The 72089-nt window shown below is 36.7% G+C and overlaps 6 protein-coding genes across 10 annotated transcripts in view; 1 reads left to right on the plus strand and 5 right to left on the minus strand.

The window, feature by feature from the left end:
* The first annotated feature begins 845 nt into the window (after positions 1-845).
* Positions 846-11148, plus strand: LOC306867434 (ceramide synthase 2-like). Of its 2 annotated transcripts, none has more exons than XM_079413084.1 (11): positions 846-1030; positions 2494-2673; positions 4792-4909; positions 6099-6217; positions 6317-6374; positions 7512-7562; positions 7882-7974; positions 8052-8180; positions 9345-9451; positions 9579-9735; positions 9805-11148. In XM_079413084.1, exons 1-11 carry the CDS (start codon positions 1020-1022, stop codon positions 10000-10002), a joined length of 1221 nt encoding a protein of 406 aa, XP_079269210.1. In that variant the 5' UTR covers positions 846-1019; the 3' UTR covers positions 10003-11148. The 2 variants fall into 2 exon arrangements, with proteins under 2 accessions (XP_079269210.1, XP_079269211.1); XM_079413085.1 differs by having other exon boundaries at positions 846-1228; positions 9805-11129.
* LOC306867433 (kelch-like protein 23) lies at positions 10952-14179 on the minus strand (the record flags this gene model as incomplete). Its single annotated transcript, XM_079413083.1, has 3 exons — positions 10952-11527; positions 11830-12238; positions 13228-14179. The coding sequence occupies 3 exons, from the start codon at positions 14177-14179 to the stop codon at positions 11221-11223; spliced, it is 1668 nt and encodes a 555-aa protein (XP_079269209.1). The 3' UTR covers positions 10952-11220.
* Positions 14180-19819: 5640 nt separating this feature from the next.
* Positions 19820-29078, minus strand: LOC306867704 (UV excision repair protein RAD23 homolog A-like). Its single transcript, XM_079413532.1, has 10 exons — positions 28901-29078; positions 27217-27298; positions 27001-27080; positions 25336-25667; positions 25212-25258; positions 25000-25127; positions 23977-24088; positions 21909-22066; positions 21695-21835; positions 19820-20605 (listed from the first exon to the last, which is right to left on the minus strand). Exons 1-10 carry the CDS (start codon positions 28967-28969, stop codon positions 20492-20494), a joined length of 1263 nt encoding a protein of 420 aa, XP_079269658.1. The 5' UTR covers positions 28970-29078; the 3' UTR covers positions 19820-20491.
* A 1105-nt stretch (positions 29079-30183) lies between these two features.
* Positions 30184-34714, minus strand: LOC306867705 (calreticulin-like). Its single transcript, XM_079413533.1, has 9 exons — positions 34512-34714; positions 33624-33725; positions 33305-33508; positions 33052-33146; positions 32760-32969; positions 32542-32655; positions 31475-31618; positions 31087-31179; positions 30184-30951 (listed from the first exon to the last, which is right to left on the minus strand). The coding sequence occupies exons 1-9, from the start codon at positions 34600-34602 to the stop codon at positions 30757-30759; spliced, it is 1248 nt and encodes a 415-aa protein (XP_079269659.1). The 5' UTR covers positions 34603-34714; the 3' UTR covers positions 30184-30756.
* Positions 34715-44001: 9287 nt separating this feature from the next.
* LOC306867687 (uncharacterized protein) lies at positions 44002-48000 on the minus strand. Of its 4 annotated transcripts, none has more exons than XM_079413511.1 (5): positions 47838-48000; positions 45460-45762; positions 44964-45293; positions 44627-44724; positions 44002-44537 (listed from the first exon to the last, which is right to left on the minus strand). In XM_079413511.1, exons 1-5 carry the CDS (start codon positions 47875-47877, stop codon positions 44502-44504), a joined length of 807 nt encoding a protein of 268 aa, XP_079269637.1. In that variant the 5' UTR covers positions 47878-48000; the 3' UTR covers positions 44002-44501. The 4 variants fall into 4 exon arrangements, with proteins under 4 accessions (XP_079269637.1, XP_079269635.1, XP_079269636.1 ...); XM_079413509.1 differs by having other exon boundaries at positions 44627-44749; positions 47838-47988; XM_079413510.1 differs by lacking the exon at positions 47838-48000 and adding an exon at positions 45987-46205 and having other exon boundaries at positions 44627-44749.
* Positions 48001-65914: 17914 nt separating this feature from the next.
* The window catches only part of LOC306867689 (natural killer cell receptor 2B4-like), a 6670-nt gene continuing 495 nt past the window's right edge, over positions 65915-72089 (minus strand). The window contains exons 2-6 of the mRNA XM_079413514.1: positions 71903-72089; positions 71429-71734; positions 71200-71304; positions 71019-71080; positions 65915-66547 (exon numbers count right to left, since the gene is read on the minus strand). The exon at positions 71903-72089 is cut by the window's right edge and continues 131 nt beyond it. Of these exons, the coding sequence (XP_079269640.1) occupies positions 66482-66547; positions 71019-71080; positions 71200-71304; positions 71429-71734; positions 71903-72089 (726 nt within the window). The 3' untranslated portion in view covers positions 65915-66481. The remainder of the gene's footprint in view (positions 66548-71018; positions 71081-71199; positions 71305-71428; positions 71735-71902) is intronic.

Here is a 72089-nt window from a genome sequence, read left to right on the forward strand (position 1 = left end):
GCTAGGTAGTTGCTAGAGTGTTTTGGGTGGTTGCTAGGTAGTTGCTAGAGTTTATTTAAATAACATTGATAAATCATATATTTAAGTTTAGAATAGCAGAGAGAACATGCAGTGTTTGGCATGGAAACTCACATACAGTGAATATATTATGTACATTGGCTTTTAGCCACATATATTGCATTTAGATTTAATGCTCTGCAGTCTGGGAAAACATGCATGCTAAAAGCCAAATAAAACACATGCAATGCATTTTACAGGACTGTCATTAGATGGAACATAGACAAGAAGAAATGACCCGTGTAAATTGTGTTTTCGTGTGCGGTGCACAATATCATGAAATAGCCAAGAGATGAGATCGTCAAGGGACAGTCAAGAACAATTAATAAACAATAGCTGTTTTCTTCCGTTTGAAATCCCAGCTGATATGAAAACAGACAGCAGAATGGCGCTGGAAGTTGGCAGACCTTCTAAACACCTGTAAAAAAATGTTTTTTGTTTTTTGGCAAAGACATGGAAACAGGAAAAGAGGAAAGTAAAATGTGCCATTGAGACTTTTGAGTTCAAAATAATAAAGGTATAATCTGCATAAATTATATTTCACTGACAGATATTCAAGTTGATTATTTATGGTAAAACTGTGTAATCCAAAAATACATAACTTTAGATAGATAGATAGATAGATAGATAGATAGATAGATAGATAGATAGATAGATAGATAGATAGATAGATAGATAGATAGATAGATAGATAGATAGATAGATATGAGTTATAGATAGATAGAGTTATGCTCATCTAATGGTCAATAGGGGGCGACTACTATACCATTATCTGTGGAAAGCAAAGCACCTTACAACATGTTTCCCTGATGGAGAGAAAGACGGAGGAGAATGAGATGCTGCTGCCGAAAGCGTCCGTTTCTCCGGTGTTTCCATGGATTCTCTCGGCTCTGGGATAATTTAACAAATGCAAGATCTGTTTTACTCTTGGAAGCCGTCAAAGGACTTGGAAACAGAGGTTGATGCGCTGGATGTGAGTTGATGTCGACATCAGAAGCGCGCATTCCTTCGAATATTCGCCGGAAGAATCAGCGCGAGCGTTTGTTTTCGTTTGATTTGATGCTGGATGCTGTTCATAGCGAAGAGCGGGAATAAAACACTGACAGAAGAGGCCTGTGTCCCGCTTTAATCGACATCCGCCATCGCTTCTCCATCACTCAAGCATGGACCGGTAATAACGACGTTTTAAATTATATTTATAATCGCGTATGTAAAAATTACTGTAACGTTAGTAATTCATCGCTAACATAACAATTCGGTTATTTGTACGGATTTTTCTCGTTAATTTTTTCCCTATAACATTTTTACTATTAAATAATGGTAATAAATCATAAATAATTAGTGATTTTGTCAATCTCTGACATCTTTACTAGATTTACGAGTGAGCTTATTTGTTAGTTTTAAGATCAATTAGTGGCATCTCTATCCATAATATTATTGCGCTTTTTTATGTAAATATTCGTCCTGAAATTCGCCTAAATTAAAGTTTGGAAAACATTTTTGGAAATATTATCTGTTATTTTATTTATTTAATTTAAACACACCTGTCAGAGTGCTGTATTTCTCACTTGGCAAGTGCTCAAAATGTATGTTTTGTTGTGTCAATATTGACAATTTTATAGATGTTATATTAATAGATGTTGCATTTTAGATATAATTTACAATTTTGTTGTATTTTCTAGATTTAATGAGCGAGTTTGTTTTCATTTTTTTGTTTACGACTAATATTATGGCGTCTATGCATAGTTTTATTGCCATTTCGCTTGATTTGTCGTAAATAACTGAAAACTGAACTGCGATCGATAATCTCGGAGGAGTCATGACGTCACGGAGGCTTAACCCTCTCAAGAAAACACATTTCTGGTAATATTGTCTATTTATCGTAACGGGTCATTATGTAAGTTCTTTATACACCTCTAAAAACATAATTATGTATATTCCATTTCTGTCAATAGATCCTCCTAAATATTACACACTGCACCTTTAAATAAATTAATTTGTTCGAGTGCTTTATTTCTAGCATAGCAAGTGCTCAAGATTTATATTTTAAAGCAGTAGTTCAGCCCAAAATTAAAATTCTGTCATTAGCATTTTTTGCTAAATATTAATCGCTTTGGAGTCACAGCCTGTTTAAACCCTTTCGCTGGCCTAAATAACTGTTTAGCCAAAACATTTCTGAAAAATATTGTTTATTTGTTTTTACTTTTATTTATTTAATTTAAACTCACCTGTCAGAATGCTGTATTTCTTACATAGCAAGTGCTCAAAATGGACAATTTAAAGCAGTAGTTCAGCCAATATGGACAATTCTGTCATTATGTTCTTATTATGAGAGTTTGTTGTTTCGCCTACTGCTGACCGAATTTGATCTGTAGATGGTTTATCTGCTGTAATAAGCTAGCAGCCCTTTCTAAAGTTCTCTTTTGGCATCTGTAGATTAGAGGAACTTGTAAATGAGTGGATTTGGCGGCAGGATTTCTGGCTTCCTCCTGGCATCACATGGAAAGACATCGCTGAAGGGACGGCGGACGGAGGTCGGCATCCCGTACCCCGCAACCTGCTCATCTCCCTGCCCTTGGCCCTGGGTTTCATCGCTCTGCGATTCGTTTTCGAAAGGTGAATATCAGTATTACATCTATGTTGATTGTTCACCTTATAAGTGAATTTTAACATTAACATGCACAAACTCTGATTGGTCCTTCAAGGGTGGATGCTGGCGTATCATTACTGAGCGGATTGGGTTACTAATGCACGGTTTGGTTTCTCCTAAGGGGTTTCTCTCCAGGGTGCTTTCTAAGTTTAACCGGGATGTATTATTCAACAGTTTGCCTCTGAATGATTGAAATGAGGATATCAGGCTGTAGTTTAGTGTCAGTTCTGACAGAATGAAAGTGGAGCATTGTTTTCCCTTGGTTTTGTTGTCAATATTTCTTTGTAACAAAAACCACTGGTGCAGGCTGCTATTTTTAGGTTCCATTGTGTTCTTGCAGTGACTGGATACTCAATGCACTTGTTTATTTTTTCTACTAAAGAACTTTCATTTATTATGGGCAAATCTCACTAAGAAATAGTCATTTCAAATGGAAATCAAAGATGAATGTACATTGCACAATTTTTTTTTTAAAGAATGTGTGTGTTAGGGATGTCAATTGATCGTTAATTTAAACGACGATCGATTGTGGAAATGATAAAAAATTGATATCCCTAGTGTGTGTGCATGTATAAAACACACACACACACACACATATATATATATATATACATATATATATATATATATATATATATATATACACACACACACACACACACACACACACACAGTTGAAGTCAAAAGTTTACATACATCTTGCAGAATCTGCAAAATGTTAATTATTTTACCAAAATAAGAGGGAGCATACAAAATGCATGTTATTGTTTATTTAATACTGACCTAAATAAGATATTTCACAAGATGTTTACATATAGTCCACTAGAAAAAAATAATTGTTGAATTCATAAAAATGACCCTGTTCAAAAGTTTACATCCCCTTGATTCTTAATACTGTGTTGTTACCTGAACGATCCAAAGCTGTGTTGTTTTGTTTAGTGATAGTTGTTCATGAGTCCCTTGTTTGTCCTGAACCGTTAAACTGTCTGCTGTTCTTCAGAAAAGTCCTTCAGGTCCCACAAATTCTTTGGTTTTCCAGCATTTTTGTGTATTTGAACCCTTTCCAACAATGACTGTATGATTTTGAGATCCATCTTTCCACACTGAGGACGACTGAGGGACTCATATGCAACTATTACAGAAGGTTCAAACACTCACTGATGCTCCAGAAGGAAAAACCATGCATTAAGAGCCGGGGTGTGGAAACTTTTTGAATTTGTAGATAAGGGTAAATTTAACTTATTTTGTCTTTTGGGAAACATGTAACTAGCTTCTGAAGGGCAGTACTAAAAAATATGATATTTAGGCAAAATAAGGAAAATGTACACATCTTCATTTTGTTCAAAAGTTTTCACCCCCCGGCTCTTAATGCATGGTTTTTCCTTCTGGAGATTACATATTTGCAGGGTTACATTTATTATATCATATTCCAGTATATTATAATTAAAATATATAATGTAAATTATTTTTTATAGTATATTTATTTATATTTAATATAATAATTTAAAATGCATTATTATTATTGTTATTATTAAGAAATTAAATAAAATATTTTTATTGCATTACAGTAATGAGAATTAATTTTTTAAGCAGGCGCAGTGTAATGCAATAGATATGGAACTGCTGTGCGTCGTGACAAAATGACAGCAAATCAGAAGCTATTTAATATTTAATGCACAGTTAAGAGAAGCACTATTATAGACCAATCAAATTCTCTGGTGGGCGGGGCTAGATAGCATTATGCGTATCAACCAAACCTCCTGTCACATATATTAATTTCTGTCTTATTTCAGTTGGTTATGTGATGAAATCTGACCTCTTGGCCATTACTCTTATATTACAGAGTCGTGAAGTTACTCTATGGTCTGGAAAGGGTGCGATTGCCTCTGGCTTACAACGCCAGCTGTTTCTCACATCACTCCCTTTCTTGACGTTAACTCATCAAAAGCCACCCAGTTCTCACTGTACAGCGTCTCGCGCTTGATTAAAGATCTTGAGTTACAGACGGTGTTGGGTTCCGGTGAGTGTCACGCCCTCGAGTGCCAGCGCGTTGAGTCACGTTTGTCGCTGACTGTGTGTTACAGGGTTGTGGCTCTGCCTCTCAGCCGGTGGTTGGGCGTCCGGGACAGGGTTTGGGTGCGCGTCACGCCCGTCCCGAAGCTGGAGGCCTTTTACCTGCAGAAGAAGCAGCAGCCGTCACAGGTTAGTGAGTCAAATGAGCACCGACCGTCTGTGACGTGTGAGTTAATACTGGACATCCACACCAGAGGATCTGATCCACAAAAACAACGTGTGTTCAGCTGCTGAGCACAAAAATACTGGGTAAAATGGCCCTTTTTTTATTAAATGGGACAGTTTATTAATCATAGTATCACAATATTATTTAAAATATTGCACTTTTTGTTATTACACTATTTTATTACAATACTAATTTAAATTCAAATATTATTTATTAACTTATTTATTTATTTAGCAATGAATTCTGGGATTGCTTTCTCTCCTGAATTAGGTTCATTTTCAAAAGCAGTATAATATAATATTACATTCAACATTTATAAAATGGCAACAATAATTTATAATATTATTTATAATTTTTTAGACTTAATATTTCATAATAATTATCTATAATGTATAATTATTAAGATAATTAATAGATAATTATTGCATTTTATGATATGAAATACTTCAATGGTGCATTCATATTTTAAGTATTTGTTTTATAAAATTAATTTATATTTTATATGATATTATATTATTATATAAAAGACGCACACACACAGACTAAATATCTACAATATATTTTAGAAATTTGAAAAAAATGTATTATAATATTAAAATGTATTATATTTTAAAAAATATATATGTACAAATATATAAATAAAAATATATATATTAATATAATATAAATATATATTAATATAAATATCTACAATATATTTTAGAAATAATTTCATACACAAATAATAAAGTTTTTATAATATAAAAACAATATATAATACATCATTAAATAGTTACAAATAAGTTTATGTTTCAGTAATTATTAAATCACCCAACAAATTAATAAATGTCCTTTGCATTTAATTTTTCATTTAAAGCAAAAGATTGTGACATTTCATTTTCAGGGTTAATTTTTCATTTTTTATATTTGGATAAATTTTTCTTTTAAGCAACATTCACTGAACATTTCATTTTTAGGGTTATGGCTATTATATTGCAGTTTATGTATAATACAAAATACAATATAATAGTTAGAAAATGTGCCTTATAAAAATTAATAATTTTTTTTTTTTTGACATACCAGCCAATTTTGACATATCAACAAATTAGTTTCAAAATAAAATACAAAGAAATCCTCATTTTTGTTTTCCTGTGTCTGTGTTTGTTTGTTCAGACTGATTTGCTGGTTCTGGAGAAGCACTGCGGACTCTCTCAGCGTCAGATCCAGACCTGGCTGCGTCACCGCCGAAACCAGGACCGACCCGGAAACACCCGGAAGTTCTGTGAAGCCTCGTAAGCCTCTAAAGTGTGCTAAAGATAGCCCACAGCAGATGTCTGTGATTGAGTGTGTTTGCCTTTGATTAACATGTGCTTTCCTGTGTGCTTCCTCAGGTGGAGGTTTGTGTTTTATCTCATCGCGTTCTCAGCTGCTCTCGTCTCGCTCATTAACGTGAGTATCTCCATAATGCTGGGGCTTCTCAGTTCTCTCCTCAGCATCATGCTCACCTTGAAATAAATGTAATCAAATATTGAGACGTTGTCAGGAAAAAAGTTGCCATTTCTGCCTGACAATTTTTTTTATTCATTTTTTTCATTCACATTTTTTACCATTTCACTTAATATTATGTTAACAATAATAATAATAATAATATATTTGTGCGATTATAATATTTGGCTTCAACATGTAGTTTATTTAAAATAAAATAAAACATTATAGAAATACAATAAAAGTAAACAAATATGTAATAAAAATAGACGTTAAAGATTTCTTAATATTATCTATTATATTTTAATACACAAAAAGTTAGTTCTAATATGACTGAAAAATTGGTACTTGTTACTCCAAAGTAAGATGCTGATAATAATAATAATAATAATTTGGAAATATTAGACAATGTTTATATAATGTTTTAATAATATATTTACATTATTTCTTAATAATGTCTAATATATTTAATATACAACAATTAGTGGTCCTATAATAAATTACAAATTATTGCGTTTTATTCCAAAGTATAAAAGAATAATAATAATTATTATTTGTTTTATGTAATTTCTTTGCTTACATGTTTTTAATGAAATATTTAGATATATAATAAATTTAATAAAAGTAGATTTATATAAATTCTTAATATCTAATACACAAAGATTTTCAGTCCTATATTTAACACAAAATTACTCACCAGATTTATTTTGCATATATATATATATATATATATATATATGTGTGTGTGTGTGTGTGTGTGTGTGTGTGTGTGTATTATTTAAAATAAAATATTTATAAGTATATAATAAAAAAATTAAATCGATTTTTATTAATTCTCAATAATATCTAATACACTTTTCAGTAATACACTAAAATGAGCAGTCCTATATAAAACAAAACATTTGGTGCACGTTACACTAAAATAAAAATAAAGTATTTGATAATATATTTGATTTAGAAATCTAATACACTTCATACACAAAAATGAGTGGTCATATAATGAATGAAAAATGGGTGCATGTTACTCCAAAGTAAAAAACGAACAAAAACTTCATCAAAACTTATATACATTCACATGTTTTGTCAAATGGTGTTTTTCAGACTCCGTGGTTTTGGGATCATCGGGAATGCTGGCGCGGATACCCAAGACAGGTCCGTAACACACATTCACTTCCTGCTGAACAATCCCAGGAACTTGAGATTAGGCAGAAATAGTGAGCGCCGCACCCCACGATCTGATCAAAACAGTCAAGACTTATCTCATGAGAGCCAGAATCATCTGCAAAATATTACAATATGTTTCATTTGTTCTCAGAAACAAGTACATTTTAGGGATGAAATGTTTCTGTTAAGTAGATATTTGTACCTTTTTACCGTTCACTTGAATATTGGTGTGTTAATTCTGAAATAAGAGACATGAAATCCATAGTTCTGCTTTTTCAGGTGCTGTTATTTGTGATTTGATCTGCAGGCCGTAGCAGAAGCTCAGTACTGGTATTACATCGTGGAGTTGTCCTTCTACCTCTCGCTTCTGCTCTGCGTATCGGTGGACATAAAGCGCAAAGTAAGTTCTGTGTGAAATTTCCTTGGAAAGATCCTACAATCGATGAATTGCGCTTATGTTTGTTTTGGGTTGTGTAGGACTTCAAAGAGCAGATCATTCACCACATCGCCACCATTTTCCTCATTGTGTTCTCTTACTGTGCGAACTACGTGCGCGTGGGAACCCTGGTGATGCTCGTCCACGACTCTTCTGACTTCCTGTTGGAGGTAAATCTCAGAATCTGATTGGCCGCTCCGTCAGCTTCCATTATGACATCATGGCCTCAGGATTTACACTGATGTAGGGCCTTATGAAATATTTAAAATTCTGTTTTATTTTTTCCAAATTCCGTTTTCAGTCCCCCCCCCCCCCATTTTAATCTTTCTGGACTTTGTTTTAATGGTTAAATTAAATTTTAGTAATGAAAAAGCATTCAAGCATAACACTAATTAATTGAAATAATGAAACTCATATAATTGAATAAGAATTTCATTAAAAGCTTTACAAATATGTAATTTTTAGGGCCCTATAAAATATATAGTTTTTCCCAAATTCCGTAATTTGTCTGGATTCTGTTTTTTTGGTCTCCACCTTTCTGTTTTAACAGTTAATTAAAATTTTTGTAATGAAAAACCATGTCTGATTAATTGAAGTCATGAAACTTATAGAATTTAAGAAACAATTTAACAAAAGTTACATTTTTAGAGCCCTATGAAATGTTATTTTTTCTCGAATTCTGTTTAGTTTTATCAGTTTATTTTCCTTTTTTTAATTCCATTTTAATTTAAATAATCAAAAAGGATGTCTAATTAAGTGAATTCATAAAAACAATTTAATCAATTTTTATATAAAGAATTAATAATAATAATAATAGGGCACTATGAAAAGTTTTTTTTTTCAGAAATTCTGTGTTGTGTATTTCAGTTTATTATCTGGTAAATGAATAAAGGCATAAATTATACTTTAATCAAATGAAATTTAAACCTTTTCTTTTTTTGGCAAAGTTCTGAACAACAGATTATTGTTTAATTTAAAACATGGAAGACAAATTGTGATTATTCCTTATATAAGTTGTAATATGAATAAAACAAAAAAATGTATGGTCCTGTTAACTATCTTTGTTAATTCGCAAAGTCCACATAATCGAGTTCATTGCAGAAGTTTTTGCCACATCAATACTGAAAAACAGGATTCTGAGTGTATTTATTTTATAAGTTGTTTCATGTTCTTTTTGCTTAATAAATATCAGAAAACACATTATGTATATAGCAAGCACATGTTATTGAAACTGAATAAAGCACATAAATGACTTTATTATTCCTTTATATATTGACTTTTATAATAAAGATATCCAAAAAATAACTAATGTTTTGTTTTTGCTTGATTTGCAGTCTGCTAAAATGTTCAATTATGCAGGATGGAGAAAGACCTGCGATGCCTTGTTTGTCGTTTTCGCTGCCGTATTCCTGGTAACTCGCCTTGTGGTTTTCCCATGCAGGTAAGAACTTCATTTTTCACTTAATGCTGATTTCAAATCATTTTGATTGGGTTCTTCTTAAATCTAAGACTTTCCGATGGCTAAAATCTTTTTACGATTTATAAACCGTATTTTGATTCATTTCCAGAATCGTCTACACAGCTGTGGTGGATTCGTTGGACGTCTTTCCTCCGTACCCTGGTTATTATTTCTTGAACGGCCTGTTGCTGGTTCTTCAAGCTCTTCACATCTTCTGGGCTTGGCTGATTCTTCGAATGGTTCACAAATTTGTCTTTTTAGGCAAAGTGAGTATCTTAAGTTGTAAGTTTATAAATGAGGCTATCCCTCAATTTTCTAACAAATGTGTTGTTAAGGTGGAACGTGATGAACGGAGCGAGGAAGAAAGTGAGGCTGAGGAAGAAGATGATGAAGGTGGAGAAGAACAACACAGCTGGGAGCAGAAAAAGGGTGCCCTTAATTCTAAATTGGCATCGTTGGCCAATAACTGTGTTCTGAACAATTTAACGAATCAGAGGCGAAAAATGAATAGCAGAATGCCGAAAGCCAGATAGTAATGCTACTTAATGTATTTAAACGTGTTAAATCATCTCCAACTTTCTTGGCTTATCTTGTTTGTCAAGGTCCTACTGTAATTTCAGACCGCTGATGTTTTGTTTTAGTGAAAACATAATGCGTAGTCAGTAGATTGCGAAAAACAAAAAACTACTACTTTGTATTATTACATTACCATTTGAGTATATTGGAAATAGGTTCAACTTGAATTAATTTGTTTAAAGTTAGTCTAATTAATTATAGTACATTGGCTGAGTAGCACTTAAACTCAGATTAAAAAGTTTTCATACATAAAAATGGTTCGTAAACAGACATCTTAAGTATTTAATTGTTGATTAGTTTACTAATTCTGCAACTGTTCATTATGGAACAGTGATATTTAAAAAAAAAAAAATAATTAGTCAGCTCTCCTAACTAGAGAGACCCATAACATTTAGATGCATTCTTTTTAAATACTTTTGTATTTGTATAGGTATTCTTCTAAGTTTTGTGGAAATGTGTGAATTTTCTGCAGTGGCTGTTGTTTTCAAAATGGGCTTTGGTGGACCACTGGGAAAAACTTATGGCGTCATCTAGTGGTGAAATGTCCGCTTTTGTTGCAAAAGACTACTGGATTTTGTTGTGTTTTTGTTAGATGGCACTTTGGTTGTACATTGCCTTACCAAATGAGGAATCAGATGATTTCTCACTGGAGCACGTGCCTCGAAATCTTACAAGTCAAGATAGTTGAGTTTGAGAATGCATGTGTAGGCCTCTTGATGTATTGAATCTGCTCCAAGGGCTAAAGGCAAAGTATTTTTGTGGTTCTAGATGGTTCTAGAAAGTTTATTTGCACAGTAGCCATAACTGACCTTTCGTTCTAAAGCTGTGCATCTGTCTTTTACTGTTTAACTTATGTTTTTAAAAAAACCTGTGATTGTTTTTGTATGAATTTTCCTATTTTTTATTGGGATTTACAGTGTTCTGTGTTTGTTAATGCAATATTTTGTAGCTGTTATATTACTTGTAACAATAACAGAAGAGGGATATAGTCTTATAATCTTAAATACTGTTTATGTTGCATACTTGCTTCTCATTCAACATTTTTCTCTGTGACCTTTTGATTAACAATAAAAATGTTTTAGAATATGATTATCCTATTGCTGAACAAAATATTCCTGCATTGGTTTAATACTTGTGCTCTGACTTAAAAAAGGAATAGCGTTGACATTATAGCTTTAGAAAGGATTGACATGCATTGCGATACAACCTCTTATGGGGACAGGACAGGGTATTTTATCATCAACTTCCAAGCAAGTGTCAATGTATGGGTCCAGTAGAATCATGTTTGGATATGTTTTGTTCATCTTCCTCTCGCTGAGTATGTAAATCTGCCCGTTAACTGTGGCACAGCCTGTAAAGAATTTGTTGTCCAGACAGTCCTCGTGAAGAATGGTCCACTCGTCCGTGTCAATGTCTAAGCGCAGAGCCTGTCCTCCCAGTAGATAGAGGGCACCATTGAGCTCAGTTGCAAGAAGATCGTAACTGGAAAAGTAGTACACATTTATCCAAAAAAATTCACTTTGGTTTACCAAAGTGTATAGAAATGATACAGAGCTATTTGTGGTGGCATCTTTGAAAAGTATTGCCTTAAAAAGGGTGGACAACATTGGCTCTTGAGTTTAGCTCCAACCCTAATTAATCACATCTGTGCAATTTTCAAATAATCCTGTTAGATGTTTTAGATGTGTTTGGGGTTGGAGGTAAAATCTGCAGGGCAGTTGACCTTGAGGGCAAGACTTGCCCAAGCCTTGCTTAAAACAAGTTAGACAACTGTGTCTACTCACCGTGGGAATGGAGAATAGGACACCACATCCCATTGATCAACCTCTGGCCTGTACCTCTGAATCCCACTGTAAACATCCCCATTGTCATCTAGACCACAGGCCACGTAAATACTAGTCCCCAAAGTGACAATGGCTGCCCTTTCCACAGCCTGCACCATGGGGCTGACGGTGTCCCATTCCTCGGCTCCCAAAACCAGTTTCTCGACGTCGGCCACAGGCCCCTCATCCATGCTACCGCCAAACACAAACAGCTGGAACTCCAGAGCCGCTGAACAGTGACTGTGTCTGGACTTCTGCATTGCCGGGCCGTCCACCCATCGCTTGTTACCATGCTCGTAAATGCTCACCCAATCCACACTATACCATAACACATCCCGGAAGTAGCCTCCAGTCACTACTATGTTGTCCCCTTAGAGCAAGAAATAATATTTTAGATGGTGTAGACAGACAACAAAGACAAAATGCCCAATTCTGTTTCTGGAGATCTACTTTCATGCAAAGGTCAGCTCCAATCCTAATCAAACACACCTCAACAAGATCATTAAAGGGGCTTACACACCATGGAACTCAGTTCAAGGAATATATTGGAGCACTGAATGTAGATCTCCAGAAACAGGATTCGGCACTCATGACTTCAAAGTTTTGGAAAAAACATGTACCACCTGATCGGGCATGTTCCAGGTAGGTCATTAGGCGCTTTTGCACCGCATAGTTCTAGGCACTAGCCAGGAACGGGTCATTCCTAGAGAACCAATTCCCCCCTCGGGCCATTTTCCTGGTTGCATTCGCACTGGCAGCAGGAACTCTGAAGAGACCGACAGCGACGTATTTATTCATGGCATTTACAAACATCAACAACCGGATCGAATGTGAACATGATCAAAGCTGTTTTTGGTGTGTGTCGTGGGTATTGTGGTAACGGAGATTTAACATAAACACGCAATTTACGCGATAGAGCATGAAACTCGGACAAAATCTCATATCACACCTTGCAGCGTTATCATTGAGGCAGAGAAAAGAACACAACGTTGCAGACAACCGGTAAATGCCATTATCGTTTTTTTCCATGTTCATGGAGTAAATATTTTTACATGGTGTTTTAAAAATTCCGGGTAGCCGGTGTTTCATATGCGTTTGGCCAATCAGCATACACTCACATCACTGGTAGTTCCAATAGAACTGTTGTAGAGCCTACTCTGAAGTAGGAACCGATTTAGTTCCCGCAAACGGAGTTCCTAGAACAAATACGGTACTAGTTCCTGTGGTGCGAACGTATCAAAAATCTGGTACTTCTGCCAATAGTTCTAGGAACTATGAAGAGGTTCCTCTGGTGCAAAAGCGCCTTATGCTAACATGTTGTGGAAGGTTAAAATGTATAGGATCAGATGAGGTTGTTACCTACTGCAGCCACGGAGTACTGTGTGAGACACTTCTTTTGCAGCGGTGGATGGGATTGCCACCTTCCACTGTAGGGGTGAAACTGATACAGCAGCTGCGTTTCTTGCTCATGCGGTCCACCGAGAACAAACAGGGTTTCCCTTGAGCGAGTTCTAGGCATGGACCTGCCCATAGTCCAACTGCTGGGCAAGTTATCGTTCAGTCTACAAATGAGCTTGGCACGTGGGTCTGAACTGTTTATCTTGGTCAGAAGATCAGTAATGTAGGGTAGACTTAAGCACTCGGGCCTAACCAGACCCACTAGTTCCATGAAGTCCTTTTCCCGACTTGGGTCAAATGTTGCCCAGCAAAGGGCCACATCAAGAGCCAAGTCTTCCTTGGGAATGCTTAAGTTGTCACTAGCAAGGAGGTCAGCAATGCTTTCCTTCGGAAGGAACATAAAGTCCTGCTCGGAGGCTAAGGCAGGTAGGTGTGTCAAGACTACATCCCTTGCTGCTGCGTAGAGGTCCAGACAGCCAAGCTGCCAAGCATAGGCCATCATTCCCAAGCAGTTACTAAGATGCAATTGTCTTTCCAAGAACTTGCAGCAGAGTAACCGAGCCCTATCCAACTGGAGGAAGTCTGCCGCCTCCAGAATGTCAAGGACATTCTTGCAGTCTATGTTCAGCTTCACGTTCTTTGTAAACTCCATTAGTGTGTGGAACTGCTGCAGTCCAACTCCCTTAATCTCAATGTGCTTCCTAGTGCTCTCCCGACCACCGCCAAAAAACAAAGCTCGGAAGTAGGGACTCAGATGGGCCAATTGCTCACGGTTCACAAAGAACAACTCCCCCTCCACTTGGAGCACTGTGTCAGGAACGACATTGACGGTTTTCTGATCTTCCTCAACTAAATCTTTCTCGGTTCCTAAGCCCTGGTCAAAAGTACCTATATCTTGCTTTGACCAAGCCATGACTGTGCACACTCCCCCTCCCAACACTCACTTCTCTGCTGAAGTGTGTCATGTGACAATTATATCCTTGCTCTAGCCTGTCACTCACTCTCCATGGGAATGGGGTCAGCAAGCAAATAAAAACAAGGGCTAAATATATCACAAAGTGCTAGAGAGACCCAATTTCAAAAAGCACACGAAAAGCTTTTGTGAATATTTAGGGCAGTATCTTTCAAGGATTGTTGAGTTATATATGGCTGGCACTGGTCTAAACATCAGGGCTTATAATGTGTCCTGTATGTATGCAAGTTTTGTCAAGTCAATACCACAACAAACCACCAGGGGTGGATATCGGACGACTAAACATCTTTAACCCATTTGTAGGGTATTCTACAGTACTTTGGGAAATTCTGATTAACTTTTTTTTGTGGTAATTGTCTATATAATAGCTCAAGAGATTAATGACTTCACTTGAGAAACCACTGTGTGGAGTTTCTTGTATTTACAAAATACAAACAACTGCCATTTTGTGTTATGATCTTGTCACTATTTTTTTTTTTTTTTAAGGTTTGCAACTTCTATATTGTCAACTGTCTCTTAAAGCAAGACAAGTCATTCAAACAATTGCACAAGGGTAGACTACAGTCTGGGTGTATCTCTGCTCCTTAATTGCAATTAGCAATGTTTGAATACAAGAATAATGAAATTTGAAATTCAAATGTTTGACTTGCAATATAACTGCACAATGAAAGTAAATGTTCTGGTTGGCTGTTCATATTGCAAAGGATTATGGTTTAATGTTGTTCTGTTCTCTCCCTCTTGCATAAGTGTAGTTCTGTACGTCTCAGAACTTGACTTATCACTCCTGTACATCCAGTGCATTGCAACCAAAAAGTCTTGGCTGTGGTTTTGTGTTTGTGGTCCAACGTCCTTAATCCTGATATGCGTCTTGGTTCTCTTGACCACTGCCAAAAACCAAGGCTTGGAAGTAGGGATTCAGCTGAACCAAATGCTCATGGTTCACACCAGCCGTGGATAGTTGTAATACACTGACAGCCAATCAGATTGAAGCATTTCAACAGCTGGGTAAAGAGCAGAAATGATGTCACAGCCTTCAGGCTTACCTGAGATGGAAATTATGTCAGGCTTACCTGAGATGGAAATGTCAGGCTTACCTGAGATGGAAATGAGAATGGAACGTCAGACGAAGACTCTTCTTGCATCACCACATCTCCTAGGTCTGTCTTCCTGCTTTTGTGTTTGTCAAAGTCAAGAGGCACAGGTCGAAAGCCTGGCTCCACATATTGCAGGCCACACCTCTCTCCTGTGTCCCTGCTGGAGATGTGCAAAGCTGGATATTTGGGTTGCCAGACCGGGGTTCGATTCCCCGACGGGGAGAATAGCAATCTTTTGAAAACCTATTTCATTTTCAGTGGGTTTGAGACTTTATCAAGCAAGAAGTAGGTACTTCTGTCAGGACCACTGAAGTCAAAGATGACTGACAATTAGCATAGATTGCGGTATGGTTCTGTTCTGGGCAAGAACTCCATGCACATCCATGCAGCCTAGCATGAATAAGAGCAGGGAGAGCAGCAATAACCCCCAGGGTAAAAAGAACAGAACCAACATAAATGTACTGCAGATATCATAAAAGTTCAATCATTTAATGTAACATTTTAGAAATTAGTCTGATTCAAAGGAGAATCAGAAGGCCGAATCCTGACTGACGAGAGGAGTTGGGGATGGAGAAGGGTAAATAGCTATTGACCAATGCGAAAGCTGGTGATAATACTGAATCTTATACAATGATCTTAAATATGGGTGCTGTGATTGGTGATTGGTAGATATGGATCAGCTGAGAGTCAGCTGATGCAAGCTTGACTAATGTGACCTGATGGAACTAACGCTAAACTTGATTTATGGCCCGACTTTAGGAACAGAGATAGATTAAGTTAAGGTTAGGTGAAGAATCAGGATTTTTGTCCACCTAACATAGCACTCCAGATTAAAAGAGATGGGCCACAGGCACAAAATCATGCTTGTTTTTTTGTTAGTTGCAACGCTCAAGCCATAGAGCAATATTTCAAGATAAATTTGAAATTTGTTCTTTGTTCTGAGATATACTTAAGGACCTTTTTTGAAGCATTTAAAGTTCATTAAAACTACAACACTCTTGCAAGAGGGTGGGAACGCAATGGCATTTAACCATGATTCTTTGCAATATGAACAGCCAACCAGAACTGTTTACACAGTTATACTGAAAGTCAAACATTTGAACTTCAAATTTCATTATATGACAAGATCATACCACACAATTCTCAAAAGCAATAAAACTCCCAAAGTAATATACCCTACATATAGGTTAGATATATTCAGTTGTCCAACATCTACCCCTTGTGGTTTGTTGATGTATTGACTTGGACAAAACAAGAAGTTGGGCCAGAGTTTAGGAACTGAGAAAGATTTAGTTGAGGAGGATCAGGTTTCAGATGGAGGGAGAGTTGTTTTTTGTGAACCGTGAGCATTTGGCCCAGCTGAGTCCCTACTTCCGACCCTTTTTTTGGTGGTCAGCAGAACACCAGGAAGCATGTTGAGATTAAGGGCATTGGACCACAGCAGTTCCACACACTAATTGCATTACAAAAATCTTCAAATTCCAGTCAATGTTATGTAAACTCAAGTGCAAGTATATGATGCCATCTACTGGCCACATGTTCTGCTCACTCCTCCTTAGTATAGTGGTGAGTATCCCGCCTGTCAGGCAAATGATACTTACCACTATACTAACGAGGAGTGAGCTGGGCTTTCAACCAGTAGATGGCATCATAAACTTACACGCAAGTTTTCACAACAGTGACTGAAATGACTTATAAATTTTTTAAAATCTGGTTATCATGGTTTTTATAGTCATATAGAAGTCATTGAGGTATAATGTAAAAACTACAGTTTGTGTATGGGAATTTCTTAATACCATAGTATTTTTTTAAAGTATACTTTTTGGGGTTTTAGAAGCCTATATGCACTCTGATTATGGATCCATTAGTAATGAATGAAACTATATCAATTTGGAGACTTGCTTCAAAAGCAATTTATTTCACACACCACTGAAACAATACATTCATAAATCACTCAGCAAACCCTTATGTGCTGTTGCATTTAAGACCAAACTCCTCCATGTTCACATTCTCCACACAACAAATCCCCCAAGACGAAAAAAGAATATAAAATGCTGAAATGAAAAACCAAAACTGCATCACCTAGTGTAAACAGGACACTAGTCTTGCCTGTACCTGTCAGAACACCTATAGATTTTTTAACATACTCGATAAAAATACCCTTCCAGCATTTTTAACTCAAAACTAGGCTATAGGAGCAGGGCCCATAATTTATAGAAATATATGCATTCTGAATCCACTTCAAGCATTGCAGCTAGCTCTGTAATTTCATCCATTTCCAGTTTCTAATTATGTTTGGCACTGTCTTAAGTGTGCAACAGAGACCAAGACAACAATGTTTTTCCCTTCACTCAAATATGTACAAATATTCAAATTACAATGCATATTTTCATGAGGTTTTCGAGACCCGCTGAGACCATCGACCACATTCAGTTGCTTCACCACATAAAATACCAAAGATTGTTGCAGCATTTCGGGCTCTGTTCAAAACCACTGGTCATTCAGTTTCTACTGCATACTGAACTGGTTCTAGTGGGAACTTTAGAGTTAATAAAGGGATAGTTCACCAAAAAAATTAAATTAAAAATGAAATAAAAAAAGAATGTTGGTAACCAAACAGATGATGGTAGCCACTGACTTCCATAGTATTTTGTTCCATAATATGGAATCTATAATATACTACTGTCAACTGTAACCAAATAGTTGATGGTAGCTATTGACTTCCATAGTGCCCCCCCCCCCCATACTATGGAAGGCAATGGCTACCGTCAACTGTTTGGTTACAGTTGGCGGTAGCCATTGACTTCCATAGTATGGAAAAAAAAATACTTTGGAAGCCAATTGCTACCGTTACCCGTTTGGTTACAGCTGACGATAGCTATTGACTTCCATAGTACGGAAAATAAAACACTATGGAAGGCAATGGCTACCGTCAACTGTAACCAAACAGTTGATGGTAGCCATTGACTTTCATAGTCATATGCCAATGACTACCGTTACCTTTTTGGAGTAATACAGTTGAGAGCAGCCATTGCCCTTTGGAAGCCAATTGACCGTTCGCAAAGAGCTTGATTGACAGGCGATCTGACCAATCAGAACGCAGAGATTATTCACCGCCGCTGCTATCCGCCATCTTGCCCGACATCTATGGCCTGTCTCCATAGAAATACATGTTAAAACAGGGTATATTCAATATAACTAAATATAAAAATGCACGGAGGGTTAAGCTGTGCTGTTGCTATAAGCTAAGCTAAGGTATTCCTTTAAAGTACTTGTTTTGCGTACCAGAAAACCTGTCATGTCCGGCGCTGTATGCATTGCTTGTAGCGCTAAAGTTAAACGCTGAGTGTTAAATAATATGTTAAAACGTATGCCCTAATCATTCTGTGGACAAAATCCTGTGAACTTCGCCCCGAATGGGAGCATCATATGCACACGTGCGCTCATCTGTTTTCAATGCCGTTAACCTCGCGTCGCTTCATGTCATTTTCCCACTCATTAAACTATGACAGATCCTCTACTGCAAAAAGACGGTCACTGCGACACTCTAAAGTGATGAAACTATGGCGCTATGTACTTTTTAAAACCATTTTTATAGGTTTCACGTCATATTGTTGGCTCGAAAATATATAAATACGCATGGCCAGTATAGCCTTAACCACAATTCAGACAGGAGAAAAACGGTGTTCCGCAGTTAAAATTAAACACTTTCTTATGTTTTTTCATGTTCATTTCGTGCTTTAAGTAAATATGAAAAGACGATCGGTTCACGTGTTTGAACTGAGGCAATACAGTGATATGTCACGACACATTGAAGAGCCACAAAACGGTATTTATATATCTTTGCTCTGCGATGTATTTTTCACTGCATGAGAACATTAGTGTAGTGTTAAGAGCAGCATTGTTTGTCAGTCATGGCAACAGTAACTAAGGTTGGGCGGGTTTTGTGAACGGTCAATTGCTACCATTACCTGTTTGGTTACAGTTGACAATAGCTATTGCCTTCCATAGTATTTTGTTTTCCATACTACGGAAGTCAATGGCTACCGTCACCTTTTTAGTTACAGTTGATGGTAGGCATTGCCCTCCATAGTATGGGAAAAAAATATATATATATGGAAGTCAATGGCTACCGTCACCTGTTTGGCAACAGGTTCGGTAGCCATTGACTTTCATAGTATTTATTTTCTATTCTATGGAAAGCAATGGTTACCGTTACCTTTTTGGTTACCAACATTCTTCAAATGTCTTATTTTGTGTTCCTCAGAAGAAAGAAATTGAGGGCGAGTAAATGATTTAATTTTTGTTAAACATGCCCTATCAAATAACAGAAATAAACTTGAAAATAAAATCTAGTTAATTAGCCAACTTGATTGTCACATATCAACTATCAATGCTATTTTTTACCAAAAACTCATGATTGTAGACGTGATCGACAGTTCTTATTTTAAACATGGGTTTAAAGATACTAACATACCCATGCAGTGCAGAAAATTTGGTTTATTTTTAACATTAATGGTTTAATGTAGGGGAACAGATGAGTTGAAAAGTAGTTTGGTTACGTTCACTGCATAAACATTGTATTTAACACAGTGGAGGCTCATAATGAAAGAAAAGTAAACACTAAAAATGACATAACATGGCACAAGTAGACATCATATTTAATTTGAAATATTTCAAAAAATGTTCCAGTGGTGAAAACGCAACAAAAATGGTACAACGTGTTGACGTATGTCCATCCATCAAAGGCTTGTTTAATTGGCGACAAATTAAATTTGGCATCTACTTCGACTGAAACGTCTCATTATTAATACTGAAGAACAATTGCGAGAAATGAGCGATGTTTTTTTGGCAGGGTTTTAACTGTGATAAATAAAATCTCATTCGAAGCACACAGCAGAGATAGCAGCAGAAACCAGAAAACGGACACCTCATCGTAAAGGATCGGCTATATCTATCGAAAAAAATGTAGCTGTGCTGATAATAACGTCGCATCATGGCTTCAGTTTAAACTCCATGAAAATCATCATGGAAGACCAGTCGACGTTCTATTCGCTTTAACGCACACATTCACACACACGCGCGCAACATGCGGCCTAGCGCTTGCATTCTCTCCGTTGCCGTCCTCCGAGTGTCGTCGCGTCTAAACGGTTAACATTCACTCATCGTCAAAGTTCTGCTGGAGCAGGAAGTTCGCGGCGAGGTTTTCGTTCTTCTCGCAGGCGAAGTAGGCTTGGATGACGAGTCCCTCTGGAAACCCCAGAGCTTTTAACTAGAAAACATAACGCAATTTAAAAAAAGGTTAAAACATGTTGTTTGAAATGACTGTTCAATCATTTTTAATTAATTAAAATTCAAATATTTAAAAAAAAAAATTGTTTTATTTTATTTTAGTTAAAGCTTATTTTATTTCAAGTAAGAATTTTTGTTAACCCTGACATTTTGTATTATATATACACACACACGATGTAATTTTATCTATCTATGTATATAAAGTTGATTTCATTCATTTTATTCATAAATGACTTAAAAAGAGTAATTATAAATATAAACATTCCATGAAAATATCATCGTATTTAAATTTATTATAATTCAAATAACTAAGTAATTAGTGAACACAAAATTATAATAATAAATAATTTTCAATTCACAAATTACTACATAACCATTAGAATGCAACAATAAAAACGTGAATTATTTATTATGAAATTTTAGTAATAAAAATAATAATCAAATCATTTAATGTTTATTTAAATAATATTAATGTTTTAATGATATTAACAATTTATTTATACACACACACACACAAATAAATAAATAAATATATATATATTATTGCTATATTATAATATTTTGTTTATATAACATTTTTTATATTTTTTACCTTGTAGTTTTTTACATGTTTTTTTAATATTTTCACTTTTAGGTAAACTTTTAGTAATCAAGTTTTTTTTTTTAAATAAGTCTATATAGTTTTATCATTTTTTATTTATTTGTTTTAATTTATTGATTTTTAATTACTTTGCCATTTCAACGTAAACTAAAAAAAATGAAAAAAGTATGTAAATGTATATGTATATATTTGTTTTACTTTGAATTATATAAAATAAAATGAATAGCAAATGTCTCCATGCTGACTTTAAGTAAAAGTGGATAGGTTTATTAGTATTTTATTTGAATTTAAAACACATTTGCAGCTTTAAAAACTAAATAATAAATTCTCATTTTTTATTTTTGTGTAATTTCCGTGACACTAGTGTGACCAAATGGCTAAATTTCACATTGGTCAATTCATTGTCCCTAGTATCACAGAAATTATACTTCGTCTTCAAGCCAAGCGTTCGTAGCATTGTTAGCATACCCTCTCGATGGCCTCCTTCTCCTGCGGCGTGACCTGGATGTAGTTGGTCTGTGGTGCGCTGGGAGCTTCAGCGGCTCCGGCCTCGCCTCCGTGCGGCTCGTTCAACATCTGCACGAATCTCTCCTGATGCTGCGTGATTTGCTGCACAGAAAAATAAGCGTAGATTCAGCGTTGTGCGTCCAATCGCAGCGGCTCCGAGCTAAGCTCCACCCACCTGCAGGAGCTGCGGGTTGTCTCGACCGAGCTGCTGCAGGAGCGCTGGCAGCAGCGCCGGGTTCTGCTGGATGATCTGACGCATCTGGTGAAACTGTGGCTGGTTCCTCAGGAACTCCAGCGGGTTCGCCGAGGCCTGCGCCGGTCCCGACTCCGCACCTGTTCACAGGACAGAAAGGGCTGTAGAGGAGTCTGGCCCGGGATGCCGGTGGACCGCCATCGAGGAAAAGCGAAAAGAAAACCATTTTCTTTGTGTCCTACTGCACTGTATTATGCCTTTTCTGTGCCTCCAAATGAGAAAGTAAACATAAAGACAACATTTTCTAAGTGTCTACTTTGTTGTTATCTGTTAACCAAAAATCAACATTATATATTAATTATGCAAACAATATTAATGTAAATGTAACATTTATTTAAATATAAATTTTAATAATTTTTTTTTTTTTACAATATGAATAAAATAAATAAATAATAATAATAATAAAAAAATAAATATATATATATATATATATATATATATATAAACAAGAATTTCGTTATTAATAATAATATTGGCAGTGTTATTTTAGCATCATTGATATACTATTATGTATTCTTTTCATTTAGATTTTATTTTTATATTGACTATTTTCACTTTTTAAGTTTTAGTAATTTTGTGTTTATTTTTTCATTTAAATATGTAAAAAAAAAAAAAAATGAAAGTAAAAATACAACACAAAAAAACACCAATGTTTTGTAAGTATTTACATTTTTACTTTATGCTGTCTATGGTTTCCATGAAATCACGTTAATTAAAATAATTTTATTTCTAATTTTCGTTCAGTTTAAGCTGAAGTACTGAGGTTAAACTGAACTCAAACTAAACTAAAACTTGATAAAACCTTTATTAAGTCATTTTACTGTCTTTTGTAATTTTAAAAGTAGAACTTTAAAATAAAATTGGAAAATATAAACAAAATCCTAATTCAAAATTTTAACAAAAACTATAATAATATATTAATCATACAAAAAAAAAAAAAAAACTAATTGTAGCTTGGCAGGGACAAAAAAAATAAATCTAAATTTGCAGCACAGAAACAAATAATTTCAATGAATTTATTTTTTATATTTTAATCTTTTGACGAATTGTATAATGGTGCAAGTGACAATACACTAAGCATAATTATTACCTAAATTGTTTGTACTGTAGTGTAAATTAGTGAAATACTATTAAAGTTTTTATTAATATTTTGAATTTGTTTTTACTTTTATATTTTTTTGTTTTCATTTAAATTTTAGTCAACGTTTTAGTAAGTTTGTTGTGTGTTTTTGTCATTTTTTTATTTGTCATTGTCATTTTTTTAAGGATAACCCATTAAAAAACCCATTGTTTCTAACCTTTCCTTTCTGTTTTAGTGCAGCAACCGACTAATAATTGAGATCCAAAAAACAAACACCCAAAAACATAATTTCACAGAACATTTGACTGAAATTCATAATGAAGAAAGTCTTCAATTTTGAGTAAACTTTTTTATGTCTCTCATATTTTAGTCTTTGACAAGCTACAATAAAGGTTTTCTGTTTTGTTTTCTTTCTCTGACTTTTTTTTTTTTTGGCAAAGTGCATGGAAATCAATGAGAGTCAATCTGATCCCAACACCACCAAAATTTGTACAGCCTTTCCAAAACACATCTATGTGTAAAAACTTTGCACACACATTCATAACCCAAAATGAGAAAAAGCCACCAAATTCAAACAGTTAAACCAAATTTTCAATCTTTAGAAATCAAATGTGGGTCAAACTGACCCTCAACACATTAAGAAAGCTATGGTGCACATCACCTTTCAGACCAAAGTTCACATTTAGAACTCATTAATGCTAATTTGGGGGCAGATTTTATTGGGATATTGATCTTTATGCTTCCTTATTTGCCAAATGAACAGAACGTCAGCGATGCCCATGAGCGTAAATAAAGCCTCTGCCATCAGCTGTGCTACCGAAATAACGGTTCAGCAAATTAGCAAGAAGGCGGCAGCTGCAGGGCAAATGGGTGTCTATTTTCACACGTCGTGAACAAATGTCCACTCACCGGCTGCAGTGGGTGGTGGCTGAGGTCGCTGTGGTGCTGGAGGGGTGGGGTTGGACACCGGCGTGGGCTGCACTGCTTCCTGCGGCGGCTGCTCGGATTCTGTGGGAATACCCTGAGGAACAGACATTAACAGATTGTTCATTTGTGTGGTTTAAACAAGGCACTATTCCAAGTGAACATGAAAGCAAGGTTGACCACATTGTCTTTATTAATATTCATTAATTAGGTGCACAATTCATTGGTGATATGCTATAAAATTAAATTGAAGAATGAAAATAAACTTGACAGTGTTATTTTTTAATTATTAATTAAAATGTGTAATTAATCAAATTATAATACAATTAATAAACATATTTATATTTATTGTACATGATTTTTTTTAACAGCATTAATATTAATATGTATTTAAAAACGTATCTATGATTAAAATAAATTTTAGTATTAATGTTATCATAATTATTGCTATTATTATTTATACTAGTTTATACTTTTTATATATTTATGCAACTTTGTTTGGTGATCACAATGGATTTCAATATTTGATTATCTTTTCATGTGTTAATATTAATAATTTAAAATATATTTAAATAAATTTAAATTATTTACATAAATTATGTATTAATATTAATATGTATTTAAATAATTGTACGTCATTTAAGTACTTAATTTATATTAAAATACATTTTAGTATTAGTGTTCATTATGTATATACTTGGACAAAGTTGGTTTGATGATCTAATGGTTGCATTCGTTTAGTTTTATGTCTTAAGATTTAAAAAGTTGAGAAATTATCCAAACAATATATTAAGTAAGATTACTTTTCCAAGCAAATGGACAATATTAAAGAGTTGCAAAGTGCAAATATCACTGTTTCCTGATTCACAAAGTAAAATAGGTTGCAAATGTCATTACATGTTGACTAGTTCTATTAGCATTTTAATCTCAGTTTTTTTAGTTTTTTTTTGGCTATTGGGAAATAAACGTCTGCAGCTTTACTATAGTAAGTACATTAGTAACTCTCACCATAAGCAGATACTCCACGGCTCTGTACGGATTGTTAAAACTTGCTCGTAAGGCGGCAATCACCGGTTCTCTCTCATAACCCATTGACATGATTTCTGTCACCAAATTCTCATACGCTTGACCTGTAACTAAAGAAACGAAAGGCGACCGATGTTAAAGTCAAGTTCTTTTCACTTTACCTGGTTTATAACCAAACCGAAACCCAAACATACCTAGTATGGACGCAGCTGCTTCTAAAAGACCCAATTCATCTGTAATGCTGAACAAAACAGATGACAAATTGAGGAATTTAAATTTTTTGAGCAATCTTTTTTTTTTTTGTGGGTGTGGCCGTACCTGGCCTCTGATTGGGCGATGGCCTGCTCCTCTTGGGCTTCCTGGTTCTCCTCTTCTGAGATCGGAGCGGGAGTCGCGCTAACAGGCTCAGGCTTTTCCGCAGCAGCCTCCGAGGCAGCAGGGGGCGCTATGATGGGTGGCGCGGGCGGCTCCGCTGATGTCGCTGGTTCTATGGGAGCGGGAGTAGGGGTCGATACAGGCACTGTGGAGACAGCAGGAGGCGCAGCAGGAGTTGAAGGCGGATGTTCAGGGGTTTCGTCGACAGTTGCGCTAACGGTAGCGGCAGCTGCCGGCGCGGGAGCAGGAGCTTGTGGGGGTGCTGCAGGTTTGGGCTGTAGAAAAAGAAACACAACTGCACAGAGAACTATAGAAACCTGCTAGTGAACTTTAACACTGTTTCTATCCAAAGTTGCGAATAACTTGAAATGAAACTTCACATAAAACATATGCGGATAAAGAAACGTTGTCTCAGCCGTTTGTAAGCTCTTGTGGTCTACTAAAAGACTCAAAGGCATCAGGGCTAAAGTGGAGAGAAAAAAGAAGCGGGTCTTTAGGAAGTTTTATTCGTCCACAGGCATATCTTTCCATTCTTTTATCCTCGTTTTATCGCGAGGAAAGCAGCGAAGTCTTACATTGCTTCTCTTGTTGCCCTTCTACTGAAAATTACAACCAAAAGCCACACAATGTGATATCGTATCAGTACTTTATTTTCTGAGTTGTGTTGCGGTAAAAAGCGCCAGTAGCTCACCGAGTGCAAACATTTGACGTCATCGACACAGAATGTACCGTGCACATAAAATAATGGCGCCCCCCATAGTCCAAAAGCAATGTTGATTTTTTTTAAACAACATACATTTTCATGGGTTTTCTACTACATATTTAAATAAGAGACATCATTTACGTTATATTAAACTATGCATGTCTTAATATCCAGGGATCCCTTTAAGAGCTTTTTCCTACAAAATAAACTTGTGTGCAGATGAAACACAATAACAATCGCAGTCATGTTATCTTGCGTTTGTATGTCTGATATTTGTGAATGCAATCTTGCGACAAAGTTCTGGGAATTTATTCAGTAAGGGTACGTTTGTACTAAAAACGGAAAAGTTTTTTCATTGCGTTTTTGACAAGTTTTTCGTATAGACGACAATGTTGTTAAAATTATCCTCGTTAACACCAATCCATGAAAATTAGCTAATACATAGTTTTACGCTTACCAGGCCATAAATTCATAGTAGTTCCTACGAAGGACCACCCCTAAACATACCCGTAGAGTTTACACAGAGATGATAATGGTACAAATTAAAAGCATAAAAAGTAGTTTTATTTTTAGTTGAAAACTGTGTCATGAATACACCCCCTAAATGCGATTCCAACATAGTTTATGGAAAGATAGATTCCAACATAGTTTATACGCCTCAAAAGTGTTTTTAATTGTTTAATGTCTATTGGTTAATTTATGTGCATTTTTAAGATTTTATGCACATCTTGGCATTTCCATCCAACGCTTTTTTATGCAACATCCCAAAATTTGAAAGAACGTATGGAAGGAAAATTATTTTTAAAGCCTATAATGGGACTGAAACTTGCATATATACAAGTAAAAAATGCAATGAGTTTATGAAGAAGGCAATGAAAGAATTGTGAGAGATAAAACAGCTTTACCTTTGTAACCATCACCACGACAAAGTTCTTCTCATCTATCTTATATTCTTTTAGAGGTATATCGTCATTCAAAATTTTGCCTGCATTTTATGGAGAAAAACACAAATACAATTTTATAAATCTAAGAGCGTCTTATTAAAACAGAAGAAGAATATAGCAAAAAGTGACATTTGGCAGTAATTATAATATATAAGCTTTAAAATAACAGAAACATACCTGCATAGATTAGTTTTTGACCGACAGCTGGAAAAGCATCTTGCCCCTTTTCTTCCTCTATCTTCTCTTTAAGAGCCTTTACCTGTATTTACAATATACAAGGACAGAATTTTATCAGAAACATCTTCAATATTGTGCTTTCAAGGGCAAAATAAGACTGAAGAACTGTGTGATTAATGGTCATGTGCTTCCCAAACTATCTTCAAGAACCAAAGCAATGGATTCATATGGGCATATGCTGAATTATGAAGTCATTTCATCTCGTTGCTTTGCTCAAACACAGTCAGAATGATACTGCATTATCTGGACACATAAAAAACTTACTTTTCACCCTAAATTAATTCAAATACTCCTTACAAAAAAGAAAAACTAGCCATTTAAATGACCAAGACACATTCGTCTGACTGCATAAAAATAAGCTTTAAATAATAACAGATCATAACATAAATACAATCCATATCAGTAATGCATTGTCATTCTAGGAAAACAAGAAGCATGGCAAGCTGTTTTAATCTTCATTCATAAAAACTAATTAAAACTGTTAGTAGCATTTTTAAACTTTTTAGTATTTATCGAACTATAAAGTACCCATTCATTACTTATAAAAAATGACCTTAGAGAAAATAAATTCTACTAGTCACAATTGGCATACATATCAAATGTTTAATTTATAAATACTAGTATCTATTGAATACAGATTAGTAAAGCTGGAATGCATACCAGTAACTGGTATAAATAAAAGTAACATACATATTTGTCTCTAATAAATAGTAAAACTAGAAGAGGTACAAGCAATAATTAGTTGGTATAGTTCACAAACCCCCAAAGAGTTTAGTGGCAAAAATTAGACATTTTTTCAAATTGCCTGAAAAACTAAATTCGAATTTTGTACTAAAATATTATCAAAATTCGAATTATATTTGAATTTAAAAGGCATAATTTCTGTTAGAGGGAAAAAAGCTTTTGAGGCTACAAAAGGACGCACTGACCAAAATATTACAATTTCTTCAAAGCAATAAAAAACAAGACTATCTTTGAAAAAAGTGCATGACGTTTAAAATAATGTTTATAAACCATATACAATTAATTACGTTGCTTAAACAATTAGAAACAACAAGCATCATGTAAGTATGTATAGTTTAATACCGAAAACTAATCACAAAGAGTAGCCTACTTTTTTCATTTAAAAACGATTGTGGTTTTTAATTTTAAATTCAACGAATATTAAATATTCTAATTTTTTTTTTTTTGACAGCCCTAGTAGTTAGTAGAATAGAGACAAGTCCTAATGAATAAGCATTAGTGACTAACTATTGGGATAACTAGCATTCTAGAATAAGTAATGACTAGTTATCAGTTAAATAGACAGTACTTATTATTAGACTACTTGCTGGCAATTAAGATAAGTAATAAGTAACATTCACAAGACTAGTTGGTTTAATCGAATAGGTGTTAAAACGGCTTGCCACAAGACGAGAGTGTAAACAGACCGTTAAAGTGAACAAAGCGACCGTTATTTTCAAATTAACAGCCGTTAGAATGTGCGGCTCTGTGACGTCACCTGTTATAATGTAATATTGTTCAATGACAGCGACTGTTTCACGCGCACCAGCCGCCGAGAGGCCGCGGCGTTTCCCAGCGCGTTCATGCCCGCTCGCTGGCATGTTTACACGCGCACACTCACCGTAAGATCCTCGTCTATCTGCACTTTGAACGTCTGCTGCTGGAGGGTCTTCAGAGTGATCGTCAGCATTGTGTTTGAGCGCGAGACCCCGCGAAATACAGCCTCAGAAGTGTCTTCAATGAGCGCGCGTGGAGATGTGACTCAGCTATCTTCAGGAGGGATGAGGCGCCTGTGTTATGGGAAGACGCCATCTACTTGCTGAATTGGACAAGACACATGGACACTGACAGTGACCCCTAAGAGTCTTATGAATATCTGACTGGCATTATTTGAGGTAAAATACCAAAGTAACACGAGCTTTCCTCAGAACTAGCTTAGTCAGTGACAAACAAGCATGTCGGACACCACAAAAAAGACGAATCTATTTTAAAACACTAAGAAATATAATACACGTTGGTTTTAAGAAGCATTTGCAGCATTTTCAACAAAAGTTTTGATTTAATTTACTCAAGTAGTTATTGTAAATCAAGGTAGAATGTGTTTTTGAACATAAATCATGAGTTTTCTTGATGTTTTACCATTTAATACCTTCAAATAGCATTGTCTTGTCATGAAACAAGTCACATTTTCTGATATTGTTAAGCGACTTACTCATTTTCAGTCTACAAGGGTCCCCTTTAATGCTTTTCTTGTCACTTGACAACAAAATGGCTCCCTGAATAATCTTTATGACACATTTATGACATTATTTAAATGTAAACTATTATATTATAAAACATTCTTATTATATATTTATACATACTATTAAAAATTTAAAACTTAAAGGGATACTCCACCCCAAAATGAAAATTTTGTCATTAATCACCATGTCTCTTCTGGTTCAGCGTAGCGCCATTTTGGAGAATATCAGCTGGACACAAGAAGCGTATGCTCATCTATATCACATATCGGATGTGCTGTTTTCATTCAAATCAACGCGTAAACAAACGTAGAAGACGTGTCCGTGCGGTGCGGCTGACACACAAGAGCATACGCTTCTTGTGTCCAGTGGAGATTCTCCAAAATGGCGCTACGCTGAACAAGAGGAAACGAATTGTGGGTTTTCATCCAAAATATCTTAAATTGTGTTCCGAAGACGAACAAAGCTTTTACAGGTTTGGAACGACATGGGGGTAAGTGATTAATGACAAACTTTTCATTTTTGGGTGGAGTATCCCTTTAACTACTTTATTTTAAAGAGGTTATACATTTTCTGTCATTATGATATCAAATAAATTATATATATATATATATAATTTAATAGTTATTATAACTAAAACAAAAACCATAAAAACATTTGTTTTAAATAAATTTTATTTAAACTAATTTCTCATTTTAGTGTACTTTATCTTAATGTATTAAAACAACTAAAACTGAAACAAAAAACTATATAGACATAATTAAAACAACAGAAACAATAAAAAAAGACAAAATTACGAAAACTTTAAAATTAAATTAAAACCAGAAAATATAACGATAAAAAAAAAAAACCTTTAAACTTACATTTAATAAGTAAACATTTACTTTAAACCACAAATTAGGACAATTTAACATCCACAAAATATGAGCAAGACAAGCATTTAAAAATAAATCATTTATTTAAAAAAAAGTGCAAATCCAACAAATGATACATTACAATTTTCCCTTTGCGCGCGACTCGAGACAGAACAGAAACCCAAACATTAATTAATCTAAAGTTTATCAGGTCGTACTATAAATGTGTTGGGGGGGCTTCTAGCAGCAAAACCAAAAGAAATCCAAGTTACGGGATGCGACATGTTTCTAGAAAGGGGCAGGGCCAAAAATTCACACCGCATATATAAAGAAAAAGACATCAGAAACACATCAAATCTGCTCATTCAGAAGGAAACTCCTCTTCACAACTCGTCTTTAGGAAGCGTATCGTCCTCACTCTCCTCTTCCTCCTCAGGAGGTTCTTCTGTGTGCTGTTCCTCCTCTGGCTCATCCTCATCCTCATCTTCATTATCATCATCCTTCTTGCTCTTTTCCTCCTCTTCACGCTTGTTCCGTTCTTCCTCTTCCTGCTGGTCCTTCATTTTCTTTTCTGGTCCCTGATACGTAAAAATAACATCATGCCATCAGTTTTTATGGTTAATTAACAATGGGGCATAAACAAATGTAAGAACTGATCACTGAAATCAAATAACTAAATCATTAATTCTACTATGTTGTCAACTGACAATTACCTTTGTTGCGCCCCACGTTTCTGTACCAAATTTTTCGGCCTCCTCAACATCATCAGTGATCAGGAAGTTATCAAAGATTGTTCCAGTTTTCACCTGTACGAAAAGTCAAAAGATCACTAAACAATGCATAATAAACAATTTTGCAATCCTGCATAAATTGCCATTTAACCACTCAATGCATTAATGAGAAAAAGTCGCAAACAAAGAAGTCAATGAGGTATTTGCGCAACTCTTAATTTCCTTTGCAGTTCTTTTTTTTTTTTTTTATTGCGATGCATTTTAACAAACAAAATTACGTTCTTGATGTTAAATTAAGTTGCAAAAAAGCAACCAATGCTGTACCTGTGTGCTCAATTACAATTTAACGGTACGCCAATCTAAACCATACCTGCCAAAGATCCAGTCCCAGAATGCCAATGTTGTCAAACTTGTAAATGGAGTCGTCTGGAGTATATTCAGGGTTGTTAATTTCAGGGTGAATCCAGGTGCCTTTGTAGTTGGGGTTGTCGATCTGTTTTGGTTTCCACTCGCCCTACATAAACACAGCTTTGTTAGCCGGTTGGTAAAACTGGTTCCTGCATAATGAACAATCACTCTGATTGAGAAGTTAGGTTTGAAAATACAGTAGAAATGGTCGATGTGAAACAACCTTGAGTATTAATTTCTATCAAAAACTCTTAAAAGTGGTTTTAGCTGGTCTCCCACGGTATAAAACTAGACCAAACAAACCAGTTTGAAGCATTTTATGGCTTGTTTGGTAGATCTTAAAATATTAGGATCTTCTACATGCGGACATCTAATAATGACGTGATAACAAGTCCAAACCTACTTGGACCCTAAACCTTCTTCTGACTGCCTACCCTGCAGAAAAGACCACTCTAAAGTGGTTTCAGATGGTCTCCCAAGTGGTCTACAACCATCAACTAGACCAATCAGACTACTTTGAAGCGCTTTATGGCTTTATGTTTTGTAGATCTTAAAGTATTAGGATCTTCTACTTGAGAACATGATAATGAGATGATAACATTACTCGCTCTTAAAACCTACTAGAAAGTCCTAATCCACTTGGTCTTGAACCCAAAACCTTCTTGTGGCAGCTTACCCTGCAGAAAAGACTACTCTAAAGTGGTCTAATGTCCAAAACTGTCAAACTAGACCACTTTGAATCACTGTATGGCTTTATGTTTGGTAGATCTTACAATATCGGGACCTTCTACATAAGAACATCTCTGACAGTAAGATGACAACATTAATCACTCTCAAAAACTCCAGGAAAGTCCAAACCTACTTGGTATTGAACCCAAAACCTTCTTCTGGAAGCCTTCCCTGCAGAAAAGACTACTCTAAAGTGGTCTAAAGTCTAAAACCATCAAACTAGACCAATCCGATCACTTCAAAGCACCTTATATCTTCATGTTTGGTAGATCTTGAAATATCAGGACTGTCATTTTGTACCTTGTACTCTGGGTTCGGGATCATGGCAGGTTCCCATTCTCCATCCATGTCTTCATCCCAATCGTCAGGTTTCTTGGCATCAGGGTCGGGAATGTTCTCAGGTTTGTCCCAATCCTAAATATAAAGTAAAAACACCATTGGATTCAAGTCTAAGAACAACTTTTTTTAAATATCGTAAAGATTTCTGCACACTACAGCTTTGTCAATTGAAAACGCACCTCAGGTTTTGTGTCTTCAGGATCGTCGATTTTCGCCCGGTCGTCCCAATCCTCTGGCTTCTTGGCCTCGGGATCCTTGATGTTTTTTGGAGGAAGGAAATCCCAGTCTTCCTCCAGAGAACCTGATTCTACTTTCTCATTGTCGATTTTGACTTCATACGTCTGGTCTGGCCGCAGGATCAGCGTATACAGGTGAGTGAGTTCATCATCCTGACGGGTGCAAGCAGAAGAACTAAATTACAACAACTGTGATTAAATCTCAAGATATTTTAATTACATTAATAAAACATACTTTGCATTTGATGTCCTTCTTGATTAGGTGGTTCTGCCCTTTGTAGTTGAAAATGACGTGAACTTTCTTGGTGCTGTAGCCACAGATGTCGGGTCCTACGAGGAAGATCAAAGTGAAAATGACACAAAAATAGTGAAAGTAAATGCTGTCAGTTTGGATTTCATGTTGCACTTCGTCAATGTTGTTGATGTTTTGCTAGTTTTCTTGTTGGAAGAGTAAGACGCAACATTTTAAACCACCAATCATGACTTACCGAACATAACGTAGTACTGCGATTCACCGTGCATACTGGTCTGGTCCTGGTCGGCAGGGAAGATTTTCACGTACCCGCCACCACAGTCGATTTTCTGCTCATGTTTCACAGTGAACTGGATGACAAGTGGTTTACCTTCATTACTAAATGAGTCAAAACGACTAGATAGAGCGTAAAACCGAGCGTCTTGACTTGTCTGCAAACCTTGAAGGGGAAAAAACATTGCATTATTATTTAAGTCATCTCACATCGACTTGTACTTATTTGCATTTTCTTTTCAGATGACATTTGCATAAGTAATCAAGGCGTGACCTCTGACCTTTATCAAGTTCGGCATCGCCATAGAATTTCCCTGAGGTCAGTTTCCACTGGCCGTAGTCGGATTTGTGTTTGGATTCCACCCATCGGCTTTTCCAACCATCTGGAGAGACAAAGCAAAACTATAAGAATGCTCAACATGTGGATTATCAATATTACTTTTTTTTCATATATCAATTGATATTGAATTTACTTTGTGCAGCTTATTTCTGACTATTTTTAAATGATTTTGTTGCAGTCATCCAGCAATAATTTTATTACAGTTACAAGAGGACTATTTTTTTGAGATATCTATACCTCTGTTGTAAGACTTTTTCACTCATTTTTTTCTAAATTAAGTTGTTAATATTTCATACTGTACATTTTTTTATTTGACACTAACGATTTTTATTTTTTAATATAGTACACACACACACACACGTATGTGTGTGTATATAACAACGTCAAATATAACGTCAATTATAAAATTTTAAATTTTTGCAAATATTGTAAGTTAAAAACAACAGATTTTTTTTATACGACAACTGTTTAATAGTCTAAAAAGTGAACTGAAACCAAAACCTAACACTCATAAAGACATTTCTCGTTTGTCATAAAGTAAGTAACTTAAGCATTTAAGACAAAAATCGTAATAATTTTCACAAATCATGGATTAGCATGGCTTATTAAGTTGTATAACAGTTTAGTATGCAAATACAGTAAATGAAAGTGACACTGGCGAAATTATAAAACATGCTTTGATCGCAGAAATGCATGAAAGTAAACTTGCTCAATACATCACAAAAAGACATTATTTTGACATTTCCAAAAAAAAAAAAAAACACTTTCATGTCAATGAAACAGTGACAATGTATCTGTTGCCCTGCACGACCAAAGAAGTGAAATTTACCTCCGTCCAGAAATTGTTCTTTAAAATACACATCTGCATATGCAGCAAATGCCAGTGCAGATATAAAGCACACTGCAGCAGCGATCCGCATCTCTGCACTGTTAAAGAAGCTATATTAGATGAAGATCCCGATGTAATAATGAATGGCGCTGGAGCTAAGGGTCAGTGAAATATGGCTCGGTTGTGTTCCTGCACAGATGGCTGAGAACCATTGGCCGGACGCGCAGCCAATCAGAGGAGACCACGAGTGAGGAGTCAGCGCAGTGGGCGGGGCTTCTGCGAAAGGAAGTGTGTAGAAATAAAAACAAGTGAGATTCTTGTCGCGATAGTAAGTAAACTAGAAAAATTAGTTTGTTAAGGACGTTAATGAGATAATGTAAAGTGTGTGTGTTTAGCTTAGATATATGCTGCTTACTACCAATTATATTATTAATTATAATTCAATTATTTTAAAAATAGAAATGTTTTAGAAGGTGTACATGTGGTTTTCTAAAAAAAAGTACACAAATATTTAAAAAATAAAATGATGTTTTGTCTATTAAAAATAAGGATGGACTTACAATAATGTAAAGATATGTGCGCATTGCTGAACTCAAAATTCAAAGTCTACATAACAAAAATGTAATAAAACAGACTGAGACTCAAACTTCATTGAGCCTAGCCTAAGGGATAGCGGTCGTAGTCATCAAGTTAAAGAAATATCAGTAATATCACATTTCTGAGGGAAATATTTTAAAGTCTTTCAAACTATTTTTTAAATGTGTACTAAAAATGCAAAGAGAGAGCACTTGTAATTTGGAGAGTTTATGTTTAGCCAGTAGCCTAGCCTAACTTTAGAGGAGCTTTAGTATTAGAGATGTCTGATCTGTTCAATAACAAACACTATCTATTTTGCAATGCGAAAGCAAGATAATTTCGGTGAATGCAGAAGACTAACTGTTCTTTCACCGCTGGTAGTATTATAATAGATTCATATTTAACAAGATTACAATGTCAGAGAGGGAAATAATGTCATAAAAATGAAATGTTTGTTATTAGGATTGGGGAAAATAATGTGTTAATTTCTGTAATTATTAACATTAGTTGCTGAAAATGTAAAAAAAATTATTAAAGCTACATTTTGTATAACTTTTGGCCCTGTAGCAGTTAGAAATAAACCTGTATGCATCTCGCAGAATAACTTTTTAGAAGCATTACAATTACTAAATTGTTAAAATCTATTATAAGAACTATTGAACAGACATTTAGAAGTTTATTTTAAAATGCAAAGTATTGAAAATCAAAATATGCAAATCTTTACAGAGCTTTATTTTGATTATCAATACTTTGCATTTTCACGCTCACTTGAACACATAGGCCAAATACAGGAAACACATCATGTAAGTGCTCAAGCACAAAGACCGTAAGTGTGGGTATTTGGACAGATGCACTTCGGCTCTGCTTCTCTGCCAGATTTAGCCAGGTTTTGGGGAAGTCGTGGCCTAATGGTTAGAGATTTGGACTCGTTATCCAAAAGTTGCGGGTTTGAGTCTCAGGCCGGCAGGGATTGTAGGTGGGGGGAGTGAATGTACAGCGCTCTCTCCACCCTCAATACCACGACTGAGGTGCCCTTGAGCAAGGCACCGAACCCCCAACTGCTCCCCGGGCGCTGCAGCATGGCTGCCCACTGCTCCGGGTGTGTGTTCACGGTGTGTGTGTGTGTGTGTTCACTGCTGTGTGTGTGTGTTCACTGCAGAGCACGAATTCCGAGTATGGGTCACCATACTTGGCCGTATGTCACGTCACGTCACGTCAGATGAATGTGATTCGAGACACTGGCACAGATATAGGACATCTTATCAGAGCAGATGGACGCAGAAAGAATTTGCTTTATCTGTTTTCACATCTGGTGATTCCCCGGGGTTTGCTGTTTTGAGCGATGCATGGTTGATTTCTCCCATTTGTTAATTCGTTATTATTATCAGAAAAAGTTAATGTAGCTTTAACTAACGCTCTTTTTTTTTTTGAACATGTTAAAGCTGTTTGCACGTTGTTCACTGAGACTCCACAAGTGACACACTATATTGCCAAAAGTATTGGGTCACCCCCTTCTAATGAACATGTTTGACTACTTTAATAATTTCTATGAGTACAAATCTTAATGTTTAAGCATATAATGATATTCTAGGGAATTGTGTGCTTCTAATTTTATAGCAACAGTTTGGATAGGACCCTTTTCTATTCTAACATGACAGTGTCTCTGTGTATAAGACACGGTTCAAAAAGACATGATTGATTGAGTCAGTGTAGAAGAACTTGACTGGTCTGCAGAAAGACAAGTCCTGATCCCAGCTGAACTCCTCTGGTGTGACTTTAAATGCAGACCTTGAGCCAAAAACTCCTCACCAAACACCAGTGACTTGTACATAAGGGTACTGTTGTTTTAGACACGTCCAAAACTGTTGCAACAGAGATGGAAATATAATTTATTTGTATTTTTCCATCTTTGTTGCCAGTTTTGTTAGTGTCTTCTTCTGTTCTAAAGAAGGGGGTGTCCCAACACTTTTGTCCTTATAGTGTCTATACAAGTTATTGGTGTTTGGTGTTAAAAGTGTCTTAAAGCACTGTTTGATCTGCTCATAAGATCCTGAGAGTGTTTGGCTCTCGTTTTCTCCTGTAACTGTCTTCAGCTCATTGTTCTTCATTTCTTATCAAATGTCTAATTGTTTCTCCTCTCAGACTGATTTCAGAGTTTCTCTAATGGCTTTATGGAGCAGGAACAGATCACCTGCTAGAACTGTGTGTAGAAAAGTGATCTCTGATATGTAAATATGATTAATATTCAACTGCTACAGATTACGACACAAAAAGGGAAATTCTGTGTTCACAATATAAAAGTAATTTCTTGTTTGTGAAGAAATGACCAGATGCTTTATCTGAAATTAAAGTAATATTTTTTATGCTGCAGTTTATTTATAAAATATATTGAAGTTGAATAAATCCCCATAAATCAAGCTGAAGGAATGATTCAATGACTCGCTCATAATGGCATCATTTGTTTCATTTCTGAATGAATTTAGTTTTTTTTTTTCAACGTATCTCTTTTTTTAAGTCACTTTCGCCATCTGCTAGCACTAAGTTGTAATTGACACTATCTTTATTTGAAGCGTGAAGTCACTTTCAAAAAGGTTATTTTTTGATTGCTGCTGAACCATAGACTTTTATCCCACTACTTCTGTGATTATTTGAATGATTGTAACACAGAAATAACAATACAAAAAACTTTGTAAAGATGTTTAATATTTAGGATTAACTGCTGTCTCTTGGTCAGTGCATATTTGTCAAAGGGTCCAATAGAATGAATCATTGTCATTTATGAATAAGATTGCGTGGGTGATTGAATCTGTTTAAATATCCAAAACATAAAACGAGGTCTTCAGTGTTTAGTGGAATGAACACATAAGATAATTTACCAGAGCCAGCAGTGCAGAATCAGACTGCTTTTCAGAGATCAGGGGCTTTTGGCAATCATCAGGGGCTTAAGCCTCCAAAGCAGATCCCACAGAACTAGTGGAGTCAGTGACAGAGGATCCTGAGCAAATCACTCCTGATAACATGCTGATTCAGACTGAGCCACTAGATGATGTTGTTGATCCGCAGATGAAACACAGACACAGAGATTTGAAGACTTCATCGCTGCCTGTCAGAGGAAATGCAGTGCCGATATGTTATTAAAAATTAGAAGAAAACCTAACAAAGATGTAGACCTTTACAAATAACTTTTTAATAATGCAAAGCGTTATATGTGGTGCAGTGCAGAAACATGTTTCATATGGAGAGACTCTTACCTCAGAGTGACAAAAATTTATAAAAGCAAGCAAATACAGATGACAAACGCACAGAAGTAGTAAAGTGAGATCAGTCTTTTTATTAATTTGTTTTATGTATCACTAAAAACGGCAATAAATAAAACATTGAATAAGTCTGACACTGAAAGAGAGAGCACAAGCTCAAATAATCATCAGTATTTTTTTTATGACAAAAACACCAGAAAAACAAAAAGCACACTTGAAGAACCTTTGAAGTTCACAATTCTGCTTTAGATTTTAATACTTTCTGAAATAATTAACATATAAAAGGCATAAATTAATAAATCTCACAAATATATATGGAAAAACAAAATGCAAGAAATTACATTATCAATCATGTCCCTGATGTGTGAATATGTGCTTAATCTTGTTCAGCTCTTCTGGATCTGATGTCATAAACCAGAACAGTGATCCTCAAATCTGGCTCGCAAGATCCACTTTCCTAGAGTTTAACTCTGCAGGAAAGTGGATCTCACGAGCCAGATTTGAGTATCACTGAACCAGAAGAACGACAGTAGCCACGCCCACCAGAGCAGAGAGGATCAATCGGATCACAGCTTCAATAGAACCACAACAGTGGACAGAGTCTGAGGAATAAAAACATCAAACTGAGATCTGGGGCCTGTTTCATAAAACAAGTTTACCATATAAGCCAGGCTTATTTCAGTTAGTCTGACTTACTGTCAGTTGATTTGGTTCAAAATAAGTCAGACTAACTGAAATAAGCCTGGCTTATATGGTAAACTTGTTTTATGAAACAGGCCCCAGCTCAGTCAATAAACGCTAATATCAGCTCTAATATCAGTACTGCTGTACCTGAGCATGTGTGACAGAGTTGACTGATGTCCCTATAAATTCCAGCATGTTGAGTTGTGATGTCTGTGATGGTCAGAGATCCAGTTTGTTTGTCCAGCTTCAGTCTGTCTCTGAATCTCCCATCAAAAGCATCATCATATACAGTGAAGCTGTCACTTGATGTTGGTTTGACGAGGCCTTCACTAAAATACTTTTATTTAAATGTGAAGTGAATAATATTCTGCAGCACTACAAACACTAAATGGTGAACAAAATGACAAATAGTTAAACAGAGCTTTACATTCCCCAGTAACTCAATAAAAAGAGAGAAGTTTTAATGTCACACTAAGACTAGGTGTATTTGAGCTTTATATTGTATTTAATCAATCCCTAATAAGTTAACTAAATAACCGTTCTATTATTTCTACATGAGAATAACATGAGAATAAGTGAATGTTAATCTTCTCTGGCTGACTTACCCAGTAATTTATTACCAGAACAGAAGCAACTGAAGCCATAAAAACTCATTTCAAACTCACCAACCAGACGCTAACAAAACTTCTTTATCGGTTCACTGAAAAGCCCACGATGGTGATGCTTAAAATGTCTGAAAACACTAACGAATTATCTGTTGAATCTTCTCTTAACAGGATTCAAACTCTGTCACAGTTTCCAGGCAAATCCGGAAATTAAACAATATGATACTACTTTGCACAATAGCCTATTAGAGGGAAAGCTAAAAAGACCTTTGAAGCACTTCGTCACTTTAATTGGGTTAATTAAATGTTTTAAATTATTTTTTTATATCCTTGGCATTGATTTTTTTTTTTTTTTACCCATGTACATGCACTTGATTTTTTTTCTCTGTATACCATTTTTCAAATTTTTTCTATTACTGTTGTGAGATGTATATGTTTGTATTAATATGTACATAATTGCATAATAAAGAAGGAAAATAAAACCTGAGGGAAGTTCACTCTTGTAATGCTGTTAAATGAGGGTGTAGGCAGTTTTAAAGGTCTCTGTGCGACTGGTAAACTGGTCTCAATTTCACAGTAGTCACTTATATTATGAGAAATATTGAAAACTTCAATTTCAAAATCTGATAAACATTGCTCTACACCAGGTGTGACCATTTGGGGCACGAGAGCAGCTCCTAGAGGCTTCTCATTCCCCATACAGTGATGTAATCTGTGGGGGTCGAGAATACATGTTTATGGTCCTTTTATTCTGGAAGTATTTAAGGGAAAGTTGCTAATCAGTCATGGCGATTCTGTAGCCAGATCAGCCCGTAGTGTGGGATGTATTTCATATATAATACTATGCATCTTCTTGAAGTCAAGATTTTAAGGTAACAATGTCATTTTGTGGAAATACTAATTATTCAAAGCTCTGGTTTTATGTAAAAACTGGAAGGAGTCTTTAATACACATATTTTAGAAGTTGTAATTTTGTATGAATAAGTGTAAGTATACATACATTTTTTTAAACTCTCTCATATTTTGATGGTCTAATCAAACTTGTAGAGTTATTAAAAACAAACCAAACCAATCCTTTACAGAAATCACTAGTGTCAATAAAAAAGACACACTAAAACTAATGCTGTTGGGTATTTGAGCTTCATATTTATTTTATTTTACCAATCCCTAAAAGACCTGAATTCAAAATTTATCTCAAAGCAAAATCACAGTTCAATTATTTCTGTATAAAAGTAATTCTCTCTGACCAATTTAACCAGTAATTTATTACATCGTACCGCAACTGAAGACATACAAACACATTTCAAACTCACCAACCAGATGCCAAAAACACAAACAGAAGCAAATCTATGAAACATCTTCATCAGTTTCAGTCCACAAATATGACAAGACAAACTCCCCAAAACTGGTTCAGAAATAAAATGACAGATGCTATGTGCATGTAAAACAAATTGCTGTATTGTAGGCCTACAGTTGTCATTTATAGTCTATGAAGATCAAGAAAACTTGATGCAACACAAGATAAAATTGCATTTTGAGCCACAAAAACAGCTACTCACACTACATGCATACATACAAAGCTGTGAATGTTAATGGGAACAGTGGCCTGTAAATCGGATTTATTCAGCTGAAAATAAGATCAATTTGTATTCTGCTGAATTTTGAAAATTTGATGAGAATTGTTTGAGCTCATAATAAGAAATGTGGCTTTTTAATTGCAGAAACACTATTTGAAACAACACATGCATGTTTACCTTTGTTGTTTTTCTGGAGAAACTGAGAAGTGCTGAGGCCCGGATCAATGTTTACTGAAATTTATGATGCACTTACATAAAATCCTCACATTTTAAAAGTTCACTGGGTATGTAACAGTAACGAAGGCCTGAAAAAATACACTCAAGAGATTAAACATCATTTTAGGGCACAAACTTCTCCAATATGACAACAAAAGCCCCTGAAGCATTGAGCGCCTCCTGCTGGATGAGTTGAGCTTCTGGTTGGTAACACTTCCGTAATTACATGGGTGGTTACACCAAGTAGCTGCCTCTTTGGTCAACCGTCTCTATGGTGGGAGCCTGCAGCTCCCCCTATCGGCATTTGATTTTCCATTAGCTTTCTGAGCATGGTGCTCCCCTCTCAGCAGGAGGGTTGTTTGAACCTAAGCAGAACATCTGAAGATAAATGCCATTTAAAAAAAAAAAAAAGTTTCTGCCAAAATCAGTATTGTATATCTGGTCGGTATCGAAAAGTCAATTTTTTATTTTACTCAAAATGCGATATTCGCCATGTTATTCTGACATGTTTTCTCCCAATCTTTCCAAACCATTGACAAACGCCAGTCTCCCTTCATTGCATTCATAATCGCAGATGAATCGCATTCAATTATGAACACGATATTGCTTAGCTTGTCAGTATAAGTGTTTTTATTAATGCCATTAATGTTTTTGTTAATACGGCGTATAGCACTAGTCAACTAAATGAATGTAACATGGCAAAGATGAATGCACATTTGGAAGTTTAATGTAATGGAAATGTCATTTTGGAATTTCTGTAGTCTAATATGATATTGTTGTTCATGTTCTTGTTCATGATGAAATTTTATTTTATTGTTGTAATTAATTAATTACAACAATAAACATGATGCTGGCCTTGTCCCCTTTTTCTGTCTTGGCTCAGCCCCAGGATCCTTACTAGGGCCCCACTCTACTGACGTATCTCTGATGATACCTGTATGGTTGAGCTTGGTAGTGCTCCCCTTGTTCCTGAGGGTCTTCTATGAGCACATCACTCCCACCTAAACGTCTGTGTTGCCCTCTCTTTCTGAGTACTATAGCCTTATTAGGTTGTGAGGCCATTATTGCTTCCCTATTAGGATCCTCCCACACTGCTTGAGAAATAGAAGTGGGCATGATTATCTAGAGTCTTGTGACTGCTTTTAGTTGGGTTGGCGAGGCTCTCCTCAGCTAGAGGGTTCTTACGGCTACACGCCACCCTCAGGTCCTCAGGCGCTAAGCTGAGCGGTCTCAGTCACATCAAGTCCTTGACCCGCCGTGGGTTTTGTGACTTTGTAGTAACGGTATTTATAAAATCCATATTTATGGTAAGTGCACATGCTAGTTCTCTGTGCACTTCTTTAAAATCCATATTCATGGTAGGTGTGCATGCTAAGCCTTTTGCGCACCTTTTTAAAATCCTTTTGGTAAGGGTGATGTGATGCTAGCCTCGTCCCCTTTCTCGGAGTTGGCTCAGGCCCTGATTTTTATCTTAGGTCCCAATCTCCGTGTGTGTCCTTTTTGATACATTTTTAGGCTGGGTGTTTGCTACTAAGTACCAGGAGTATCCTGTGATCCTCGGGCAGCTTGTTTTAAGAGCAGAAAGTAGACCCCTGGGTGACAGGCTAAGATATGGCTTTATGTCAGCCCTGATACTCGGCTGCATCCCCTTTAAGGAAACCTTTTATTCAGATTCCAAGCTTTGAGCTTTGCCCTGGGCTCAGGCTTCCTCAAGCCAGTCCCTTACAGGTAAGTTTTTGGCGCATAGCTCAGGCCTTTGGCCGCAGGAGATGATGTCACTGACAGCCGTCAAAGCGTCTTAGGGGCAATTCCCTTGAATTATTTGAGTTGGTACTTAGTGCTCACCTTAGTATTGGCATGCACTCCCCTCAGCATGGCAGCATCGGTATACCGTTCCCCAAAGCAACCTCTAGAGGATGCAGTTCCAAGTTCCCTCAGAAGGGAATGTCTCAGGTTACATATGTAACCATGGTTCCCTGAGAAGGGAACAAGACACTGCGTCCACTAGTCTCTTCGCCATGCTTCAGACGAAGAAGCGGATGATGTGTTCTCCCAGTGCCCTTTTATACTGTGGTCACGCTGGTCATGACGTCATAGGCTGTCGCCGGCCATGTCATGTTTATGTATGCTTCAGACACCGGTCTTGCCAAAGGCGTTCCCCAAAGTGACCTCTAGAGGAGCAGTGTCTCATTACCTTCTCAGGGAACCATGGTTACATAAGTAACCTGAGATGTTTTCACACTATTAAATCACATCTTAAAACTTATTCATTTCAACAGGCTTATCTGTGATGATTGTACATGTGTTGATTAGTTTTATTATTATTTTTTTTTAATGTATTTTGTAGTTTGCCTTGTTTGCTGTTGTTTAATGTTCTACGACGATTTGTAAAGTGACTGAGTGTCATGAAAGGTGCCTATAAATGTAACAGTAATTTAATAGTACTCTACAAATGTACATATACTGTTAAAATGTATGTTTTTATAATGTAAAACTTTATATGCACTGCTTAACTTTTGTGTTCCACCAGGAGTCGCTCAACATAATAAATATAATAAAACATGACGAGACTCTTGAACCTAAGAGAGAAAACTTTATTGAAAAATGCAAGCAAATACACATGACAAATGGACTGAAAAGTGAGATCTTTTATCTGACAGAAATATAAACAAAACCTTCAAACTGAATCTGTACAATAAACACACTGCAAGACAGGTACATTTGAAAGAGCCATTTAAAAACCCCAAATCAAACATGAAAGATTATATAGTAAAATATACATTTTAAAAAAGGAGAGCCTGTTATATGAATCTAATGTGAGCATATTTGGTTATCTTCAGTATATATCATGACAAAGACTTTGATACTTTGAGCATATATGAGCATCTGGAAATGAGCTGCATCAATACCAGCATTATTAAATCATAAAAAGAAGTTACATGAGAAATTATATCATTGATTAGGTTTCTGATTTGACAATATGTGCTTGATCTTGTTCGGCTCTTCTGGATCTGATGTCATAAATCAGAAGAATAACAGTAGCCACGCCCACCAGAGCAGAGAGGACCAATCGGATCACAGCTTCAGTAGAACCACAACACTGGACAGAGTCTGAGGAATAAACACATCAAACTGAGATCAGCTCAGTCTATAAACACTAATATCAGCACTCATATCAAGTGATATCAGCGCTGCCGTACCTGAACATGTGTGACAGACTTGACTGATGTCCAGATGTCTGGTCTGGTTGCTGAAGGGATTGGGATGAGATCCTGATGATAATGCTGGACAGTCTGTTCTGATGACAGAAACAGGCAGTGGAGCTAAAAACATAAGAAGATGAATGAGGATATTCTAGCAGACGAGGAAGAAACACTGAGAGTATAACCAAGGCTGATCAAATAGAGCATTTAAAATCTGATATATACATTTAATCTGTATTTAAAAATGTAACAATAAAACAATGTTTAAATGACAATGAATATTTATCTTCAAAGCTGGAATAAATATAACAGGTAAAACGGAAATGTAACTCACCATTAACAGTGAAAATATAACTCTTTCTCACATTGTTGTTCTGTACTTCAAAAACTCCAGTGTGTTGAGTTGTGATGTTTGTGATGGTCAGAGATCCAGTTTGATTGTTCAGCTTCAGTCTGCCTCTGAATCTCCCATCAAGAGCATCATCATACACACTGATTCTGTTGGTCTGTTTATTGATTTCAGCTAGTAAAGCGTTTGGAGGTACAAACCTCCACTGAATTACATTATTAACGGTCACTTCAGTATGACTAGCGGGAACAGTGAACTGATATCCCTCCATCACTGATATTTCATCTACATCACCAATCATGCATGAAGAACAACCTGAAATAGATCACAAATTAAGACTTTTAAATAACTTAAAGTAAACAGCTTGAAATTAACATTAGAAGAGAAACATCAAATCAAATGGAAATAGGCAAAATGGTGTGTGGATTAAGAATTGGTGGTGAATAAAATATGAAAAAGGAGAAATGAACAGTTAACGCACGTTGTACAGTGAGAATGAAACTCTTTCTGAAACAGTAGGTCTGTAGTTCATAAACTCCAGTGTGTTCAGGTCTGGTGTTCATGATGGTCAGAGATCCAGTTTGATTGTCCAGCTCCAGTCTGTCTCTGAATCTCCCATCAAGGACATAATTTACAGTGATTCTTCCATTTGCTATGCAAATTTTAGCTATGCTTTTATATCCGAACATCCACTGAATCACATCATTATTCATCCTTTTATGAAGACCAGTGTGTAGCGTGACTGGATCTCCCTCCGTCACTGACACAGACTCACCGAACACACCTGAAGATCAAACATAAACAGATTAAGACTTAAATAACTTGATTATTTGACTGAACTGAAGTTGATTTGAGCTCCACACAACATTAGACACAGAATACACTTTTACTTCAGATGAGAATCACGTCACAACTGAAACTAAAGCTGCTGCTGTTTGAGCTTCAGTGTTTAATATAAAAGACATTTAGAAAATAAATAAATACATAAAAAGCACATTTCAAGCTCACCAACAAGATGCCACAAACAGAACCAACATATACAAAACATATTCAACTGTTTCAGTCCACAAATATTAAAAGACAAACTCTTCAGGACTGGTTCAGTAAAATGACAGATGAGCTGATGCGAGGCTGATCTGTAGTAAAGTGATGTGAAGCTCTGCTGTCAGTCAGAATAACTGCCTATGTTGATATACGTGACCATCAGCAGCTTTGTTTTTTAGCACTATTTCATAATGTTTGACCTTTGCGGTTATCAGCTCCTGTTGGCCACAACGTCCTGTAGTCACAGTTTTGTTCATTTTTTTAAATTTTGCTTTCTGTGTCTGTTCAACCTAGTCTCACGGCAGTTTGTGACAGTCACGAAATTCAATCTATTGTTTCATGGACACGAATTTCCTTTTTTTTTCCTCGTCTCATGTAATCTAATGTATTTCAATAGGAAGTATCTTTAGTGCCTGCAGCATGTTTTTCTTCTGGCACTCGGGGGCACAGAAGCTGTATTGTTTTTTTTCTCCCTCATTTGTTATTCTTTTTATTATTTTTTTTTAAGCATTACATTGACTTTCTGGCAAATACATTTTCCATCGCTTTGGTGTGTCAAATCTAATAGTAAATTCGTCCACACGCAAGACGATTTTCAAATCTTAAATGATTTTAAAACCATACAGACATGAAGACAGTTCAACCAATTTTTAGCCTTATAATCCTCTGAACGTGCACACTAGACGATTACACCAGACCACGAGACCACACACTTGTCGATTGTAGGAACGATTTCACAGTGACACGTGATCTCACGGACACTCGCGAGATCAGACGTGAATAGAGAAGAAAAACAAGCGGGCTTTCCTGGCGAGTTTTGTTTCACAGTGAAACAAAGTATAAAAAAGAATATGGGTGATGTTTTTCTCAGGACTCTGCTTTCATGGCATGTTTATGTCTGCCAAGTTTCAGCTATAGAAGCACGCAACATCCGGTAAGTGATGCTTGCTTGCTCTCATTGGATATCGCGGGTGTCATGTAAGGGGCAGCCCGATCAAGAGTCGTAAATATCAATCATATTTGATATTTACGATTTGAGTTCCGTCTCGATCGGGAGCAGATAAATAATTGTAATGACACCACACAATAGAGGATTTTTGGCCAAAAAAAATAGCTTGCGACAAGCCGTGAATCGGGCCACAACTCCGATCATTCGGGGATGCAAATCGGCCTTTAAATCGTCTAGTGTGCGGCCAGCCTAAGCTGGTTGAAGTTTTGAGGTGGGTACAGACGTCTAAGACACGGCTATGCGACAAAACTTAACTTAGAACACAAAACTAGATGGCATTTCTCATGGTTTTGGAGGAACAGCTGGGTTGTGTATTCCAAGATGTGTTGTGGTAAAAATAGGAACAGGTAGCGCCACTAGCTCACCGAGTGCAACTATTTTACGTCATCAAAATAATGGTGCCCCCCATAGTCCAAAATATGTATAAAATGACGTGAATTTTTTACATAACATAAATCTTTCATGGGTTTTCTACTACATATCTCAGTAAGAGACATCATTTATATGTAGCCATACAAATCTTAATACCCAGGGATCCCTTTAACAGCCCTAGCTTTGCATCGCCTGATGTGGATGACATGCAGAAAAGGAAGATCATGTACATGTAATCAGATACATTACTCTTTGTTGGGCTTAATCACTAAAAAGTTTAGATCTGAATTCAAACTTGATCTCACAGTAAAATCACAGTTTAGTTATTTCTATATGAGAATAACAGTGAATATTAATCCTAATTTAACCAATAATTTATTACATAGTACCAGAACAGAAACAACTGAAAGCATAAAAACACATTTCAGACTCACCAACCAGACGCCACAAACAGAACAAAACAGTCCAAAACATCTTCAACGGTTTCAGTCCACAAGTTATATGAAAATACAAACTTCAAAACTGGTTCAGTTATAAAATGACAGATAAGCTCTTATGAGGCTGATCTGTATTAAAGTGATGTGAAACTCTACTGTCAGAACAACCACCTATTTATTCAGTGTTACTGCATGTGACCATCTAGCCTCTTCATTCTAAAAAAAACAAATCACACTCTGAATATTGTCGCTTTAAGTTCTAGATGGCCTAAACTTCCTGTAGATCAATGGTGTTGTTTTCAACAGAAGTAAACTGACCCATAACATGATCAGTGACTAGAGAAGTTAAAAGTGTCTTAAAGCAGTGTTTGATCTGCTCATGAGATCCTGAGAGTGTTTGGCTCTGCTCTCTCCTGTAACTGTCTTCAGCTCATTTGTTCTTCATTTATTATCAAATGTTTCCATTGTTTTGAGACTCAAAATAGCAACCTTCAGTCTCAGTTCAAACTGACTCCATTCATCACTGATGAAGCTTCAGATTTCAGTCTTTGAGGAATATAGAAATATATGTTGTGTCTGAGTCCACAAGCTCTGCTTAACTGTACACTCACCTAAAGGATTATTAGGAACACCTGTTCAATTTCTCATTAATGCAATTATCTAATCAACCAATCACATGGCAGTTGCTTCAATGCATTTAGGGGTGTGGTCCTGGTCAAGACAATCTCCTGAACTCCAAACTGAATGTCAGAATGGGAAAGAAAGGTGATTTAAGCAATTTTGAGCGTGGCATGGTTGTTGGTGCCAGACGGGCCGGTCTGAGTATTTCACAATCTGCTCAGTTACTGGGATTTTCACGCACAACCATATCTAGGGTTTACAAAGAATGGTGTGAAAAGGGAAAAACATCCAGTATGCGGCAGTCCTGTGGGCGAAAATGCCTTGTTGATGCTAGAGGTCAGAGGAGAATGGGCCGACTGATTCAAGCTGATAGAAGAGCAACTTTGACTGAAATAACCACTCGTTACAACCGAGGTATGCAGCAAAGCATTTGTGAAGCCACAACACGCACAACCTTGAGGCGGATGGGCTACAACAGCAGAAGACCCCACCGGGTACCACTCATCTCCACTACAAATAGGAAAAAGAGGCTACAATTTGCACGAGCTCACCAAAATTGGACGGTTGAAGACTGGAAAAATGTTGCCTGGTCTGATGAGTCTCGATTTCTGTTGAGACATTCAGATGGTAGAGTCAGAATTTGGCGTAAACAGAATGAGAACATGGATCCATCATGCCTTGTTACCACTGTGCAGGCTGGTGGTGGTGGTGTAATGGTGTGGGGGATGTTTTCTTGGCACACTTTAGGCCCCTTAGTGCCAATTGGGCATCGTTTAAATGCCACGGCCTACCTGAGCATTGTTTCTGACCATGTCCATCCCTTTATGACCACCATGTGCCCATCCTCTGATGGCTACTTCCAGCAGGATAATGCACCATGTCACAAAGCTCGAATCATTTCAAATTGGTTTCTTGAACATGACAATGAGTTCACTGTACTAAAATGGCCCCCACAGTCACCAGATCTCAACCCAATAGAACATCTTTGGGATGTGGTGGAACGTGAGCTTCGTGCCCTGGATGTGCATCCCACAAATCTCCATCAACTGCAAGATGCTATCCTATCAATATGGGCCAACATTTCTAAAGAATGCTTTCAGCACCTTGTTGAATCAATGCCACGTAGAATTAAGGCAGTTCTGAAGGCGAAAGGGGGTCAAACACAGTATTAGTATGGTGTTCCTATTAATCCTTTAGGTGAGTGTATATATAGTTTAAAACACTATGACATATTTCTTTGTGTAAAACATTGCACTATGTGTATGCATGTAAAACAGAGCTGTCAGTTATATTCTATAAAGATTAAGGAAACCTTATGCAACACAAGTTAGGACAAAATTGCAGCAACATTCAATGTAGAAACACAAAAGAAAGAAATGCTTGTCTCCACAACACTGCTTGTGTGGTCAATCAGTTTCACAAGAAAAACCACACTGGTCAACTATATTTACCAGCTCAGTTTTGCTTGAGAACAGCACGACAAACAGTCTGGACCAACATTTTCCTGCAGAGAGGTTTCATTTTGACCCACAAACACAGCTACTCACTCTACATTCATACATACAAAGCTATGAATGTTAATGAGAACAGTGGCCTGGAAAGTTAATAATAAGATATGTGGCTTTGTGATTGAAGAAAATCTATTTGAAACACATGTGAGTTTACCTTGGTCTTTTCTTCTGAAGGAACCGAGAATTGTAGAGACCTGGATCAATGTTTCCTGAAATTCAAGTTAGGAAGCACTTACACAAAATCCTCATAATCTCAATGGGTTTATAACAGTAACGAGTGCCAGAAAAAAATACACTCAAGAAATTAAAGATCATTTTAGTGCATTAACGTCCAATAAGACAAAAAAAAAAAATCCTCTGTGATGACGGGCTTCCAGAGTTATTAACATCATAATCAAGACTGACTATAGCTATTAAAATAATGTAATTAAAACCAGTGTATAAAAGTCTGCAATGGTGCACTGTTCTCTACAGCTTTGTAATTCATTGTATTGTTCTAGAGCTTTTGTGAGGGGGGAGAGGTGCTTTTGAAAACTTTTATATAGGCGAAGGTTATAAAACTCTATAGTCGGAGGTTAACCCAACTGTTTTTAATACGACGGAAACTGTTTTAACGTGATCGTAGTTTAATAAAAACATTTTATGTTATTTCCACAGTTATTCAAATAATGAATAAATTATATAGAGAAAGTGTTGTGTTCTTCTTTGCATATTGGCCAATAGGTGGCGGTAATAGTTTGTACTAGGGGTAAGTTGAGTACAAAGAAGTAAGGGAGTCAAATTGTTCCCTCTGTTCTGCATGCGCTGTACCGTTATGATGCTGAAGTCGGTAAATTAAAGAATTCTTAATTTGGATGTGCCTCTTCATTGCTTCTTACTGGCGATGAGGTACTTTTGTATTGAAGACGGCGGCTGTTTCTACTTTTCCCATGCCATTTTTCCCATGTCCTGGAGAGCCGACTATACCCTTTTGATGCATGGCTATTTGCTTGTCGTTGCTGCTTTTGGGATGCATGGCCAGTTGAACGCAAATGGGCACTACTTCTACACTGTCTGGGGACTGAAGGCCAGAAATTGTTTTATACTTTGCCGAATCAAGGTGATTCAATTGAAGATGCGATCGTGACCTTGAAAGCGCACTTTTCTCCTTGCAGGAATATAGAGGCTGAGCGTCAAGCCTTCAGGAAACGTTTTCAGGGACCAGGAGAAACTATAATTCAGTACGTAGCTGCTCTACGGGATTTAGCGGCTACTTATGACTTTGCAGCTACTCTGGACGAAATGTTGCGTGAGGGTGGAGAATGTGTCCAGTCATCGAATTCGTGAGAGATTGCTTTTGAAATCTGAATTGACTCTTGAAAAAGAAATTACAATTGCCACCCAAATAGAAGCTGCTGGTGAACAAGCCAAGTTGTTGTCAGGTATCCAATCAGTTCCTGTGCAAGCGATACATGCAAAGCCTACACCTCCACCTGCATCTGGACGTCGTCGCCATAGACCACCTTTAAAGCCACCGCCTGCAGCACATGCTTCAAAGCCTTCATCTACTGCACCTGCTTCGTTGCCCCATGAATGTTATCGTTGAGGATCGAGGAAACACCTCACGAATGATCGCAGTTGTCCTGCTGCATCGGCACAGTGTAATAACTGTCAAAAAATTTGTCATTTTCGCGTGTGTGTCGTTCGGGACAAGCTCGCTCAGTGCGTGAAACTGACTTACCTGAGGTTCAGATCCTTTATATGCATGACTCACTGACTGATAAAATTAGGTGCACTGCTGCCATTGCGACCGCAACTACGTCTGTGCCTATCGAGCTTACCGTGGATTCTGGGTCATCTGTTTCTTTATTGCTGAAAATTGTGTATGATACACACTTCAGGAAAGATTCTTTGTAGCCTCCTTCTGTAAGACTGGTGATGTATTTTCGCGCTCCGATTCCCGTACTTGGATGCTTACCTGTCACTGTCTCTAAGGATGACTTCATCTGCTCCACGTCGTTCTTCGTGGTTGAATCTGGCACAGCTCTGCTCAGGATGGATCTTATCCATGGGCTACATATTCGTTTTGAAGGCAATTCAATTCTGCCAGTGCACACATCAGCTCCTGTGTTGCAATTGTCTGCTTCAACACCTCTACCTGCTTTGGGATGCGCAAAAGGCTTTGTGCACAAGGTAAAGATTTTGTCAGCTGTGGCTCCTGTTCGCCAGAAACTCCGCCACTTACCTTTATCTGTTAAAGATGCAGTCAGTGAGGAAATACATAATCTTTCGAGTTGGGTGTTATCATCTCTCGATCGGTGGACGCGTCGCCGTGGGTCTCTCCGATTGTAGTAATACAGAAAAAGTCAGGTGCTATTCGTATGACCTGCGAGAGCCCATCAAGGCTGTAGTTACGGATAGCTACCCACTACCACACATCGAAGAAATGTTGTCTTTGTTAAGAGGCGGACTGTATTTTCCACTATCGATTTGGTGAGTGCTTTGGTGAATGCGCAAGGAATTCAACCTGATGAGGATCACCTCTCAACTATTCTTCATGCACCTTCTCCGGAAGATGCGACCCAACTTCGCTCTTTCATTGGGCTACTGTAATGGTACAACTAATTCATTCGTAATTTTGCCATGGTAATTGAACCTCTACGAGCTTGCATCAGACAGGTCGGAGGAGGCTCAGCAATGCTTTGATGATGTAAAAATGTTACTCGTTCATAATCCTACACTTTCATTGTTCGACCCAAATTTGCTTACGGCTGTATCCACTGATGCCTCTAACTTCAGGCTGGGCGCTGTTCTTGCTCAAGTTCATGAGAATGTTTCTGGGCTGTTGAGAATTTACTAGTGGAGTCATAAATTCCTTCCTTTAACACTTTAATTGCTGAAATCAGTAAACAGGCCGAGAGAAACACTGTATTTTATGATTCTCTTGATGGGAGATTCGGAAGCAGACTGAAGCTGGACAATCAAACTGGATCTCTGACCATCACAAACACCACAGCTGCCCTCTCTGGACGTTATGAACTACAGATCACCAGTGTGAGCAAGAGCTTCAATCTCTTGTGAGTTCATTTTAGTTTAGCCTGTTTTCTTTGCTTTTTCATGTTTATTCTGTTGTTGTTTTTTGTTACTCATGCACAATGATGTTTTAAACGTTATTAATTTAGTAAACCATCCTAAAACCTCTTTCTGAGATGAACTCTGTTTCTGTTTGTCCTTCAGCTGGGCTTGGTTTAAGAAATGCACGTTTTGCAGTGTCAGCGATGTCGGGAGATTCAATCACTCTAAACGCTAAATTTATTCAAATGGCCGATAATGATCTGTTTCAGTGGACATGTTTAAATGAAAACACGTTATTAGCTGAAATCAGTAAACAGGATGAACGCTTCACTGTATATGATGATGTTCTTGATGGGAGATTCAGAGACAGACTAAAGCTGGACAATCAAACTGGATCTCTGACCATCACAAACATCAGAAATAAAGATGCTGGACATTATAAACTACAGATCTACTATATATGGATTGATTAGTTTCTCACGGTGTATGGTGAGTTAAATATTGGCTTCACCTGTTTGTGAAACAAAAATGAAATCCACATACCATTTTGCTTATTTACTGTCTGTTCTATTGTTTTAGGGTTATATTTATTTATTTCCTTATTACAGCATTAAAGTCAGTCTGAAAAAGTGTGTGTATATATATATATATATATATATATATATATATATATATATATATATATATATATATATATATATATATATATATATATCATTAGTAGATGTTGTTTAATTCTTAATGATAATGATAGGATTTCTCTAAAAAAGGATCCTTGAGTCAACTGCCAATTTGTTCTTCTGGTGTTTTTACTACAGATCAAAAGAAGACGGTGCCAGTGAAGGACAGTGAATCAGTCACTTTATATACTGGTGTAGTAAATCCAGATGATTTGATGACATGGTGTTTTAATGACATTCTCATCGCTGAAATCAATGGACACCCTAATAAAATGTGTATAGATGTTCCATGAGAGATTCAGAGACAGACTGAAGCTGGATCATTGACCATCACAAACATCAAAACCACAGACTCTGGACTTTATAAACTACAGATCAGCAGCAGCAGTATTATTAGGAACTTCAGCGTTACTGTCACTGGTGAGTGTAAATGAGTCATTCAATAAAATATTTCTACTGGTCTATTCATTTTATAAGTAGATGAGGTTCAAAACACATGTATATGATCAGGGGATGCGAGATGCGAGTTACAATGCAGAACTAGTCTGATCTAAAAAGTTAAAATCTTAAGATTGAAAGTTTTATAGTGATATGCATTTTCTGTGACTATAATTTCTATTAAATGACAATCCTTTCCTCAGAAATGGCTGGAAAAGTCATAAATTCTCAAATGATTCAAATACTCAGAAAACTCTTAAGAAGTAGAGATTATTTCATGACATTGTATGAAGTGTGATGTTTTATTCATCAGCATTCACATTTACTCTCGATTACATTTGCTGATGATGTATAGTGTTTGTTAGAAATCAGATGAATGACTGTCTCCCTTTAGTCACTACAGCTTCAGATGTAGAAACTCCACCATAGGATCTAATTTTACATGATTTGAAAGCAGTATTTGTGAGTGCAGTCCTGTTGTTGGCTGCTGCTGTTGGTACAATTTGCTGTTTCTGCAGGAAGCATAAACGTAAAAAGCAAAAGTATTAGTGTTCTTTCTTTCTTCAAACTGGAAAGAAATGTTGCAAGTTTCTGTTTGTTTCTGTGACTACAACATTTTGTGGGAAATCAACTCAGAACAAACAATTCACCAGGCAGGAGTCCAGGATTTTTTTTTTTTTAATTCTCAGTAAGGTGAGAGAGAAGGGATAGCGAAAATATTGTAAGAACAAATATTGTAGAGGGTATAGGCTTAATGAACTCATATTATGGTGCTCTCCATGGTGCTGAAGGTGTCAATGCTCCTCTGTGGAGGACCATATATCTTTCTGGCCACATCACAAGAAAGCGCAATGAAAATATGCTTGAGACAAGTCTTTACTCTTAAGAGTTCTCCAATCAGGATTGAGTGTTGTTAGGCTTCCTCTCAATTTAATGAGTCATTCTGCTGGAGCCTCCGCTCTCCAGAGCTCTGTTTAGGCAGTATTAATGTGTAGGCTCTTTCTACTGAGCCTCATTAACTGTCTCCAGTAGTAAGGTCTCCTCTCGTTTTAGACAGTCGTTATGCTGAGACCTCCACTCTTAAGAGCTCTTCAACTAGGATTGAGTGTTGTTAGGCTTCCTCTCATTTAAGAGAGACATTCTGCTAATATGAGTATGTAGGCTCTTACTTTTTGAGCCTCATTAACTGCCTCTGGTGTTGAGTGTGGCTAGATCTCCTCTCGTTTAAGAGAGTCGTTATGCTGAGACTTCCACTCTGAAGAGCTCCTCAACTAGGACTGAGTGTTGGCGTTAGTATACTGTTCCCATAGCGCCCTCTAGAGGGTGCAGCGTGGAGGTCCCTTTCGAAAGGAAACGTCTCAGGTTATGCATGTAACCATGGTTCCCTGAGAATAGGGAACAAGAGGCTGAGTCTCTTTGCCATGCTTCAGGCAGTCCTGCATCACCTTCAGACAAAGAAGTGGATGACGTATTCCACAGGTGCTCTTTTATACCTGCAGTCGCTTTATTGTTTACGTCATAGGCTGCCGTTTATGGCAGTTATTTGATTACAAAACTCACACAATCTCACATTAAGCACACTGACCCCACTTGATTTAGATTTTATATTAAGTGTATTATATTTATCTTCTTTACTGTGATGCAGCATTATTTATTGGTGATTGATCATTACTGTACAGCCGCTGTCTGTTTTCTATCTTTTCTGTCTTGTGTGTTTTACTTCAGGTTCCACTGCAAACAGAAGACATGGCTCTTATGAGACAGACACAACTTTACTGTAAGGTTTCCAGCTGATTCAATATGAAACTGTATATATTTCTGCTCATATATGAGCCTCAAAAGGAAACACATTCATTTGTGTTTAAAGCGATACACATCAATAAAAAACCAAACCATCCAATTTCTAATTCAGCATTTCTGTGCTGAGAAATTATGATGTGAATGATTGCAGAGGTTGTCTACAATTTTACATTAGTTGAATGCACAGTTTTAATAGTGGACATGTTCTTTTTTTACCATTAAACATTGAAAGTAGTTGTCTGAAGTTATGTACGACATCAAAATTTTCAGATTTTCACATTTTCAAGTGTCTTGTGTCAGCAAAAGAAAATAATAATAATAAACATCTCTAAATGATTCCTCTCTGAGGAATGTATGCCAAATGGTGGAGCTAATCTTGGAAAGGTAAACTGTTAGTACACTAGATGGCGCCCTGTTATAGTATGGACACTGACTGCAGTATAGACACTCTGATGAAGCTACTGCTCAATGCAAAAGCATTTCTATACTTCAATTCAGTTTAGTTCATTTAGCTCTCAGATTTTTTTTCCCTATACAATCAAATAACCTTCATTCCTAAATGATGTTAGGGCTCCCCCCAACGATTGAATGAGTTTACTAAATATTTGTTAATTAATAATGTTTTCAACTCAAAAGTAAATATGCACATAATGTAATATATTTTAAATTGTTAATACATTAATAAAATATAATCAAACTTACTTATTAATAGCTTCTCCAATCTCATTTGCGTAAGAAGTTGTCGTGTTACGAATCTGCATTTTGAGATAGCACACGTACGTCTGCAAGATGCGTGTTAAAGATCTCTTGATCTGGAAAGCATCTGCGGTCTACAAACGTCTTTCAGATGTCAGTTTTACATACATTCTAAATCATAAACATCTTAAAGACATCTAATAGACGTCTATTTGACATCTAAAAGGAAACGTCCTATAGACGTATTGCAGGTGAGCAAACACCCTAAATAATACGTCTTGCAGATATAAATGCAGACCTCAAATAGACGTCTCGGAGATGTACGTGTGCTATCAGGGAATAGCATATACTGCTTGCCTGTTGCATGGCGTAATTTAGCGGGGTTTTTTACAACATACAACAACTGCAGAGGAATCTCAATTTAACCAAATTAAAATCAGTTAAAGATGCCAATGCTTGATGACTCCAGACCTGGAAAATCTCATCCAGGTGATCCACAGGACGCTCCATTGAAGCAGCTCAGTCTTCTACATTTATGTCAGGAAAAGGACAATTTACATCCAAATGTAATTTAATACACACAGAACAAAACCTAGAAATAGATTTCAGAAAATAAACAGCTTAATCAGACATTTTCAGTAAGATTTAACGTTACAAAATATGATTGCAAATTTTGTGCCTGCTTTTGTGAATTTAACTTGAATCCCGTCCAATAGACATCAGTTTTAAAGCAGCGGGTAATTCACTCGTTGGTTTGCTTAAAGTCTACTTTGCGATTCTGTTGACAGACATGTTTATAGTGCATTATATTTGACGTGTTTATTGCTAGGGCATCAAAAATAGACAAAACAGCCTTTACAAGGAAATCACATGCAATGTCTCTTATCTACACGTTTGCTGCTGCTCTATGTAATCATAGTAAAAATGGTACATGGAGTGTGCATTTGTACGTTTATGGTTTGGGAGATGTTTTCTGCAGCAGGAGTTGAACCTCTTATACAGCTGCATGGCAGAGTGACTGCAAATGTTCATCAGAAGCTCCTTCAGCAACATGCAGACTTAAGGTGGGCTCTTCTGAACAGTAAAGCTACCACCAATAATAACCACATCGCAAAGTACCATTCACACCTTACTATCTGCATATTTGTTCAATTGTATTTAATAAGTTTAATTGTGGACTTTTTTGTCCCTGGGTGTTGTGAAACAAACAATGATTTAGCACAAAAGCTTTGGGGAAACTTGAGAAAGAATGAATTGATGAACAATAACAATTACATATACATATAACATTGCCAGTAGGTTTACTGTCAGTAAATATTCACTTATTCAACTCTAGATATTAACTTTAACTATTAACTGTTTATTGAACTGTTTTATGAAATAAATACAAACAATGGTGTTTTACAGCAAGCTGTTTTTGTAAAGTAGAAGTCAAACTGTGAGTATCCTGGGTAGGAATGGAAAAAAACACCTACAACCACATGCTATTCATAGACACTACAGACACCTCATAAACAAACATCAACCAGTAGACACATTCTCACGCACAAACTCCACTCAACAGATAATATGTCTGTACAGAATGAAGCAGGGTTCACTCTACTCGACTACTTTTGACGAGTATTTTGCATCTATGTTTTGCACTTGGAGAATTACACACATAGCTTTGAGACTTTAAGGGGATAGTTCACCCACAAATGACTTTCCGCACAACCAATCTCTTCAAGCTTCAAAAACTTTATAAAGACATTGGGCTTTTATTCACATAGAAACATTTATTAACATACATTCATAGAGCTCATCAAATATAAACCTGCATGCTTGATGTGCAAGAAGAAATTATGACATCAAGCAAGTATTTATTTACGTCTGAAGCTACAAAATAGACTTTTAATGGATGGACAAAAAGAGGTAATAAAACATAAAAAAATGACCTCTTTTTTTTGAAGATGAATGAAAGTCTTGTGAGTTGCATGTGGTGATTTTCACCAAGACTCAACAATAGACTTAATACAGAAGTTTAACAAGATCTGGTACTGTTTGATCATCTTCTTATGGTGACAGATGCATACTCTACATGAGGCTCCTCTTCGAATTTCTGTTAAAAAAAAAAAAAAATTATAGAAGTAGAAATGTGGCATTCATAAAATCTTTATCTTGCCCCTACTGCTAAGATAATACGAGGCAGATGAGATCCGATTCTCAGTGATTTTGCTTCAGATTGTACATTGGACATCAAGTGGTGGTTCAACATTGTCAAAATTGTTAATCTCTAAAAAACAAAAATTAAGGGGTACAATAGTTTGCCACTACACAATACTTTCAAAAGGACACTTTTGTACCTTCTTTGTACAAAGAGTGCATATTAGTACCCTAGAGTACCCTCATAGCATTAAACGGAAAGTATTTTATTTCCAATTGCGGTGTATATATGAGTGAAAGCTTTTCAAAAAGGAAAATAAAAAAAATGTAGGGCTGCATTTTATTTTGTCCATCAGGGATTGATTGGATGGTTGTAATTTGCTATTGATGGATCTTATGTGACTGACAGGGTTTTGTCCAGCTCTCACACCAGTAAACGTCATCAGAGAAGAGATCTCACTAAAACAATTGTCAGCTTTAATTTCTTGGTAAATTAAAGGTATATTAAGTATTCTTATAGTAAGTACTCTTTTGGTACTATTGTGAGTGTAAAATGAACTGGACAGCCGTAATGGTCTGCAAAAATATAAACATGATACAAGCTCCAGAGAAGAACTGACCATTTTTCAAAAGCATAAATAAGAGCAGAAGTGTGACCCTCTTTGAACAGACCTGTGAACAATTTCTTTGGTTGCAAAGTAGCATGTGAATTTCTGACTTCAATGGTTCACATGAAGAATTTCTAGCCTGCAAGTTATGTGGTCTGTTAGATGTGTCTTGCTGCACTTTTAATTTACTTTGGGGAAAAAATACCTCTACATATATACATACATATATGAATGTTATTCACATTGAAAGTCTTATGGCTTTTACACAGATGACTTAAAGACTAAATACAGATTAAATTATTTTACCGATTGTGCTTTTCTTTTGTTGAATGATGGATCAGCATAAGTGATAATTTCTTCACCCGTCTGAACTGTTCAAACAATAATCAATGCAATAGTTGCATTAAACAACTAGACTCGATCCTAACTATATCCGTTTCCTTATATGTGTTAACAAGATTTTATGTATTAAAACACAAATAATTAAAAAATACAGTATATAACAGCATTTAAAAGCAGTAGGAAACTCTTGCCTTTTCTGTCAAATGTTCTACATTTCTTCCAGATGCAGCACAGCACGACTGCAGCTACGATCAACAGAGCTCCAGCAGCAGAAACCAACACTGTGTTAAATAAAGGTAGCTCCTGATCTGTAATCAACAAAATGAGCCATTAGTGTGAGTGAATCTGTAAGCCTGATCTACAACAAACACTATCAAACATCAGCACTATATAACTGAGAAATCAGCTGAGCAAGTCAACGTTAATATCAGAACCAACATACCTAAACACGGCCAACAACGTTCACAAATGTCCAGATGTTGAGTCTGGTTGCTGATGGGATTGTTGAGCACACAGCTGTAGGTGTTTTTATCCTGATATTCCACCTCCAGAGGTAGAGAGAGACTGATGCTGAGATCAGACACACTGATGCTGGACAATAAACTGTTTCCTTTGTACCAGGAGAGAGTCACATGACCAACATTCACGTGATGGTCAGGGATCCAGTTTGATTGTCCAGCTTCAGTCTGTCTCTGAATCTCCCATCAGGACCGTTAAATGTGAAGCAGATTCCAAAAGCTCTGTTGTATTCAGCTATCATAGTTTTTTCAGCTCCAAAATTCCACATTACTTCATCTCCATGTATTTCAGTAAGATCAGTGTTTAGAGTAACAGCATCTCCCTCCATCACTGACACGGACTCACTAAACACACCTGATGAACAAACAGATTAATACTCTTTTGATGAAGAAAGCCTGAAATCAGTTTAACAGCAGCAAAGACACCAAACGAAATAAAAGTTGACATATGAACAGCCAGATGTGTGTGAATCAATAATCTGTTTTGTGTTTTAAAATAAATATGTGACGTTACAAGACAAGTTCATTGGGTAAAACTAAGTTTAATTCTGCTGGACATCTTTAGTATCTTCATATTTTTCAATTTGACTCATTGTAAGAGGCTCATCATCATTTTTTTCCAAAATTAGAATAAACGAAGCTGTAAAAATGCATTTTTAACTTACCAATTAGACAGCGCAAACAGAATAAAACAAGAATGTGAAACATTTTCTTCAGTAGTGGCGCGAAAAATAAAAATACTCGTTCAGTTGTTCAGTGACTCTGATCTAATAAGACCACCTGCTGAATCCTCCCTCAACAGAGTCTGAGCATCCTACTAGTTCACACGCACTCGGAACGCTTGCTATGGTTGTGTGTGTATATACAGTATATACATATATACATATATATATATATCTGTGTGCATGTGTGAAAAATAGACAATATTTTTATTTTCATTTTATTAATTTGGGAAATTTAAGTTTTGAATTTTTTAACTTGAATAGTAGTTTTTGACTTTGTCAATTATGAAAAAGTTGAATTTGTCATCCTAAATATAATGCTAAATCTGTCAGATTTTAAAATTATTTCATAATCATTACATTTTTGTAAACGCTGAAGAATATCTGCCGTCTCTCATTGACGTCTTAAGTGTTACATCTCAACATTTGAGTCAAATTGAAACCTGCTGCGGTGTGATTTTCTTCAAAAATCTGGTTTGATCTGTTGGGTAGACATGTAGCTCGTGCAAGAGAGCGACCTTTTGTTTGATGTGTGTTAAGTTTGTAAGTGAAGGGCTTCTTCCTGTCCTCACGGTCTGACTTTCCTCCTACACAGAACAGCTTTACAGAAATAAAATGACTCCTAAAAACGGTCAAATAAGAAATGCTTCTGTTCATCAATGTATCATTAATTAATTTATTTATAATTTTTAAGTAAAGTCTTTTAATTAATCTACAGTCCCGTGGACTTAAAGGGCACACGTAAGCGACTGCCATTGTAAGTGTGGCATTTGGGACAGGGCCTTCGGACTTCGGTCCACGAATCATTTGATTCAGATCGGGACTTTAGAGCATGTTTCTTTCTCTTTTCTTTTTTTTTATTAAACAGTACAAAACATCAAACCATTAAGGCACCTTTCAAAGGCAGCTTTTAAGACCATAAAGAAAAAAGTATACACAAATACAAATCCCTTAAGAAAATTAACCACGGTTTTACTATAGTAAAATGTATGATGTTGTTGTTGTTTTTTTATGACCACAGTATGGTTAAAGTGTTGCAAATACCATGGTCAGTATAGCAAAACCATATATAGTCCATTTGTGGTTTCCAGGGTTTAATTATGGTAACCTTTTTTTTTTTTTAAAGCAAAACCATAGTTAATTTTCACAAGGGATATGTTGCCAGGTTAACCAATATTAATAATAATAATACATTTACACCTTAAGAGGACACATGAATATAGAGATACAGTTTTCATTGTTTTAGGATTAACAGAGCTTTGGATAGTTTGTTTAGAGCGACAGGGGGCAGTCGTGGCCTAATGGATAAAGAGTTAGACTTGTAACCTGAAGGTTGTGTTCGAGTCTCAGGTCCGGCAGGGATTGTAACCAACACTCTCTCCACCCTCAATACCACGACTGAGGTGAGACCCTTGAGCAAGGCACCGAACCCCCAACTGCCCCCCGGGCGCCGCAGCATTGGCTGCCCACTGCTCCGGGTGTGTGTTCACTGCTGAGTGTGCACTTGGATGGGTTAAATGCAGAGCACAAATTCCCAGTATGGGTCACCACACACCACTTCCTTTTCCTTTCCCCCATAAGAAAAGAGAGGTTTAGAGCAATATTTTTGTTTATGCATGTGAAATTTGGCTAGCAGGAAACACAAATTTATATCCCTATTCTCTTTTGAGAACTCAAACAATCCAGAGAATATATCGTTGAAACTGTAAAAACTGACCAGCTTTCTTGGTACATTGTCAAAACAAGTGAATGAATCTTCCTCAAAAGCGTGACAAAACAACTCACTTCAGTGTCTGCCTTATACTGTAATGATGTCCAATATACAACAACTGCTAAATTGTCCCTAGCAATAATTTTGTAGTTGACTAACTTATGAAACATGGTCTCAGCTTTCAAATAGTCATTTTTTAAAAGAAATATCGAACAAAAAATACTGTTATGTGTCATGACAGATCACTGTACTGCCTCATGTGAACCGGTCATCTTGTCGTATTTAGTTATAGCACAAAATAAACATGAATGAACATCACAACGTATTTTATTTCAACTGTGGAAAGTTATCAATGCACAACATTTTTCGAAGTTAATCTACTCTCCTGTCTTTTGGTCTTCTAATGGACCTAAAGGTCTTTAGTGTTTAAAAAAGCAAGTTAAAAAAAAAATCCCTTCAGCCATGACACTAAACAATGACTCTTCCGCTAACAGAGTTCCTTGTGTAAGCATAAAAATATATAATAAATAAATAGTTAGTACACTAGATGGCGCTCTATTATAGTATATGCAGCATAGACAATTTATATTGATGAAGCGAGTTATAGGTCAATGCAAAATCCTTTCTTAGTTCAGATTAGTCTAAACTCTTAATTTAGCTCTCAGATTGCAATTCAGTACATAATCATACAACAAGATTAATAAATAAAAGAACCTTTATTCCAAAATGATGTTGAAGAATGCAAACTGTGTTTGGTGGGGGAGACTGACTTTGCTAGTGTTTCTGGATTTGGCTGTTCTGCCAGCTGATTGAAATATTTATATAAAAGTGTTAAGAATTAATAAGGTCCACAACAATTAATATCTATATGTTTTGGGGGGTTTCTCTATTTTTTTGTTTATTTTAATCCCAGAGATCTTTTTTGTCACAATTTAATGTATAGGCCTTACCCTAAGTTTTGTTTACATCATATGGATCGTTTTGCAAAAACATTAATGAGCGTGAAGGAACGATGGTTCAGAAACTGTACAACAGAGCTGATGAAAATACATAAGTGAGTCACATAAAAACATCTGTTAAGCAAAATGAAAACATGCTATTTATATGTGAGATTCATGCAGTAAGGCTTTTGATATCCATCTATGGAATGCAAGGAACACCAATCATTGAATCTTTTTGTAATCTGATCATTTAACAACACTCCAAACAAAGAACACTGGGCTGAAAGTTGTGACAGAGGGGTCCGAAGCTGTTAGAGAGGAGTGTGTTTATGACAGTTCGATATAGTACTTTATGTGATAATGTGGTATTTTAATGACATTCACATTACTACTGCACATCCCAGTAAGATCTGAACAGATGTCTAATGTAAAGATGGTAATGGGACATCCAGAGACAGATTGAAGCTGGATCATCAGACTGGATCTCTGACCATTACAAACACCACAAACACAGACTCTGGAGATAAAACTAATCTGGAGGAAAGATCTCAAAGACACCATTATGTTCAAACCTCCCCCAGCAGGCTTCACTGAGAGTTCACTAAGAAAGAATATACCATGTTGTATCTTTTCCCCCCTTCGTGTTAAGCATTGTTCTAAAGGTCTCTGTGCAATTGGTAAAATGTCTCAATTTCACAGCAGTCGCTTATATTATGAGAAAGACTGAAAACTTTTGAATAATTCTGTTCTGCTGCTGAGGGGAGTGTCTCCCTGTGAGAACGTTTTCCTATCTCTGGTGTGCCTCAGGTCGTGAGATCCTAACAAACCAAGGGCTTTTATGTTTTTACTGATTTGAAGATTTCTTTGTTCTGGTCTGGGTATATAAGTGAAGTGACATTATCCACCTTATTTTTCCCAGAAGAGCGGGCGTGGCCATTTGTATATTTAATCTGTCTGGCTTCCGGTGTCATTATCGTCCAGCTATTTTTAGCTGTACAAAACTCCTACACAGGGTGTGTGAGTCTCTGGAGCTCTGCAGTAGAAACTCCCACATGCTGCTGTGTGTCTTTAGGCTGTCAGGTATGCATCTCTCACTCTTAAGGTCTTTTCACACTGAACACGGAAATTTGGTGGGAATGTTTGGCGCGATGATGAAAAAGAGAGTATTTTTTTTCCGTCCTGTGATGAAACGGGCCGTCCAATTAGCTGCTGCTGTTGCACAAAAGGTGAGAGTGGTGGCGCTGTTTCGAAACAAACACTGAAGAAGATTATTCTGAGAGAGAAGAAAGTGGATGGAGTTCAAAACGAAAACAACTATCTGCATGGCACAGCTGACACAGAACAGCATATGTTGTTTACGTTTAGTGGATACTCTCCAAAATGGTGCAAGCGTGACACAGAGGAGACAAATTGTTGAATAAAGTCACTAGTTTTTGTGCTCAAAGACAATAAAAACAATCTCGTAGCTTCGTAAAATTACGGTTGAACCCCTGATGTCCCATGAATTATTTTACCGATGTCCTCGCTATGTTTCTAGACCTTGATCGTTGCTGTCTGTGGAAGGATCAGAGAACTCTCGGATCTCATCAAAAATATCTTCATTTGTGTTCTGAAGATGAACAAAGGTCTTACGGGTTTGGAACAACATGAGGGTGAGTAATTAATGACAGAATTCTCATTTTTGGGTGAACTATCCCTTTAAAACTCATTCAGTCATCAATCTCTTTTTTTTCCAGTTCATTTTCTCAACATAGTAGTAGTAATATATATATTATAGAGTTGTTTGGGGTGGGGATAAATTAAACACAATCTGGAGTGACGTGATAATCGTGTTGAATTGTGGACAATGGAGCGGCCTGAAGTCTGCATATGAAGCAGAATCGATCCCTTGGTCCAAATCGAGGAGTTGACGGTCTGTCCATATAAATTTCCCTCGTCCACTTCACAAAGTGGAATGCACTTAAAAATGTCAGCAGGGATTCCCCCGAGGGGAAGTGCTTGGGGAAGTTTGCGAGTGCGTGTCTAACAGTGGAGTGGAACGCAGCCCAATACTGAGTTTAGGCACCCCTGGTTTAAACCTTTACAAAATGAATCAGCCTAAATTCATAACCTTAGTTCATGTGAATCAATTTCCTCACTCAGAATCAACAGTTTGAGTCAGAACCACAGTGTGAGTCAGTTTAGTGAACAATAAATCAATTCAATGTAGAAAGAAACAGCCTTGCAAAAACAAATATTAGTAACTCATTCAAATAAATCAGGTGCATTTCAACAGCTATACACCATAGTAGTATTCACTTGATTTTTTATTCGCTGCAGCAAGTAATCACACACACACCTACATGCACAACGTGTTGATGTTTTTTAGCTGATGTTATTCATAACCCACCAGATTGCGCCACTCAATACAATAAATAAAAATGAGTCAAAATTGTCTTACTGACCTGCACCTGCAGGACAAATCTGTGCGTTAAAATAATTGAAAAAAGGTATTATGTGTTTAATTGAGTTTGTTTTTAGTATTGTTTGGGTTATATGATTGATTATGCAATATTAAATTTTATATTTATTTAACCAGGATTAGACAGTGATAGAGGCAGAACACAGTGAAGGGTGAGATCAATTTTATATTTCCATGGGTGATTATCTAAAAAAGAGCATTTACATGAGTTTCTCATGCTGTGCTAACCACACAATTAAACTAAAACAGAGCAACATTTCATACATAATATAAAATTTATGAGAGCGTCTGATGAAATCCTTAAATGTGACAAGAACAAAACAGAGATAGACAAAACACATCCTGGCAGAGAATAAATGTGAACTAAAACATGTGAATCAGGGGTCCGTATGAGCTCTAACATATATTTGATCGTTGCTGATTATTTATGCTGATATTTGCATACACAGGCTCTTTTGATTTCTGTAAGGAAACACAAACTTAATCAGGAACCTGCTGATGAGACAGTTAAAAAAAACCTTTAAAATAATAACAATAAAAGAATTTTGATTTAAATTCACTCAGAATGAAAATGAACTTGAGTTAAATAAATAATTGTATAAACTCCACAAAAATACGACTGCAGAGCCAATGGGTGGAGTTGGACTAGGCTACATCCAGAGAAGGGGTGCATTATACAAAATTTAACACTGTGTTATAATTTAGTTGCAGCAAATGTAAACGAGTGTGTGTCCAATTATACACTGACCAAAATTATAAATGCAACACTTGTTTTTGCCCCCATTTTTCATGAGCTGAACTCAAAGATCTAAGACTTTTTCTATGTACACAAAAGGCCTATTTCTCTCAAATATTGTTCACAAATCTGTCTAAATCGGTGTTAGTGAGCACTTCTTTGCCAAGATAATCCATCCACCTCACAGGTGTGGCATATCAAGATGCTGATTAGACAGCATGATTATTGCACAGGTGTGCCTTAGGCTGGCCACAATAAAAGGCCGCTCTAAAATGTGCAGTTTTATCACACAGCACAATGCCACAGATGCTGCAAGTTTTGAGGGAGCGTACAATTGGCATGCTGACTGCAGGAATGTCCACCAGAGCTGTTGCCCGTGAATTGAATGTTCATTTCTCTACTATAATCCATCTCCAAAGGCGTTTCAGAGAATTTAGCAGTGCATCCAACCGGCCTCATAACCGTAGACCATGTGTAACCACACCAGCCCAGGACCTCCACATCCAGCATCTTCACCTCCAAGATCGTCTGAGACCAGCCAACCGGACAGCTGCTGCAACAATCGGTTTGCATAACCAAAGAATTTCTGCACAAACTGTCAGAAACCGTCTCAGGGAAGCTCATATGCATGCTCGTCGTCCTCATCGGGGTCTCGACCTGACTGCAGCTCGTCGTCGTAACCGACTTGAGTGGGCAAATGCTCATATTCGATGGCGTCTGGCACTTTGGAGAGGTGTTTTCTTCACGGATGAATCCCGGTTTTCACTGTACAGGGCAGATGGCAGACAGCGTGTATGGCGTTGTGTGGGTGAGCGGTTTGCTGATGTCAACGTTGTGGATCGAGTGGCCCATGGTGGCGGTGGGGTTATGGTATGGGCAGGCGTATGTTATGGACAACGAACACAGGTGCATTTTATTCAAGGCATTTTGAATGCACAGAGATACCGTGACGAGATCCTGAGGCCCATTGTTGTGCTATTCATCCACGACCATCACCTCATGTTGCAGCATGATAATGCACGGCCCCATGTTGCAAGGATCTGTACACAATTCCTGGAAGCTGAAAACATCCCAGTTCTTGCATGGCCAGCATACTCACCAGACATGTCACCCATTGAGCATGTTTGGGATGCTCTGGATCAGCGTATACGACAGCGTGTTCCAGTTCCTACCAATATCCAGCAACTTCACACAGCCATTGAAGAGGAGTGGACCAACATTCCACAGGCCACAATCAACAATCTGATCAACTCGAAGGAGATGTGTTGTACTGCGTGAGGCAAATGGTGGTCACACCAGATACTGACTGTTTTCGGACCCCCCTGGACTCCCCTAATACAGTCTAAAATTTTAGAGTGGCCTTTTATTGTGGCCAGCCTAAGGCACACCTGTGCAATAATCATGCTGTCTAATCAGCATCTTGATATGCCACACCTGTGAGGTGGATGGATTATCTCGGAAAAGGAGAAGTGCTCACTAACACAGATTTAGACAGATTTGTGAAGAATATTTGAGAGAAATAGCCCTTTTGTGTACATAGAAAAAGTCTTAGATCTTTGAGTTCAGCTCATGAAAAAGTGTTGCGTTTATAATTTTGGTCAGTGTATTTGTTCATTTTGTTTAGCATTCGGAAGGGCTCATCCCCATGCCCTAATCCCTTCAAAGGGTTTACCCTCCAGAGTGAGAGCTTCGGAGGGTTGAAGAGTATAGAGGACCAAACAGTTGTTTCTTGAAGTGCCTTTCTGCATCATCATCCCATGCCCACACGGAGACGGCGTCATCATGGAAAGAATCTGTGCAAAGGATCATGGGACCACGAACTCACATCATTACTCTCACTCCGGAGGGTAAACCCTTTGAAGGGATTAGGGCATAGGGATGAGCCCTTCCGAATGGAACGCAGGGCCCTTTTCTTCCAATATTAAGATGTGTGTACGTGGGTACGACCGATCATTCACATCTGAACACAGCTTAGACACTAAAAACTCAGTGGTAAATAAAAAGCAGAAGAGTGCCTAAAGGCACAATCTCTCATCTAGTTTCCCTGTCCACGGCAAAAACGGAAGGGTGCTATTTTAACCCACTTACTTTTTTTTTTAGAGATTACTTTTTTTCTGGGAAATACAAAGGGTGGTACAACACAGAAACTAAAAATGGAGCAGATGCAATGAATGTCAATGGTGAGTGAAGCTTACTGTGAGTACTTTGAGCAAATTAAGACAATAAATAATAATTTCATCATCAATAATAATTTCATCATTAATAATAGTTTTATTATTAGTGAGGAAAAATACACTTTACTGCTTGATAATAAATCTAGTATTATGCAAATTAATTTACAAAAATACTTTGTTAATATTTACAGATGCAAACAGTGGTGTAAATGGCATAAAAGCATGCTTTTTTCGAACTGATCCCTACTGAAAGTAATATGATCAAGCCTGACCACCCACATCTGTTCACTGTCTGTCATATTCAGTGTTGGACACGTTGCTTTAAATAATTGGTTAGTTACTTCTCACAAATAGTAACTAAGTTTGTAACAGAGTTACATCATTATAAAAGTAACTAATTACCAGGGAAAGTAATGTATGTATATATATATGTATATGTATATGTATATATATATATATATATATATATATATATATATATATATATATATATATATATATATATATATATACACATATATATATATATATATATATATATATATATATATATATATATATATATATATGTGTATATATATATATATATATATATATATATATATATGTGTATATATATATATATATATATATATATATGTGAATATGTGTATATATATATATATATATATATATATATATGTATACATGATTAGCCGATAGGCTGTCGATCAATTCATTAAATGATGAGCTGTTTCCTCTGAAGCCTCTTCTCCATTGACATTCATTAAAAAAAACGGCCTCTGGTCTCCTTTCCCACGTACTGCCAGACCGAAAGCATTAGCTTTAGCCCAGGGGTGCCCAACCCTGTTCCTGGTGATCGACTGTCTGGCAAAGTTCAGCTCCAACTCTAATCAAACTCACCTGAAGCAACTAATTAAGGTCTTCGGGATCGCATGAAAATTAAAGGCAGGTGAGTTTGATTAGAGTTGGAGCTAAACTTTGCAGGACAGTCGATCGCCAGGAACAGGGTTGGGCACCCCTGCTTTAGCCATTACGCTTTTTTGGCTAATGGTTGCAGGCTTGCCTTCTAGTGGCATTGATAATAGGTGAGTGCCGGCCAATGAGATTGGCCCTGTCCAAAATGAAAAACTCCGCTCCTCACTCCATTCAAAATCACACAGCTCCACTCGCGCTCCACTCACATAGCCTACTCTGATTGTGAGTAACTGTTGCTGTCATAACGGATCTATTTCAGAACCAGCCGCTATCAAAATAATCTGGCTATGGCCGCCTGTTGTCGACCACTGCCGTAGGGTGTCCCATTCATCATTTTAGCGTTCAGAAAGGTGCTCGCAAGTGCCCCCTTTGCGGCCGTTATGCACCTTCAAACCGCACTTCTGCCGAGCCCGCACTGGTGCGAGCTCCGTAGCAGACTTCTACCCGACAGTCAAGGCGGCATTGCATCATGAAAGTGCGGACTCAGAGGAAGACCATGAGGGTTGAGGGTGCCATTTTGGACAGGGCCATTGTCATTTGCGCATTAGTTCCACCCACTACCAGAGAAACCGGCAGTTCTTAAAAGCTGAAGAATTCCAAAGGAACTCCGTAATTTTGACAGGAAAATACAACAAAGAATATCGTTTACATGTAGTGCATCAGTTCCGCATGTTATGTAAGAATATCTCGCTCTGTATCTTTCTTTGCGTGTGTGAGACAAAGCGACGGCGAGTCGTGTGACTTCACACTAGAGTTTATGGTATGTCAAATACAGGTGTGCTGCACATCCATTCAGATGAACTGAAAAATAAAATTATATTAAATTATAGTAACGCCGCATTTTATTGTCAGTAACGGTAACGGCGTTGTAACGGGGGGGGGGGGGGGGGGGGGGGCTGTAATTCGTCTGATTACTCGTTGCTGAAAAAATATCGCCATTTATTTAAAACACCATTATTCCTATCATATTACACACAAAACTTCAATCATCAAGCTTTTATCAGACTGCAACTTCATCTTGTAACACAGTCATGAATGATCTTACCGTTTTTCGCGGCTTTGGTTTAGTCAGTGTAGAATCATTTTCGTATATCTCGTGGATCACGACTGCATTAACAGAAATCACAGTCATGTTAAAACAACAACGCTTTCAATCTTATATTTAAATTTATGCCTTAAAAGCGATAAATATTTCAACATAGACATTAATTGCTTGCTTTTTTTACCTATTTTTCTGTGTTTCCAGCAGCACCTCACGACTGCAGCTACAATCAACAGAGATCCTGCAGCAACAGAAATCAGCACAATGTACAATAAAGGTAGGCCCTGATCTGTAATGAACAAAATGAGCCATTAGTTTGACTGAATCTGTCCGTATGATCTACAACAAACACTATCAAACAACAGCACTGTATAACTGAGAGTAAATCATTGTTAATGTCAGCGTTGCCATACCTGAACATGTGTGACAGAGTTGGCTGATGTCCAGATGTTGAGTCTGGTTGCTGATGGGATTGTTGAGCACACAGCTGTAGGTGTTTTTATCCTGATATTCCACCTCCAGAGGTAGAGAGAGACTGATGCTGAGATCAGACACATTGATGCTGGACAATAAACTGTTTCCTTTGTACCAGGAGAGAGTCACATGACTCACATTCAACACTGAACACAACAATGAACAATTCTGCTGTGATGATGATGATGGTGGAGGTGAAGAACATTGTGAAGAGTTACTGATGATAACAGGAATAGGTAGACGAGCTGAAAACATGGGAGAATAAAGGTAAATCTATTCAACAATCTTAGTTTTGGTCTAAGACTCATTGAGTGTTTCTGTAATTTCAAACAAAATGATTCCAGGAAAAGCTACCAGTTAAACTCAACTGACAGTATTTGTAGCATTGAAGGTCGCAAATGATCTCAACTCACCATAAACAGAAACACTGAATGTCTGTGATGACCGTTTCACTCCAGTAATATCTAGTTCATAATCTCCAGCATGTTGAGTTGTGATGTTTATGATGGTCAGAGATCCAGTCTGATTGTCCAGCTTCAGTCTGTCTCTGAATCTCCCATCAGGACCGTTAAATGTGGAGACGATTTGCTGTTGTTTTTT

This window comes from Barbus barbus (genome assembly GCF_936440315.1).
Source record: "Barbus barbus genome assembly, chromosome: 49".
Taxonomy (NCBI): domain Eukaryota; kingdom Metazoa; phylum Chordata; class Actinopteri; order Cypriniformes; family Cyprinidae; genus Barbus; species Barbus barbus.

Excerpts from the sequence above, each read along its gene's own strand:
- LOC306867434 (XM_079413084.1), top strand. Across the intron at positions 6,375-7,511 it reads CTCTCGTCTCGCTCATTAAC|ACTCCGTGGTTTTGGGATCA; the intron begins GTGAGTATCTCC and ends GGTGTTTTTCAG. Across the intron at positions 9,736-9,804 it reads AATTTGTCTTTTTAGGCAAA|GTGGAACGTGATGAACGGAG; the intron begins GTGAGTATCTTA and ends TGTGTTGTTAAG.
- LOC306867704 (XM_079413532.1), bottom strand. The coding sequence starts at position 28,969 with ATGCTGACGATCACTCTGAAGACCCTCCAGCAGCAGACGTTCAAAGTG. Across the intron at positions 22,067-23,976 it reads GCCACCACCCACTGCAGCCG|GTGCGGAGTCGGGACCGGCG; the intron begins GTGAGTGGACAT and ends TCCTGTGAACAG. Across the intron at positions 20,606-21,694 it reads AGAAGGAGGCCATCGAGAGG|TTAAAAGCTCTGGGGTTTCC; the intron begins GTATGCTAACAA and ends TATGTTTTCTAG.
- LOC306867705 (XM_079413533.1), bottom strand. The coding sequence starts at position 34,602 with ATGCGGATCGCTGCTGCAGTGTGCTTTATATCTGCACTGGCATTTGCT. Across the intron at positions 31,619-32,541 it reads TCCCGAACCCAGAGTACAAG|GGCGAGTGGAAACCAAAACA; the intron begins GTACAAAATGAC and ends GTGTTTATGTAG. Across the intron at positions 30,952-31,086 it reads AAACGTGGGGCGCAACAAAG|GGACCAGAAAAGAAAATGAA; the intron begins GTAATTGTCAGT and ends TTTACGTATCAG.
- LOC306867687 (XM_079413509.1), bottom strand. The coding sequence starts at position 47,877 with ATGTTTTGGACTGTTTTGTTCTGTTTGTGGCGTCTGGTTG. Across the intron at positions 45,294-45,459 it reads TTTCATTCTCACTGTACAAC|GTTGTTCTTCATGCATGATT; the intron begins GTGCGTTAACTG and ends GATCTATTTCAG. Across the intron at positions 44,750-44,963 it reads TTATATTTTCACTGTTAATG|CTCCACTGCCTGTTTCTGTC; the intron begins GTGAGTTACATT and ends TTATGTTTTTAG.